Here is a 52,500-nt window from a genome sequence, read left to right as displayed (position 1 = left end):
GACACCCATTAATCTGCCCTCCCTCCCTCCCCCAAACCCTCCCTCCCTCCCCTCCCCCCCACCACCCCCCTTTGTGTTATTCAGGAGAGCTAAAGGGAAAATCCCTAACATTTCCAAGCTGTTAATTTACTCATCAGGGCAGGTGTATCGACCTTTAGGGTGGCTACCTTGTTTCCGCCTCACAAGGAACCACCGTTATCACCACCATCACTATCAACACCATTACCATCAACCACCACCATTTATTACCTCACCATCACCACCACTTCCTTCAACCACACTAACACCCATCACCTCCACCACCTCTTCCTTGTCACATACCTTCAGCATCCAGGCAGTTTCAACCTTCAGAAATAACCTACCCATTCCCCCCATTCCCCCTCCCTCCTCCCCTCCCCACTCTCTCTTACTTACCTTCCAGGAAGTCTCTCACCCCAGCAACCACCACCACCACCACTACCACTGCTATCCAGGAACCACTAGCATCACCCCTACACTACTACTAGCATGCTCACCCACCCCCTCTCTCTCTCTCTCTCTTCTCACAATCCTTCCTCCCTCCCCCTCTCTCCCTCCCCACCCTCCCCCTCCTCACACACCCTCCACTTCCTCCTCCTTCCCTCCTCCCTCCCTCCACACCTCTCCCTCCCTCCACTCCCTCCACGCCCCTCCACTCCCTCTATCAGTATAAATGCTTGTTATTAATTCTCCTTTACAGTTAAATATATTAATACCGGTTGTATTATTCTATGACCTATGGTATAAAAATTCTGACCATGTGTTGCAAATTCTGGTATTTTTAGGTAAAAGTTATGATTATTGTTGCAAATTCTTTCTCCTTTGCACTGTGAGATACGCAGACATGTTGCTTATTATATCTATCGAGTCTCTGGCGTGAACACATGTTGCAAATTTTCCTTTCACAGTTCTGCATATGACCAGATGTTGCAAATTATCTCTTGTTTTGTTTTTTGTTGCAAGTGTGAATGTTTGTTGCACATAGTCTCTTCGCTGTTGTGGTTTTGTTGAGATGTTGCATAGTGTTGAGTTGCTGGTGGCTGGATGTTGCTTGCAACTCTCTCTCTCTCTCTCTCTCTCTCTCTCTCTCTCTCTCTCTCTCTCTCTCTCTCTCTCTCTCTCTCACGGGTAAAAGGCCACATTCCCAGAGCCTGAACCATCCTCCACCACCCACCCACCACCCACCAACCCCACCACCACCACCAACCCACCACCCACCACCCACCCTCACCCTCCTCACCTCCCTCACAACTGTATCTTCCCCCCCCACCTCCATTTCCTCCTCCTCCTGTTAAAGGTAAATTATTATTCATTCATCTGTCATTTGGAGAGAGAAATATAAATTAGTTACTGGAGTAATTGTGAAAAAAGAGACAGACAGACAGACAGACAGACAGACAGGAACCAGACAGAACAGACAGACAGACAGACAGACAGACAGACACAGACAGACAGATTGAATCATTTTACAGAGTCCTTCAAGAATCCTACAGTACAATATCCTAGGCTTAATACAAACTCCTTACACAGAGTCCTTCAAATCAACACAAACTCCTTATATAGACTCCTTCAGGATCCTATAGTACAGTATCCTAGGGTCAAAACAAAGTCCTTCACGCCCCCACCGGTACAAGGAGTCACTCGCTCAGGCCCTTGGTATTCAGGAGTACTTGGGGGGTGGGGAGGGAGAGGGTATATCTAACTGTTGCTAAGTATCTTATACCCCTCCCTCCTACCTCTACCCTTCCCCTACCTCCTCCTCCTCCCTCTTTAAACCTCTATCCCTTATCCTTCCCTACTCCCCTACCCCTATATGCCCCTATCCCATCCCCTAACCCCTATATCCACCTTCCCCCCCCCCTCACCCTGACCCTTGGTGGAGATCTAGCTGTCTGATGTGTCCAAAGGGGTGTTTGTTTGTCTGTAGATTAGGTTAGGTTGGGATTCAACTATCTATCTGTCTATCTATCTATCTATCTATCTATCTATCTATCTATCTATCTGTTATCGTAAATAGGAGAAAAGAAAGTAAGAAAAGACAGACAGACAGAGATAAGATCCAAACTTCCGGTGCTACCTCTCTCTCTCTCTCTCTCTCTCTCTCTCTCTCTCTCTCTCTCTCTCTCTCTCTCTCTGTATGTATGTATGTATGTATGTATGTATATGTATATATATAATGTGTAGATGTAAAGAAATTGAGGGAGGTGTGGGGGGTAGTGAGGGAGAAGTGAGGGAGATAGTGAGGTGGGAGGAGGGAGGGTAGGAGGTGAAGTGAGGTGGGGAGAAGGGGGAGGGAGGTCAGGGTTTGGAGAGGAGGAGGATAGGGAAGGTAGAGGAGGGTACAACCAATGTCTTCATAAGTCCACTTTTGCCTTCGACGCTGCCTGCTGGCCCAGCGCTCTAGACTACCCCGCCCACCCGCCGCCCTCCTGGTACCGGTATGTTGGGTAACGAGACCACCACATACGCCCACTTGATGCCGGTAGCTGGAAAAACACGCTCACTAACATGTCTAAGTACGCCTGCACGTTTCCAAGTACGCCCACACATACCTGATGCCTCCATATGCCCAAGTACGGCCGCACATTACCAAGTATGACCTTACGCGATCAAGTACGGCCACACATACCAAATGCAGCCGCACATACCCGTGCACCCCAAAATACGGCCACACATACCCAAGTGCGCACATACTAAGTGCAGCCACACATATGAAGTACGGCCGCATGCCAAGAACGGCCACACACCCAAGAACGGCCACATACCCAAGTGCAGCCCACCCTGCCCAAGTGGCCACACATACCCAATACGCACACATACCCCAAATACAGCCACATACCCAAATACTGCACATACCCAAATACAGCCACACCTATCAAGTGCAGCCCACATCCAAATACAATGCCCAATACACACATGAGTTCAGCCACACATACCCGTGCAGCCACCTACCCAAGTACAGCCACACACAACCAATCACGCCCTGGCATCAGCTGTTTTTTAATAGCACCAGCTGATTCCGCCATCCTGACCTTGACTACATAACATGACACATGCCCCCCTAGCCTCTCCTGACCTGACTGATGTATACGTGTGTGTGTGTGTGAGAGACAGTTTCTTTATGTTGGTATCGTAAGACTAGTGTGTTGCCACTCCTGGTCACAAGTGGGGGTAGGAGGAGGAAGGAGGAGGAGGAGAAGGAGGAGTGGAAGAAAGGGAAGGGAAGAAGGAGGAAAGGAAGAAGGGCAAGTGGAAGAGAAGAAAAAGTGACCACAGTTAGGTTTGGTTAAGGGAGAATTATTTAAAGTAAATCATAGGTAAATTAATTAAGGCAACTCAGGTATATTATTAAGGTAAATGGAGGTAGGTTACGTGTACTGAGTAAAAGTTAATGGCCTCCTCCTCCCCGTCAGTGGTTCGAGGTCACCACGACAACGGACTGGCCACACCCAGCATCCTCTCCCTCCTTCTCTCCCTCCTTCTCCATCCTTCTCTCCCTCCTTCTCCCTCCTTCTCTCCCTCCTTCTCTCCCTCCTTCTCCTCCTTCTCTCCTCCTTCTCTCCCTCCTTTTCTCCTCCTTCTCCCTCCTTCTCCCTCCTTCTCTCCTTCCTTCTTTCCCTCTCCTCTCTTCCTCCTCCTCCTATCCTTCTCCTCTTTCTCTTCCCTCTTTTCATCTCCTCCTTCTTCTTCACCGCCTTCCTCCATCCCCGACCCCCCTCCCCTCTCCGTGATGGGGTGGGGTCATGAAGCTGGAGGGGGTGTTGGAGGAGAAGGGAGAAATGTTGGTGTGGGTGACGAGGAGGGGGCGTTGGAGGGAGGGTGAAGGTGGTGTTGGAGAATGGGTGAGGAGGGTGTGAGGAAGGTGGGGTGTGAGGAAGAAGGGGATGAGGTGATGGGTTAGCTGGTTTTTTGAAGGTCGAGGTGGGGCTAACACCACCAGCCAGATACAACAACACCTGCATACAACACCTGGCCAATACTGTATTCATGTCTCCCTCAAGGTGGGGTGGGGGGGTGCAAGGTGGGGTGGGGGTGCAGGTGGGGTGGAGAGGCAGAAAGGGGGGTAGAGGGAGGTGGGATATTGTCTCAGCTGTTTCTTCATTTTTAACAATATACAATTAACTTATAAAAGCCCTTTACATCTAGCGTCCCTAGCAACCTTGACAAGTGAAAGACGATGATTGGTTGCTAAGGGAGTTGTGACGCCATATTGGAAAATTTACCGCCATTAGTTTTCAATTTATAATATATTTTTATTTTTTTATGCATATTTGTTTTATTATTTTGATATTTTGTTTCATAACTGGTGCTACTAAGTGAAGGTATCTAGTTAAGGTAGAGTTTCAGTGTTAATTTTGTCTCATAACTGGTGCTACTAAGTGAAGGTATCTAGTTAAGGTAGAGTTTCAGTGTTAATTTTGTCTCATAACTGGTGCTACTAAGTGAAGGTATCTAGTTAAGGTAGAGTTTCAGTGTTAATTTTGTCTCATAACTGGTGCTACTAAAGTGAAGGTATCTAGTTAAGGTAGAGTTTCAGTGTTAATTTTGTCTCATAACTGGTGCTACTAAGTGAAGGTATCTAGTTAAGGTAGAGTTTCAGTGTTAATTTTGTCTCTAACTGGTGCTACTAAGTGAAGGTATCTAGTTAAAGAGAGTTTCAGTGTTAATTTTGTCTCCCTATTGGTGCTAAGTGAAGGTATCTAATTAAGGTAGAGTCTCAGTGTTAATTTGAAGTCATTTTACTATCAAACTCTTAAAGTGGATTCTCAAATATTCAGATACGAGAAATTTTTACCGTAAGAACCTTCGAGAATCTGAACTTGTATTACGATCGAATTAGTTATCTTAAGTTTATATATAAAAAAACCCACCTGCATCCCATTACCTGTGGTCACCCGGTCAGGTTAGCATTCCCCCCCACTACCTGTAGAAAACATGTTAATCTAGAACATGATGGGCCTTCCTCCCCTCCTCTCCTCCTCTCTCTTCTACCCCCTCCTCCTCCTCTCCTCTCTTCTCATCTACCGTTCTCATCTCTCCTCCCCATCTATTCCTCCTTCCTCCTTCCTCCTTCTACCTTCAATCCCCTTCTCTTCCCTGTCTTCCCCTTCCTTCCTCCCCCGTTAGAGTCACCCACATTAAACAGTTACAATTTCCGCTTCATTCCTTCAATAATTTCCTTTCATTTTTTTCAGTATAAAATTTATTATTTTTCTTATGAGAGAGACAGACAGACGAACAGACAGACAGACAAGAGAGAGAGAAAGAGAAACTCGCTAAAAACTGGTAATAATCAATATGGCGTCAATACTCTACAAGGACTTCATTTATTTTGCTCCACATTAAGGTCACTCGTCTGTGTGTGTGTGTGTGTGTGTGTGTGTGTGTGTGTGTGTGTGTGTGTGTGTATGTGTGTGTGTGTGTTACCATTATTATGAAACAACCAACATCACAACCTCAATTCCTTCACACACACACCCCACACAACCCCACCCCCACACCCCCACCCCCCCACATAACTCAATTCTAAACATATTACCATAAAATAAACCATTAAATAATTTTCATACTTAACAATATGTAACAGATCCAAGGCATGAACTATACCCCTGGCATAGTTTACTTAATATATCCAAATAGCTCTTACCAGTGTGTGTGAGCAATGAAGCTATTTTATACCTATTACATAACAGTCTAAAGTGTGTTTGTTCAACTTATGATTAGTGTGTTTTTACAGCAATTGCAGTAAACAGGGAGACTAACGTTAACTGTTATCCCGAAGGACAGTTGGTGTTAGTATCCAGTTTTGAACGAATTTATTTCTCAATTGGACGTGATTTCCTGTTCCGTTGTGGCTCAGGTGAGAGGTGAACGATAATGAGAGAGAGAGAGGGTGAACGATAATGAGAGAGGTGAACGATAATGAGAGAAAGGGGGAGGGGGTGAACGATAACGAGAGAGGGTGAACGATAACGAGAGGGAGAGAAGAGGTGAACGATAATGAGAGAAAGAGAGAGAGAGAAAATTTCGTAGAGAGAATGTGTTATATACGAGAGAATTAGAGAGAGAGAGCGAGACAGACAGACAGACAGAACCTAACCTAACTTTGGTACCGGCTCACACAAAGCACCTAAGAAATTAAATTAAATATATCAAGGACATATTTTTACCGTAACTCATTATACACCTGAGTGGAACCTTACCTAACCTAACCTAACCTTACCTAACCTTACCTAACCTTACCTAACCTTACCTAACCTTACACAACCTTCCTTACTAACCTTACCTAACCTATTTCCTACCTAACCTTACCTAACCTAACTTCAACCTAACCTTACCTAACCTTACACAACTAACCCCCCTAACCTTACCTTTACTACACCATACCTTACCTACCTTCACCTTTTCTTATACATACCCTAACCTAACTTCTCCTTACTTACTAACCTCTTCTTCTTACATACCTTACCTAACCTTATACCTAACCCTTCCTAACCTTACCTAACCCCTAACCTATTTACCTCCACCTAACCTTACCTTACATACCTAACCTTACTATTACTTCCTTCTTATACCTACCTAACTAACCTAACCTTACCTAACTTATACCCTAACTTCTTTACTTTACTTTACCTTATTTATTTATGTATTAATTTTATTTTGTCTTTTTTGGTAAGAATAGCATTCAGGGTGATTCTGGTTTCGTCTTGATGAGATCTCTCTCTCTCTCTCTCTCTCTCTCTCTCTCTCTCTCTCTCTCTCCTCTCTCTCTCTCTCTCTCTCTCTCTCTCATTTAACCTATGTATAGTCTGTGTGTGTGTGTGTGTGTGTGCCGTGTGTACATCTCATTCTCTAAGATATCAGTCACGTGTCTGTAAGCTTCATGGTATCTTTGTATAAGTCCGTCTAAAAACATTCACCCAACATAAAAGACAGTCTGTATGTCTGTCTGTCTGTCTGTCTGTCTGTCTGTTGCGTCAGGGAAATCTGTGTTGAAATCTCAGAGCAGGATTGGCTAGTAAACTTCGCTACATCTTACTGAAACAACGAAATGTGGACCACGGTGTTGTAAATAGCTTACGGCGGGGAGAGGTTACGTCAGCTGGTGTACTGTAAACATTAATCAGCTGACTACTTGTAAACATTAATCAGCTGACTAGTAAACATTAATCAGCTGACTACTTGTAAACATTAATCAGCTGACTAGTAAACATTAATCAGCTGCTGTAAACATTAATCAGCTGACTAGTAAACATTAATCAGCTGACTAGTAAACATTAATCAGCTGACTACTTTCATTAATCAGCTGACTACTTGTAAACATTAATCAGCTGACTAACGTAAACATTAATCAGCTGACTAGTAAACATTAATCAGCTGACTAGTAAACATTAATCAGCTGACTAGTAAACATTAATCAGCTGACTAGTAAACATTAATCAGCTGACTAGTAAACATTAATCAGCTGACTAGTAAACATTAATCAGCTGACTAGTAAACATTAATCAGCTGACTAGTAAACATTAATCAGCTGACTAGTAAACATTAATCAGCTGACTAGTAAACATTAATCATCTGACTTGCTATAAATAATAAACATCTATATATATTGTAATTTAAAAGCAATGTATATCTATATAAATTTTTAAAAGCAATGTATATTTACCACATCTAAAAATCACAATAAACTTAAAAACTCAAGCATTGCCATATACCACTCATCTTGCACAGCTATATTGCATTCACCAAGCGTTATATTGTTGAGAATGTGTTGCATATTGAGCTTGCAACGAGTCACTTGTTCTCACTCTTCAATAGCTCCTGATCCATTACGTAATCAAAGACCTTCATAATGTTTGTGTGTTTGTGTGTGTGTGTGTGGTAGTATACATACACATAGATACACATACCTACACATACACATATAGAGGACACTTACACACATAACATTGACACACACTCATATGCAGATTAACAAGCACATACATACATACATACTGTACACACACATACACATACACACACACATACACACACACACCTCAAGGGCCCTGTAATTATTCCTAAAGTGGTCATTATGTTTTGTATCGTGAACTTAAGTGGAGGAAGGGATTTACTCTCTCTCTCTCTCTCTCTCTCTCTTCCGTCAACGAAATCTTCCACCTGTGATAGTCTAAAAACGTACTTAACAATATTCAATATACGTTCAACGAGTGTACCTACGTTCAACGAGGTGTACCATACGTTCAACGAGGTGTACCATACGTTCAATGAGGTGTACCATACGTTCAACAAAGTGCAGCCATACGTTCAACGGTGTACCATACGTTCAACAGGTGTACCACACGTTCAACAAGTGTACGCGTTCAACAGAGTGTACCATACGTTCAACGAAGTGTACCGCACGTTCAACAGTGGCGCCATACGTTCAACGGTGTACCATACGTTCAACAAGTGTACCACGTTCAACGAGGTGTACCGCACGCGTTTCAACAAGTGTACCATACGTTCAACAAAGTGTACCATACATTCAACGAGGTGTACCATACGTTCAACGAGATTGTACCATACGCTCAACAAGTGTACCATACGTTCAACGGTGTACCATACGTTCAACGAGGTGCACCGCTACGTTCAACGAGTGTACCATACGTTCAACAGGTGTACCATACGTTCAACGAAGTGTACCATACGTTCAACGGGTGTACCATACGTTCAACGAGTAAATGACCTGTGGTGAACGAGGGGTGACACGCCCTATGATAGGTAACACAACTGTCATCAAAATCGCCCTTTAAAAACACCAGTATCTAATGGTGGACACACATACATACATACATACACACACGCACATACGCAGATACATACACCACGCAGATACATACACACACCACAACGCAGATACATACACACACGCATACGCAGATACACACGCATACACGCAGATACATACACACCGCACATACACACAGATACATACACACACGCATACACAGATACATACACACACATACACGCAGATACATCACACACGCACATACACACAGATACATACACACACCACATACGATCATACACACACACATACAAACAACCCACATACACCAGATACATACACACAACACACCAATCATACACACACACACACATACGCAGATACATACACACACACATACACGAATACATACACACACGCACATACACGCAGATACATACACACACGCACATACACGCAGATACATACACACACGCACATACACGCAGATACATACACACACCTACCAGAAATACACACACGCACGACATACACGCAGATACATACACACACACATACACCAGATACATACACACACGCATATACACCATACATACATACAAACCACAGACATTCACGCATACACATATGAATGCACATATACATGCATGCACACACACACACACACAAAAAACGAAAGCGAGAGAAAAGTTAAATAGTAATTATAGTTCTGAGGTAAATTCACCTACCTGTGGCAGTACACCTGTTATTATAGTGCTCTCTCTCTCTCTCTCTCTCTCTCTCTCTCTCTCTCTCTCTCTCTCTCTCTCTCTTTCTCTCTCTCTCTCTCTCTCTCTCTCTCTCTCTCTCTCTCATCAGGTACTATCTTGCAATTAGTTTCCCGTAGGGTCTCCTCCTCCTCCTCCTCCTCCTCCTCCTCCCCTCCTCCTCCTCCTCCTCCTCCTCCTGCCTCCTCCTCCTCCTCCTCCTCCTCTCCCCTCCTGCTCCTCCTCCTCCCTCCTCCTCCTCCCCTCCTCTCCCTCCTCCTCCTCTTCCCCCCCTCCTCCCTCCATCCTGCTCTTCCTCCCACGTGATAGATCTTGAATGATGCTTCCTCCCTTCACCTTCCTCCCTTTATCTTCCTCCTCCTCCTCTTCTTCCTAGGTGAAATAACCTTCTTTTGTTCACTTCCGTTCTTCAGGTGTTATGTTGTTCTTTGTTCTTCTGCCTCGGTTATGTCTCTCTCTCTCTCTCTCTCTCTCTCTCTCTCTCTCTCTCTCTCTCTCTCTCTCCTCTCCATGTCCTGGTCGCCTTTCTCACTGGAATTTCAACACAATCCTGTCGTTCTGGAAGCCACTGACGTCATCCCAAGTCATCATCACTTTACGTCATCATCACTATTACGTCATCATCACTATTACGTCATTATTACAACTACGTCATCACTACGTCATCATTACGTCATGAATCGAAAGAGACGAATCACACAAGACTTTATCCTTGAAAGAATCGTGTCTGTGTGTGTAGTCCTTTCACTATCTATCCATCTATCTATCTATCTATCTACTCTTCTATTATCTATCTATCTATCTATCTATCTTAAGTTCATACAGTATATTTATTTTTAGTGTGTTTTTGTTTTGTTGTTTTGTTTATTTACTTTTAATGTATAAAGTGATGTACAGGTGTGTGTGTGTGTGTGTGTGTGTGTGTGTGTGTGTGTGTGTGTGTGTGTGTGTGTGTGTGTGTGTGTGTGTGTAGAACTGGCCTTGGTGTGTGAGGGTGGGAGGAGAGAGAGAGAGAGAAGAGACCTGTAACTATCTCTAATCTTCTTTTAAGTTTACCAGTTTCCCTACACACACACACACACACACACACACACACACACACACACACACACACACACACACACACACACACACACCTTGGGGAGAGATAGCCAGGAGTGTCTCACATATAAGTAGGTTGAGGAGGTAACGTCGTGTGTACAACCAGGATTTATGGAAGAAGGAGGATGTAAGGGGGGGTTATGGTGTAGGGGTAGGGAGGGGAAGGAAGGGAGAGAAGTGGGGAGGAAAGGGAGAGATGAGGGAGGAAGGTGTGTGTGGGGGTGAGATAGAGGAGGAGGGGCTTGTGTGTGAGAAATAAGATGTTAAAATATTGGCGTCTTATTCTGTGTGTGTGTGTGTGTGTGTGTGTGTGTGTGTGTGTGTGTCTGTGCGTGTGTGTGTGTGTGTGTGTGTGTGTGTGTTATGCAAGTGTTATGTGGGTCAGATCATCGTGTCACACTAAGAAAGGTATTACTTGCAATATAACTCAACCTGTGGTCACGCCAACCCTCCTTCCTCCTACTTCCCCTTCTAACCCTTCACTTCCCTCCCATTCTTCAACCCTCGCCCCTTCTTCTTTCCCTCACCTCCCCTTCTTCACACCCCTTCCCCTATTATACCACTCATCAACATGTCACAACAACAACCACAACAACAACTGCCATCACCTGAGTGTTCCCATATTGTTGAGAGATAGAGATAATGAGAGAGAGAGAGAGAGAGAGAGAAGAAAAAAAAAGAGAGATAGCCAACAGTTTCGTTTGTTCAATCCAGTAATAACAATCGACTCGCTCTCAAGGATGGCGGCTTACGGTGAACTGTTCCTCACACACACACACACACACACACACACACACACACACACACACACACACAGCTCTCTTGGCTCAGTTTCCCCGACAAGAACCATTGCCCGCTGTCAAGGGCGTCAGCACGATGTGAATTTCTCTTGTGTGATGAACAGAGAGAGAGAGAGAGAGACCATTTTGCCAACATCTTGACATCATAATATTATCAGACACACGCCCCCAGCAGTACGACCCCAAACACGACACCCTACCCTCAGCAATACAGGTATACAAACAATATACCTAGACAGTACAGGTATACAAACAATATACCTAGACAGTACAGGTATACAAACACATATACCTAGACAGTACAGGTATACAAACACATACATAATACAGTTCTGTTTCTTCTTTACGACTATCCGGTTAAAGAAGTCCGGTTGAATTTGCTAGGGTTGTATTGTCTTACCGAATACCATTGTTTGTATACCTGTACTGTCGTATATGTTATACCTACTTTAAATTGTTGTATACCTATGTCATTGTTTACTACGTTCCTTATTGATCCTGTATTGTCCTGGGTTCGAGTCCTCCTGAGACACACATAATAAAAGTGTTATCCATTGTGACTAAACTAATTACAGGTGTCCTCCAGGTATTAGCAGAGGTCAACAGAGGTCAATAGAGGTCATAATAACATAACAAAATAAAGGACTATCACCCGAATGTTCTCCAGAAAATGTTATCAGTGTTGCCAGATTCATTGATAGCCTTTGTGGGAGAGTGGTAACACTGATCTGCCTTAATCCACCCCCCTTCCCCACACATCTTTTGTGTTGGTAATACTGTTGCTACTTACTGCGTCTTAGGTGCTCGTTCCGTTAACTCTCTCTCTCTCTCTCTTCTCTCTCTCTCTCTCTCTCTCACGTGTTTACTTTCACTCACACGCCACCTTACCTTAGCAATATGCTCCCCAGACCGTTTAATTAACACCTGCTAAATGACAGGAGTTAAGTGACAGCTGTTCAAGTTCAGGTATTCGGTGACAGGTGTTAATTGAGAGGCGTGACAGGTGTTAATTGACAGGTGTGACAGGTGTTAATTGACAGGTGTGACAGGTGTTAATTGACAGGTGTGACAGGTGTTAATTGAGAGGCGTGACAGGTTAATTGACATGTGTGACTTTAATTGACAGATGTGACAGTGTTTATTGGAAAAGTACACTATTAATCCTCTCTATAATGTTAACCCCATGAGTATGATGATTTAACCCTTGAGTATGATGATTTAACCCTTGAGTATGATGATTAACCCCTTGAGTATGATGATTTAACCCCTTGAGTATGATGATTTAACCCCTTGAGTATGATGATTTAAACCCTTGAGTATGATGATTTAACCCTTGAGTATGATGATTTAACCCCTTGAGTATGATGATTTAACCCCTTGAGTATGATGATTTAACCCCTTGAGTATGATGATTTAACCCCTTGAGTATTGGTGGTAATGGTGATTTCAATGGTGCGTGAGAGAGGTATCTTAAGAGGTGTCGGATGGGAAAGTAGGATGACTCTCTCTCTGTTAACACTTAATCATTATATTTTATTTTATTATTATTATTATTATTATTATTATTATTATTATTTTTAGTAGTTGAAGTTAATACTAGTTATAATAGGTGAAAGGACACACACACACACACACACACACACACACACACACACACACACGCACACACACACACACGCACACGCACACACACACACGTCATCTTACCTAGACTGTAATCTGAACACAGGTGATGACACAAGCCATAGTGACAAAAGTGTCGTAAGGCTCGTCACCCTATACTATGACATATGGACTTTTGGCCTTAACGACACCTGTGGAGTAACACTGTATTACCCCGAGGTCTTGCGAGATTCACTGCGTTTGAGTGATGTGTGTGTGTGTGTGTGTGTGGTTGGTTGGTTAGGTGTGACTATATCAGGAAATAGTTGTTGATAATTGTGGTGGTTGTGGTGAGTGTTGGAAGTAGTGGTAGTGGTGGTAGTAATGATTGTGGTAGTGGTGGTAGTGTTGGTGGTGGTGAAAGTGGTAGTAATAGTCCTGGTGGTGTAGCAGTGATGGTGGTTAATAGTAGTCGTAGTGGTGGTGGTAATAGTGGTAGTGGTGGTAGTGGTCGTCGTTCCGGTATAGTAATAATAGTGGTGATGGTGGTAAGGTGTAGTAGGGGAGGGGTGGTGTGGTGTTTGAGGAAGGGGGGAGAGGAGGGTGTAGGGGAGGGGGAAGGTAAAGTGGGGAAGGGGTTAGGTAACAGAGGGAGGGGGAGCGAGCAGGGCAGCGGGTCGAAGAAAGTGAGAGTACTACCCCCTCCTCCCTCCTTCTCACCCCCCCCCCCTCCCCACAGGTCACTCAAGGGCAGCTCGCAAACCCGACATAGCCACCGAGTAAACCCCGTTAACTTGTACTATACTCAACGTCTTGGTTAGGTTTGGTTAGGTTTGGTTAGGATTGCTTAAGTTAGTTTTAGATGATTCAATCGTCAGGGACACTGTATTAACAACTAGTCCACCATTAAATACTATATCACCATTTTCTCACCATACAATCTCTGTTAACCTAACCAAACCTAAACCTAAAACGAACCTAACCTAACCTAACACTACATTACAGTGTCACATAGTCCAGAACTTTCTAAAGCAGTGTAATGTGACCGCCAGAAGGGATCTCTATGTAAATTTCCCACCCAATTTCCCATAATTTACGAGAATTTGGCGATTTTGGCGATAATCTTGGGAATTGTCTCTCGAGTAGAAGAAATTTGGCGATTTTGGCGATAATCTTAGGAGTTATGTCTCTCAGGTCGAAGGAATTTGGCGATTTTGACGATAATCTTCGCAATTGTGTCCCCAGAAAGGTGTGTCAGGGTGATAAGAGTTTTAATTACCTGTCGACCTACTTGAGGACACCTTCACCAGGTAACTACGAGTAAATAGAACGTAATTAGAATTGGTGTGGTTAGTTTCGGTTCTGATCGTGCGGAAAACGTCGTACAGTCCAGCAGTCAAAGAGATAGATAGATAGATAGATAGATAGATAGATAGATAGATTTAACTAACGCAGCTATAAACAGTTGAAGACCCTAATCTAACCTAAACTAAGCTAAGCTAACCTAACCTAACCAACAGGCTGAAGTGATTTGCCTAGTTGTAGTAATTTGGTGACTACTACTACTACTACTACTACTACTACTACTACTACTACTACTACTACTAAACGTGAGGCGGAAGGGGAAGGAGATGGGAGATGAAGAGTGACGGAGGAGGAAGGAGTGAGGGAGGGGAGGGAGGGATGGAGGGAGGGAGTGGGGGGAAGGGAGGGAAGGAATGGGGTGTAGAATGGTGGCGAGAGACAGGAAGGGGGAGGGAAAGGGGAGGGAGGGAGGGGATAAGACGGTGTGTTAGGTGGGGGGTGAGGAGGAGGGAAGGTGTTTGATGAAAGTGAGAGTTGGTGAACCGCCACACACACACACACACACACACACACACACACACACACACACACACTCACACTCACACACACACACACACACACACACACTCACACACTCGACTTGCCCAGTTACACACTTAACCAAATCTACAGTTAGCCAGTCAAATATTTAGACAGTAAACAAAAGAGCTAGAGAACTAGACAGTCAGTTTGTTAGACAGGTAGACAGTCACCTAATGAAACAGTCTATTAAACAGTCAACCAGTTAGGTATATAGACAGAGAGTTATTCAGACAATCAGACAATGATTTAGCCAGTCAGAAAGTCAATTTGGCAAGCAGTTAAGTCGCTACCCACTCACTCACTCACTTACCCACTCACTCACTCACTCACTTACCCACTCACTCACTCACCCACTCACTCACCCACTCACTCACCACTCACCCACTCAGAAATGGGTTTAGAAAGGTTGTAATAGGTAAGGAAATGGTGGCGTTGGGGGGGTGCAGAAGGGGAAGGGGGGGAGAGAGAGAGAGAGAGAGAGAGAGAGAGAGAGAGAGAGGAGAGATATTAACCACCAAACACTATCCTAACATAACCTCTGTCTCCTTAAATACCAGCTAAAAATGTCAATGAATCTGTACCCAGGTGTGTCTCAGGTGTGTACCCAGGTGTGTGTGTGTCTCAGGTGTAAGTGAAAGTGATCTTAAATGGGATAGAGTTATCTTACCTCCCTCTCTGTAGTTCTTGTGATCATCAGTTAATAACAACTAATTTAGTCATCAAAGGTTAATTATTATCTGTGTGTTATTAACCTCATTTAACACACCTGTCTATCTACTTACCTCTCTACCTACACACCTGTCTACCCACACACCTGTCTACCCACACACCTGTACTCCACACACCTGTCTACCTACACACCTGTCTACCCACACACACCTGTCTACTACACACCTGTTCACCACACACCTGTCTACCCACACACACCTGTCTACCCACACACCCCCACCGCATCTTGGCTATAAATCCTGCTCCCCTATTCAAGACTCCTCCTCCCCCTTCCCTTACCCCCCTTCCTCACCCCTCCTCACCCCCCCTCTCATACCATTACCCTCCCCCTGATAAACCAGACCTTTCATTGAGGTATTTGAAGGACACCTCCCCACCTGCACCTCCCCAATACCTACAGCAGCTCCCCAACACCTCTCCTCACCAACACCTCCAACTGCACCTTCCCAACACCTCCCACCTGCACCCTCCCCAACATTATAGGGAGGTGTGTGTGTGTGTGTGTGTGTGTGTGTGTGTGTGTGTGTTCGTCAAATTTACATAACAAAGCTATGATATATTTTACGTCTATCTATCTATCTATCTATCTATCTATCCATCCCAACACAACATTAATTATGGAGAAGAAAAGGGATGGTTACCCCTTCCGGCAACACCCTCCCCCCCTTTTTGGCTACCCTGCGTCCTTCAATCCCCACTGCTTCAGACTCACTTGACCTCTGACCTCAGGAGTTCCCAGATGGTCAAGACGTAGATATCCCATATTTGTGTGTACTGGAAAGGTCATAGTGGTGATCCTCCCTGACCTCCCTCCCCTCCCCCCTGACCCCCCTCCTCCTTCCAAAGCCTACCGTTCATACATATGCAGTCTGCAGGTGTGTGTGTAAGGTGTGATGTATTGGGTAGAGAGAAAGGGATAGTCCACACACACACACACACACACACACACACACACACACACACACACACACACACACACACACACTTTATCATGGCACCAGCACACTCCCATTGACGTCCCTAACTCTCACTGTCTCTCGTGGATGAAGCAACACTGTTTACTGTCACGCAGAGAGAGAGAGAGAGAGAGAGAGAGAGAGAGAGAGAGAGATGTTAATATTTAGAGAATTTTAAGACAGCAACAACACCGTCAATATCTATTTATATATCTGTCTGTCTATCTATCAAGGCGTGTTTACAACCTCACTATATACAAACTAATTAATTCATATTACGTCATACCTCACTCCTAACTCTAACCTAACTCTAACCTAACCTAACTCTAATCAACTTGAACAAGGAGGTGTGAGGGTGAGGGAAGAGGAGAGGAGGGTAGGGGAAGGTAGAGGGTGAGGAAGGGAAAGGATAGGGGAAAAGTAGGGAGGGAGGGTAACATTACGTAATAGAGGCAGGTAACACCTATTTTGGTTACCTGGTGATTATGGTAATTAATGTAGGATTTACCTGAAGATTATCCCCACTAGTTTATTTTCAAGTGTTGATTACTTACATTTACGTTACCTGGTAGGTGATGTTAGGTTAGTGTTTGGTTAGGGTTAGGTTAGGTTAGATGTTGTTTGGCTAGGTTAGCGTTTCGTTAGGTTATTATTCCTATACAAAAAGTCCACAAACACCCACAAAAGTCCACAAATTCCCACAAAATTCCACAAACACCCACAAAAGTCCACAAATTCCCAAAATTCACAAACACCCAAAAGTCCACAAATTCCCACAAAAGTCCACAACACCCAAAGTCCACAATGTCCACAACACCCACAAAAGTCCATAAATTCCCACAAAAGTCCACAAATCGACAAGTGAGTATTGAAGCTTTCTCAACACTTATCATATTGTGGAGGGGTGTGTTGGGGGGGGGTGGGAGGGGTGGAGGAATGGGGAGGGTGGAGGAGTGGGAGAGGAGGGTGTGGAGGAGTGGGGAGAGGAAGGTCAACCAGCTCTCCATGGTGTGGGATGGTGGTGGTGTGAATGTGGTTGACGTTGTGAATGTGGTGGTAGTGGTATAGAGGTCTCATTGGCTAATCATTGAGTGATACTAATACATGATTGGTTAATGAATCTAGCTTCCTCCTCCTCCTCCTCCTCCTCTCTTCTTCCTCCTCCCACCGTTACTCACTCTAAGTACATCAAGGTAGGTCTCTCTCTCTCCTCGGCTGTAGGTTTAACCCCTTTGAGTCGCGTGTGGATGCTGTCAGCCTCCTGAGTACAGTGGTTTAACCTTGAGTACAGAGACTGTCTCGAAACCTTAAATACGATTAGATTTTCCTTCCTGTGTGTGTGTGTGTTTTGACAATGAACCTGGGGGAAGGACATTGAACTTGGGGTAGGGGGGTGTGGGGAGGGGGTGGGGAGGGGTGGAGGGGGAAGGGTCATCGCTATTAAAGGGTTCAAGGTTAATATAGTACTGTTTTAGAACTTTTGTTGTGTATGTGTGTGTGTGTGTGTGTGTGTGTGTGTACAGTCAGGCGTGCAGTATTGGTCAGATAGCCACATTACTTCCTTTCTGACGCACCTTACCACACACACACACACACACACACACACACACACACATACACACACACACACACCCCACACACCCACACACACACACACACACACACACACACACACATACACACACACAACAAACCACTGCCCCACCCAGCATTTTTCCCAACCACAAGAAATAATGGCATAGAATAACTCCACTCTTCTCTCTCATGATAACTGGGTCTTCTATTTATATCCCTTAAATCATCGTCCTCAAAGGTTAAATCATCGTCCTCAAATAACTAAATCATCGTCCTCAAAGGGTTAAATCATCGTCCTCAAAGGTTAAATCATCGTCCTAAAGGGTTAATCATCGTCCCAAAGGGGTTAAATCATCCTCAAAGGGTTAAATCATCGTCGTCAAAGGGTTAAATCATCGTCCTCAAAGGGTTAAATCATCGTCCCAGGTTACATCATCGTCCTCAAAGGGTTAAATCATCGTCCTCAAAGGTGAAATCATCGTCCTCAAAGGGTTAAATCATCGTCCTCAACGTAAGAGAGAAACACACACACACACACACACACACACTATAATTTATTCAGATCTTATATAATCACGGTTCGATGACGGCGATGATTTAACCCTTTGAAGACGATGATTTAACCCTTTGAGGACATGATTAACTTTGAGGACGATGATTTAACCCTTGAAGACGATGATTTAACCCTTTGAGGACGATGTTTTAACCCTTTGAAGACGATGATTTAACCCTTTGAGGACGATGATTAACCCTTTGACGACGATGAATTAACCCTTTGAAGACTATGATTTAACCCTTGACGACGATGATTTAAACCCTTTGGCGACTATAATTTAACCCTCTACGACACTTACATAACCCTTTCACGACTCTGATGATTATTTAACCCTTAGGTCTCAAAGGGTTTACGAGAGCCAGTTAAGGGGAGAAGCGACCTTATAACTGTGTTTGGTGGAGTAAAGGAAGAAGTACGAGTTTTGGTGAGAGGATGGTTGACTACAGTGTGATTATGGTTGAATTGGTCCCATTTTTTTTGTTAAGTTGTCATTTTGGGTTGATTTTATTGTTGGTTGAATTGTTATCAGTTTTATTACTACTACTACTACTACCACTACTACTACCACTACTACCAATTACTACTACCACCACCACTACTACCACTACTACTAATACCACCACCACTACCTACCACCACCACTACTACCACTACTACCACCACTACTACCACTACTACCAACTACTACCACTACCACCACAACTACCACAATCGCAGGTCCGTAACACATTTGTCAAGTAGCCATGAGCTTCACACTTTCTCGGCACACCTCGTATGACCAACCAGTGAAGGAAGTGAAGGAAGGAGTGAAGGAAGTGAAAGAAGGAGGAGGAAGTGAAGGAAGGAGAGAAGGAAGTGAAAGAGGGAGTGAAGGAAGTGAAAAAGAGAGTGAAGGAAGTGAAGGAAGGAAGATAATGCGAACGAAATGAAGGAAATGAAATAGATAATGAAGGAAGGGAAATGATATGTGTGTTTTGTGGGAGGTGTGTGTGTGTGTGTGTGTGTGTGTGTGTGTGTGTGTGTTTTCTCTTTAGTCACGCATACATTCTCTCTTTCTCTCTCCCACACACACACACACACACACACACACACAGATATTAGACAGACAGACAGACAGACAGACAGACACGAATACTTCAAGAGAATTTTATGGCCTGACAATCACCAAGAACACTCCAAGTCTCATGCTCATAACACCGCCATTATCACCACAAACACCACTTTCTAAATATCATCCGTCTCTCTCTCCTTTCCTTTTTAAAATGCACTGTTTACATTATTTCTCACGACTGGCCAATCACAGTTCACCCAGATGACGTTTATAATTTAAGACACGTGATTGGTTTGTATCTTTTTTATAACCAGCCAATGAGAGTTTAGGTTGATGACGTATTTTCACAGATAGCCAATCACAGGATATATTAGATTTATCCTTTAATCTCACGTTATTGGTTGTTATCTGATGTAGCTAGCCAATCACAGCTCAGCTAGGAGATGACGTATAAGGCTATCACCAACTATTTCCCTCAAATTTCATCTATTTTAATTTATTTACTTTATTGTATTATGCTCTATATTTCACGTCTGTCTGTCCTTTTAAACTATATTTTCTATAGTAATATAATTAATCTCTTGTATATTTTACCTATATTGTTTTATTTTATTTATATATTTTTTTTTTCAGTTTTAATCTATTTCACTTTTTTTACTTTCTTGGGATAGTGTACAGTAGTTTTTTGGTGTCTGTCTGTCTGTCTGTGTCTGTCTGTATGTGTCTGTCTGTGTCTGTGTGTCTGTATGTGTCTGTCTGTGTCTGTCTGTCTCTGTCTGTCTGTCTGTCTGTGTCTGTCTGTCTGTCTGTCTGTATGTCTGTCTGTCTGTCTGTGTGTGTCTGTGTCTCTCTGTCTGTGTCTGTATGTCTGTCTGTCTGTGTCTGATAGAAAGAAGTGTATGTATGTGTGTGTGTGTGTGTGTGTGTATGTGTACATATTCAACATAATTAATGCACATGAAGACCCAACTACACACACACACACACACACGAAGACAGCCATCCTCACTGTTGACAGGTGGGGTAGACAGGTAGACAGGCAGTATCGACAGGTGAGACAGGTATCAGGTTTAAGACAAGCGACTGGATCATTCACCGCCTCCGGGCTGTCGGCTGTCGTGTAACAAGTTTCCCTCGGCTAGTCTCTCTCTCTTTCTCTCTCTCTCTCTGTATTCGTCGGGATTGCAGCTCCATTCCATCCATTCTGTCGGGCATATCTCCTTCAGTATGTGTCGGTCCGTCGGTCAGGCTCTATCGGTCAGTCCATCTGGTGGAGGTAGTGAATGAGACAGAATTGCCCTGAGCATAAAGGAGTTGGAAATGCCTTCATGTCGGGCGGTCGTTGAAGGTCGTGTGCTGAAAGTGAGAGAGAGAGAGAACGAGAGAGGAGAAACAGAGAGAGAGAGAAGATTCACACTTGAGAGAGAGAGAGAGAGGATTCACGAAACTTGGAGAAAGAGAGAGAGAGAGAGAGATTCACACTTTGTCTGTGAGAGAGAGAGAGAGAGAGAGGATTCACGAAACTTTGTAGGAGAGAGAGAGAGACCAAGAGAGAGAGATGAAACGCGGAGAGAGAGAGAGAGAGAGAGTTACCAAAAACTAAGACCTAGTGAACAGTGCTTAACAACAACAACAACAACAGCAGGTCCATCGGTAAGCCCCGCCCACATTGTACCCACCATTACAATTCGTAGAAGCTCATTGGCTGTCTCTTGGCCAATGAGTCGCAACCACACTTTGGCAACGGAAGAAAAACCTCGATCACTGACAGACAGACAAACGTATTTCTTTCTATATCCTCCTGTTTGGTCGATAAACTTGAAGGGAATAAAAAAAAACAAGAAAAATTGACAAGTTTAGTTGTTTTCTGACGTGTAATTGTACGATAAACTACCAAATACACGTGGTTAACTACCCTCTCCCATATAAACAACATCTACTCTTAAACTACGGCCTTTAGTTTACCATCATTAGACCCCCAAACTACGCTTTATTTAGACCCCAAACTACGCGTTATTTAGACCCCAAATTACGCGTTATTTAGACTCCAAACTACGCCTTATTTAGACCCCAAACTACGCGTTATTTAGACCCCAAACTACGCCTTATTTAGACCCCAAACTACACGTTATTTAGACCCCAAACTACGCGTTATTTAGACCCCAAACTACGATACAGGTAGACACAGCAAGATGGATGGACAGGTGTGAGTGGGCTCATTACCTGACGATACCTGCCATGGTCAAGGTGAGGTTCATTATGTATATACAAGTTTCCCTTCTTGATTACCTGTGTGTAGTATATCAGGTTCCCTCCCTTCTTCTTTCCCTCCCTTCCCTCCCTTCTTTCTTTCCCTCCCTTCCCTCCCTTCTTTCTTTCCCTCCCTTCCCTCCCTTCTTTCTTTCCCTCCCTTCCCTCCCTTCTTTTTTTCTTTCCCTCCCTCCCCTCCCTTTTTTCTTTCCCTCCCTTCTTTTTCTTTCTTTCCTCCCTCCCTCCCTTCTTTCTTTCCTCCTTCCCTCCCCTTCTTTTTCTTTCCCTCCTCCTCCTTCTTTCTTTCCTCGCCCTCCTTCTTTCTTTCCCTCCCTTCCCTCCCTTCTTTCTTTCCCTCCCTTCCTTCCATTTTTATTTCAATGGCTCCTACCTTCACCCTCCTTCACCCCTCTTCCACCCCCACCTCCCTAGCCTCCCCAACACATCGTCTGGGGGAAGGGAGGGAGGGAGGAATTAACCTCCAGTCTCTCCCTTATCAACAGCAGGTGAGAGAGTGTGTGTGTGTGTGTGTGAGAGAGAGAGAGAGAGTGTGTGTGTGTGTGTGTGTGTGTGTGTGTGTGTGTACCTTAAGGCAATAGGCCCCAGGGAAGGTCTTAAGAGAGGTTAGGTTAAGTTTCCACATAACGCACACCTTCCCTCTTGATAATAATACATATTTGTCAATTTCTCTCTCTCTCTCCCCTCTCTCCCCTCTCCCCCCCTCCCCCCTCTCTCTCTCTCTCTCTCTCTCTCTCTCCCCCTCTCTCTCCTCCTCCCCCCCCTCTCTCTCTCTCTCTCTCTCTCTCTCTCTCTCTCTCTCTCTCTCTCTCTCTCTCCCCTCTCCCCCTCCCTCCTCTCTCTCTCTCTCTCCCCCTCCTCCCCTCTCTCTCTCTCTCTCTCTCTCTCTCTCTCTCTCTCTCTCTCTCTCTCTCTCTCTCCCCTCCTCCCCTCCCTCTCTCTCTCTCTCTCTCTCTCTCTCTCTCTCTCTCTCTCTCTCTCTCTTATTTATATTTTTTTAACATATTTCATTATCATTTAACAGAGGCCAAGGTGGCTCCTGCTGGGAGCTGCGCTGCTGGCGGCTTTCACCTCTGGAGAAAGGTAAGAATAGGGCGACTCAACAACCATCTATTTCTAGCCCCCCCCGTTATGCTTCTAGACCCCAGTTATGTTTCTAGACCCCCAGTTATGTTTCTAGACCCCAGTTGTGTTTCTAGACCCCCAGTTATGTTACTAGACCCCCAGTTATGTTTCTAGACCCCAGTTATGTTACTAGACCCCCAGTTGTGTTTCTAGACCCCAGTTATGTTACTAGACCCCAGTTATGTTTCTAGACCCCAGTTATGTTTCTAGACCCCCAGTTATGTTTCTAGACCCCCAGTTGTGTTTCTAGACCCCAGTTGTGTTTCTAGACCCCAGTTATGTTTCTAGACCCCCAGTTGTGTTTCTAGACCCCCAGTTGTGTTTCTAGACCCCAGTTGTGTTTCTAGACCCCAGTTGTGTTCTGACCCCAGTTATGTTTCTAGACCCCCAGTTGTGTTTCCTAGACCCCCAGTTGTGTTTCTAGACCCCAGTTATGTTTCTAGACCCCCAGTTGTGTTTCTAGACCCCCAGTTGTGTTTCTAGACCCCAGTTTGTTTCTAGACCCCCAGTTGTGTTTCTAGACCCCCAGTTATGTTACTAGACCCCAGTTGTGTTTCTAGACCCCCAGTTATGTTCTAGACCCCAGTTGTGTTTCTAGACCCAGTTATGTTTCTAGACCCCAGTTGTGTTTCTGACCCCCAGTTATGTTTCTAGCCCCCAGTTGTGTTTCCAGACCCCCAGTTGTGTTTCTAGACCCCAGTTGTGTTTCTAGACCCCAGTTGTGTTTCTAGACCCCCAGTTATGTTTCTAGACCCCAGTTGTGTTTCTAGACCCCAGTTATGTTTCTAGACCCCCAGTTGTGTTTCTAGACCCCAGTTATGTTTCTAGCCCCCAGTTGTGTTTCTAGGCCCCCAGTTGTGTTCTAGACCCCAGTTATGTTTCTAGCCCCCAGTTGTGTTTCTAGACCCCAGTTGTGTTTCCAGACCCCCAGTTGTGTTTCTAGACCCCAGTTGTGTTTCTAGACCCCAGTTATGTTTCTAGACCCTCAGTTGTCTTTCTAGACCCCAGTTGTGTTTCAGACCCCCAGTTGTGTTTCTAGACGTTGTGTTTCTAACCCCCAGTTGTGTTTCTGCCCCATTATGTTTCTAGACCCCCAGTTATGTTTCTAGACGTGTTCCAGACCCCATTGTGTTTCTAGACCCCCAGTTGTGTTCTAGACCCCCAGTTGTGTTTCTAGACCCCAGTTATGTTTCTAGACCCCCATTGTTTCTAGACCCCCAGTGTGTTCTAGACCCCCAGTTATGTTTCTAGACCCCAGTTGTGTTTCTAGACCCCTATGTTTTGACCCGTTGTGTTTCTAAGCCCCCAGTTATGTTCTAGCCCCCAGTTGTGTTTCTAGACCCCCAGTTGTGTTTCTAGACCCAGTTATGTTTCTGAGCCCCAGTTGTGTTTCTAGACCCACAGTTATGTTTCTAGCCCCCAGTTGTGTTTCTAGACCCCCAGTTGTGTTTCCAGACCCAGTTGTGTTTCTAGACCCCAGTTGTTTCTAGTTGGTCACCCCCAGTTGTGTTTCTAAACCTCCAGTTATGTTCTAGCCCCAGTTGTGTTTCTGACCCCATTATGTTTCATCCCCAGTTGTGCTGAACCCCCAGTTGTGTTTCTAGACCCCCAGTTGTGTTTCTAGACCCCAGTTATGTTTCTAGACCCCCAGTTGTGTTGACCCCTTCCTAGCCCCCAGTTGTGTTTCTAGACCCCAGTTATGTTTCTACATCCAGTTTGTTTCTAGACCCCCAGTTGTGTTTCTACCACAACCCCAGTATGTTTCCCCCAGTTGTGTTCTAGACCCCAGTTATGTTTCTAGACTGTTGTGTTTCTAGACCCCAGTTATGTTTCTAGACCCCAGTTGTGTTTCTAGCCCCAGTTGTTTCTAGACCCCAGTTGTGTTTCAGACCCCAGTTGTGTTCTAGACCCCCAGTTGTGTTTCTAGACCCCAGTTGTGTTTCTAGCCCCCAGTTGTGTTTCTAGCCCCCAGTTGTGTTTCTAGACCCCAGTTGTGTTTCCAGACCCCCAGTTGTGTTTCTAGACCCCAGTTGTGTTTCTAGACCATGTGTTTCTAACCCCCAGTTGTGTTTCTAGCCCCAGTTGTGTTTCTAGACCCCCAGTTGTGTTTCCAGACCCCCAGTTATGTTTCTACATCCCCAGTTGTTTCTAGACCCCAGTTGTGTTTCTAAACCTAGTTGTGTTTCTAGACCCCAGTTATGTTTCTAGCCCCCAGTTGTGTTTCTAGACCCCAGTTATGTTCTACATCCCCAGTTGTGTTTCCAGCCCCCAGTTGTGTTTCAGCCCCCAGTTGTGTTTCTGAGCCCCAGTTATGTTTCTAGACCCCCAGTTGTGTTTCTAGCCCCAGTTATGTTTCTAGCCCCCAGTTGTGTTTCTAGACCCAGTTATGTTTCTAGCCCCAGTTGTGTTTCTGAACCCCAGTTATGTTTTAGACCCCAGTTGTGTTTCCAGACCCCCAGTTGTGTTCTAGACCCCCAGTTTGTTTCTAGACCCCAGTTGTTCTAGCCCCCAGTTGTGTTTCTAGCCCCCAGTTGTGTTTCTAACCCCAGTTGTGTTTCCAGACCCCAGTTATGTTTCTAGACCCCAGTTGTGTTTCCTAAACCCCGGTGTTTCTAGACCCCAGTTGTGTTTCTAGACCCCCAGTTATGTTTCTACATCCCCAGATGTGTTTCTAACCCCCAGTTGTGTTTCTAGCCCCCAGTTGTGTTTCTAGACCCCAGTTGTGTTTCTAGACCCCCAGTTGTTTCAGACCCCCAGTTATGTTTCTAGACCCCCAGTTGTGTTTCTAGACCCCAGTTGTGTTTCTAGACCCCCAGTTGTGTTTCTAGACCCCAGTTGTGTTTCTAGACCCCCAGTTGTGTTTCTAGACCCCAGTTGTGTTTCTAGACCCCCAGTTGTGTTTCTAGACCCCAGTTATGTTTCCAGACCCCCTCAGTTATGTTTCTAGCCCTCAGTTATGTTTCTAGACCCCATCGTCATTTAATATTACCTGGGAGACACCTGTGTGACGTCACCTCATACACCTGTTGCTAAAGGATACGTGTGTGTCGTGCATCTGGCATCTCCCTCTTTGTTTACATTCCGTCAGCTGATTGATGACGTATGACTCGATATCTATTGAAACTATCGAGTAAATAGAATGATAGATAGCTCTCTCTCTCTCTCTCTTTCTCTCTCTCTCTCTCTCTCTCTCTCTCTCGCTTATATATTTTTACTCGCCGAATAATGTACAACTGCTTCCCCTGAGACGACCGTCACACCAATCACGTTTCATTCGGGAGTGACGTCACGTGGCTAGCTCGGCCAATCAGAAGTCAGTCATGTGTGACGTCATGGGAATAGCTTCTGACCAATCGAGTGTAAGTGATGTCACGTTTGAGGTCACGTTCCCAGCCGCTGATCAGTCTTGTCACTCCTGTGTCTTTCAGATTGATTCTAGTTCGTAAAATTTTACTGTATTAAATTTATAGCGAAGCCTTAGCCACACCTGTGTCTATCAGTGACGTCACACACAGCAATAACTTCATTTATGACGTCAGGTTAATTTAATCTAAACAATCAGTAGTGTATGAGAAATCTTGTGATTGGTTGGTTTCAGCTATTCCTAAGTGAGGTGGCTGTTGATTGGCCGAGGTGATATCTAGGTCGGTGTTGAGAAACCACATTTTGTTTTTTATCATTATTATTAATTAAACGTTATACAAGAAATAAAAAAAAACAATAGAATGAATAACATAAATAAAATACCTCCTTCTCACATCTAGTTGTAAAAAAAAAAAAGATTTAAAATGAATTTGTTTTTTGTTTTAGCAAGATGGAAAAAAAATACAAGTCATTTTCTCACGGAAATCCATCTGACGACTTTCCCAGTGATATGAGAGTGAGAGACATGACTGAGTGAGAGACATGACTGAGTGAGAGACATGACTGAGTGAGAGACATGACAGAGAGAGAGACATGAGTGAGAGAGAGACATGACTGAGAGAGAGACATGAGTGAGAGAGAGAGAGACATGACAGTGAGACATGACTGAGTAAGAGACATGACAGTTAGAGACATGACTGAGATAGAGAGAGACATGAGTGTGTGTGGGACGTGAGGGGGAGGGAGTGTGAGGGAAGGAAGGGGGGGTAGAAGAGACATGATGTCATTGTAATTCTACTTAACGACTCCCCACCCTGGCCTCTCACCCACCTCCACCCTCTCTCCCTCCCTCCCTCCTCCTTCCTCTCACCCTCCACCCTCTCACCCCCCTCCTCACACCCCTCACCCCCTCCCTCCCTCACCCCCCTCCCTCTCACCCCCCTCCACCCCTCCCCCCTCACCCCCCCCCTCCCCTCCACCCCCCCCTCTCACCCTCCTCCACCCTCCTCCCCCTCCACCCTCCCTCCACCCCCTCTCACCCCTCTCCACCCCTCTCACCCTCCACCCCTCTCACCCCTCCCTCCCACCCCCCTCTCACCCCTCCACCCTCTCACCCCCTCCACCCCCTCCTCTCACCCCCCTCCACCCCCACACCCCCTCACCCCCCTCCACCCTCTCACCCCCTCCCTCTCCCACCCTCCACCCCTCTCCCACCCTCCACCCTCCTCACACCCTCTCCCTCTCTCCCACCCCCCTCCACCCCTCCCCACCCCCTCCCACCCCCTCCCACCCCCTCCACCCCTCCCCACCCCTCTCCCACCCCCTCCACCCCTCCTCACCCCCCCCCTCCCACCCCCTCCACCCCCTCCCCACCCTCCCCACCCTCTCCCCACCCCCCCCACCCCCCTCCACCCCCCTCCTCCACCCTCCCCCTCCACCCCTCTCACCCCCCCCTCCCCCCTCCCTCACCCCCTCCACCCCCCTCACCCCCCTCTCACCCCTCCACCCCTCCCCCCCTCTCTCTCCCCCCCACCCTCCACTCCCCACCCTCCCCACCCCTCCTCTCCCCACCCCCTCCACCCCTCCCCTCCCCCCCCCCTCTCACCCCTCTCCCACCCTCCTCCCTCTCACCCCCCTCCACCTCCCACTCTCCTCCCTCTCCCTCACCCCTCCACCCTCTCTCCACCCTCTCACTCCCTCTCCACCCCTCTCCCCCCCCTCCCCACCCTCCTCCCACCCCCTCCCCCCCCTCCACCTCACCTCCTCCCTCACCCCCCTCCCCCCTCTCCCCCCCTCTCTCCACCCCTCCTCCCTCACCCCCCTCCACCCCTCTCCCCACCCCTCTCAGCCCTCTCCCCCTCCACCCCCTCTCACCCTCCCCCTCTCCTCCCTCTCCTCCCTCCACCCCTCTCACCCCTCTCCTCCTCCCCCCTCTCACCCCCCTCATCCCCTCCCTCCTGCTGTGTTGTGTTTGTAGCCTCAACAAAACTTCAGTAGACAGATAAGTGAAGATAGAGAGAGAGAGAGAGAGAGAAAGTATATCATTCAGTCATATATGATTACCACACACCTGACCAACCCACACACACAGACAGACACAGATACCTAACCCCCACGTGCACATATACACACATCCATACACACACACACCTGCTATTAATGATATACCCGTGTGTGTGTGTGTGTGTGTGTTTAGACAGTGAATGACAATTATTAACAAGAAGTCTAGATGATGTTCGATACTGTCACTATAGATCATTGACTTCGGCTACAGATTCAACCATCCTAACAGACAAGAGTGTATAAGGGAAGTCGAAGCCAAGACGAAATGATTGAGACAAGTCCATGGAAAGTGAAAGCAAAGCACGACGGCCCAGCCAGTCCACTCAGCCATTACCCACGGTTTCGGACAAGTTTTTCTCACAATATTTCGTCCGTATTAAGAATTTTTAAACCTCAGAGAAAAACTTTGATTGAATAAATAAACCGGGTGATTTTATTTTTACTCTCAGATAGAACTTAATATATGGGTCATAATTACACCTTGAGATGAATGGTGATTGACTGGTGAGTTTTGTTTACCTCACGGGCTGACCAATCACGGGTCATGAACGAACCATTGTGTGTACCGTAACCATTGTTTTCTTGTTCTGGTTCAACCTCACATCTGAACACTGATACGGTGAACTTCTCTTGTTCATTACTGAGCATAATAGTGAATTCTACCTAACTAACTAACTAAGTAAGTAGCGTTAGGTGGTTTAATTTGCTCTCTCTCTCTCTCTCTCGTACGCTAAGCTGTAGTCCAAAATTACAGTAACATACACTAGTGTTGTATTATTTCTATGCTGTATCGTTGGTTGTTTCCTTGTAATGTCTTTCAGTAACGTATTTTACAGGTCCAACACTAGTCAACTGTATTTATGTTATTACTACGTCTGTATGAATGTATTATTATACTGTATGTGTTAATGTATTTCGGTAGTGTTGTATTGATTTATTACTGTTGTATGTGTGTGTGTGTGTGTGTGTGTGTTAGGCTGTATGTTGTGACAGATCAGGTCATGGCAGGAGGAATGACCTCAGTTAACACCAGAGACGGTGGGGGGTGGGGTCAGTGGGAAATAGTGTGGGGGTGGGTGTGGGGTGGTATGGGGGTGGTCAGTGTGGGGGTCAGGGGAGTGTTTGTCTGGGGAGATGGCGACCTTTTCTCAGGCTGAAGTTTATGGTAGGGTGAAATGTCCAACTTGGCAACACTGGTGAAAGGTGGTTTAAGATAGGGGGCCAGAAAGGTGGTCGATTGTGACAGGTGGTGGGCTATGTTTGACAGGTGTGGTGGGCTATGTTTGACAGGTGTGTTGGGCTATAGTTTTGACAGGTGTGGTGGGCTATGTTTGACAGGTGTGGTGGGCTATGTTTGACAGGTGTGGTGAGCTATGTTTGACAGGTGGTGGGCTATGTTTGACAGGTGTGGTGGGCTATGTTTGGATGTGTGTGGGCTATGTTTGGAGTGTGTTGCTATGTTTGACAGGTGTGGTGGGATATGTTTGACAGGTGTGGTGATATGTTTGATTGTGGTACTATGTTCTGACATGTAGTAATGTGGTCTATGTTAGTGACATGTGTGAATATGTTGGCCTGATTATAGGTGTCATATGCTATGCATCATGTGTGATATGCAGGTGTGATTGTTTTGATCATGTGTGATATGCCTGCCCCCAGACACACACCGTCAGGATCCGTACCATAGTGATGCCCTTTGTTAATTTTGGTGTTTTTATTATCGTCTTGGTTATTGTTGTTATTTGTTTTTGTTATTTTTTTGAGAATTATTTTTTCATTGTTATTTTCCATATTATTAGTAGTAGTAATAGTAGGAGTTGATATAAACTGACGCGTTACCTGGAAGAGAGACTGACACACATACAGTACATTAACACCTCTCCTCCTCCTCCTTCACAGAGAGAAGCCTTCGTGGGCGATCTAGATTCCGTTTGGGGCAGCCAGACCAAGGCCAACAGACCGCGGCCTCTGTGCAGACCGAGACCGCTGTGGCCAATACTGTAGGAAGGACGCGACTTCCTGCTGGTGGTAACACTAACGCCGTACGCAGGAGAAGGCCAGCCGCTGCAGGAGCGACTTCTTCAAGAAACAGAGCGAGGGTGAGTGTGTGTGTGTGTGTGTGTGTAGTGTGTGTTATGTGTACTGTATGTGTACGTGTGGTTGTGTGTGTGTGTGTGTGTAGTGTGTGTTATGTGTACTGTATGTATGTACGTGTGGTTGGGTGTTCAGTGTGTGTGTGTGTGTGTGTGTAGTGTGTGTTATGTGTACTGTATGTATGTACGTGTGGTTGAGTGTTCAGTGTGTGTGTGTGTGTGTGTAGATGAGAACCACTTGAACTTTGACCTTGACCTTACCCTCCCTCCCGCAGGTTCGTCCCCGCATCAGACCCGCAGCCGCCACTCGCAGGAATCAGGCGGTCAGTTCCTCCGGTGAACCCGACTATAAGGTAAGAGAGGTCAAGTCAGGTCAATTCTGGATCGAGTTAGGTCAGTTCTCTTTACTACAACCTGTATTTCACTCCACCAGTCAGTCAGTCACTCCCCTACCACCACTAATACCATTTACCACCCACCACCACTACCACAACAACCCCCACCACCACCCCCACCACCACCATCACCCCTCACCACCACCCCCACCACCACCCCTCACCACCACCCCTCACCACCACCCCTCACCACCACACCCCTCACCACCCACCACCCCCCACCACCACCCCCCCCCCCCCCCCCCACCACCCCACCACCCCCCACCACCACCACCCCCACCACCAACTCCCCACCACCCCCACCACCACCACCCCCACCACCACCCCCACCACCACCACACCCCCACCACCACCTCACCACCACCTCCCACCACCACACCTCACCACCACCCCCACCACCACCACCCCTCCCCACCCTCTCACCCCTCCCACCCCTCCCACCCACCTCCCCCTCTTCGTCAACAGGTTGTGTGTTACTACACCAATTGGTCTCAGTATCGCCCCAAGATCGCCAAGTTTCTACCGGAACACATCGACCCCTTCCTCTGCACCCACATCATCTACGCCTTCGGGTGGATGAAGAAGGGGAAGCTCTCGTCGTTCGAAGCCAATGATGAATCCAAAGACGGCAAGACAGGATTCTATGAGCAGATAAATGGTCTCAAGGCTCAGAATCCTAAGCTGAAAGTTCTGTTGGCACTGGGTGAGTGTGTTAAGGGTGGTACTGTACTGTAACTACTACTACTACTACCACCACCATCACGCTACCATGCACCACCAACACCACCACTATAAACCATCACCACCACTATACACCATCACCACCACTATACACCATCACCACCACTATACACCATCACCACCACTATACACCATCACCACCACTATAAACCATCACCACCACTATAAACCATCACCACCACTATAAACCATCACCACCACTATAAACCATCACCACCACTATATACCATCACCACCACTATAAACCATCACCACCACTATAAACCATCACCACCACTATAAACCATCACCACCACTATATACCATCACCACCACTATAAACCATCACCACCACTAAACCATCACCACCACTATAAACCATCACCACCACTATAAACCATCACCACCACTATAAACCATCACCACCACTATAAACCATCACCACCACTATAAACCATCACCACCACTATAAACCAATACCACCACTATAAACCATCACCACCCACTATAAACCATCACCACCACTATAAACCATCACCACCACTATAAACCATCACCACCACTATATACCATCACCACCACTATATACCATCACCACCACTACATCCCACCACTTAACCAACCACCACTATAAACCATCACCACCACTATAAACCATCACCACCACTATAAACCATCACCACCACTATATATACCATCACCACCACTATATACCATCACCACCACTATAAACCATCACCACCACTATAACACCATCACCACCACTATAAACCATCACCACCACTATAAACCATCACCACCACTATAAACCATCACCACCACTATAAACCATCACCACCACTATATACCATCACCACCACTATACCATCACCACCACTATAAACCATCACCACCACTATAACCATCACCACCACTATAAACCATCACCACTATATACCATCACCACCACTATATACCATCACCACCACTATAACCCAACATCACCACTATAAACCATCACCACCACTATATACCATCACCACCACTATAAACCATCACCACCACTATATACCATCACCACCACTATACACCATCACCACCACTATAAACCATCACCACCACTATAAACCATCACCACCACTATAAACCATCACCACCACTATAATACCATCACCACCACTATATACCATCACCACCACTATAAACCATCACCACCACTATAAACCATCACCACCACTATAAACCATCACCACCACTATAAACCATCACCACCACTATATACCATCACCACCACTATAAACCATCACCACCACTATAAACCATCACCACCACTATCCATCACCACCACTATAAACCATCAACCACTATAAACCACACCACTATAACCATCACCACCACTATACCATCACCAACTATAAACCATCACCAATATATACCATCACCACCACTATAAACCATCACACCACTATAAACCATCCACCACTATAACCATCACCACCACTATATCCATCACCACCACTATAAACCATCACCACCACTATATACCATCACCACCACTATAAACCATCACCACCACTATAAACCATCACCACCACTATAAACCATCACCACCACTATATACCATCACCACCACTATAAACCATCACCACCACTATAAACCATCACCACCACTATAAACCATCACCACCACTATACACCATCACCAAATATAACCACACCACCACTATATACCATCACCACCACTATATACCATCACCACCACTATAAACCATCACCACCACTATACCATCACCACCACTATAAACCATCACCACCACTATATACCATCACCACCACTATAAACCATCACCACCACTATATACCATCACCACCATTATATACCATCACCACCACTATATACCATCACCACCACTATAAACCATCACCACCACTATAAACCATCACCACCACTATAACCATCACCACCACTATAAACCATCACCACCACTATATACCATCACCACCACTATATACCATCACCACCACTATATAACCATCACCACCACTATAAACCATCACCACCACTATATACCATCACCACCACTATAAACCATCACCACCACTATAAACCATCACCACCACTATAAACCATCACCACCACTATAAACCATCACCACCACTATAAACCATCACCACCACTATAAACCATCACCACCACTATAAACCATCACCACCATTATAAACCATCACCACCACTATAAACCATCACCACCACTATATACCATCACCACCACTATAAACCATCACCACCACTATATACCATCACCACCACTATATACCATCACCACCACTATAAACCATCACCACCACTATAAACCATCACCACCACTATATACCATCACCAACTATAAACCATCACCACCACTATAAACCATCACCACCACTATAAACCATCACCACCACTATATACCATCACCACCACTATAAACCATCACCACCACTATAAACCATCACCACCACTATATAACCATCACCACCACTATAAACCATCACCACCACTATAAACCATCACCACCACTATATACCATCACCACCACTATATACCATCACCACCACTATAAACCATCACCACCACTATAAACCATCACCACCACTATAAACCATCACCACCACTATACACCATCACCACCACTATAAACCATCACCACCACTATAAACCATCACCACCACTATAAACCATCACCACCATATATACCATCACCATATAAACCATCATCACCACCTATAAACCATCACCACCACTATAAACCATCACCACCACTATAAACCATCACCACCACTATAAACCATCACCACCACTATAAACCATCACCACCACTATAAACCATCACCACCACTATATACCATCACCACCACTATAAACCATCACCACCACTATATACCATCACCACCACTATAAACCATCACCACCACTATAAACCATCACCACCACTATAAACCATCACCACCACTATAAACCATCACCACCACTATAAACCATCACCACCACTATAAACCATCACCACCACTATATACCATCACCACCACTATAAACCATCACCACCACTATAAACCATCACCACCACTATAAACCATCACCACCACTATAAACCATCACCACCACTATATACCATCACCACCACTATAAACCATCACCACCACTATATACCATCACCACCACTATAAACCATCACCACCACTATAAACCATCACCACCACTATAAACCATCACCACCACTATAAACCATCACCACCACTATAAACCATCACCACCACTATACACCATCACCACCACTATATACCATCACCACCACTATACACCATCACCACCACTATATACCATCACCACCACTATACACCATCACCACCACTATACACCATCACCACCACCACATTTCCACCCAAGATTAAGCACACAATTTACCCTCAGGTGCTGGATAAGTTCTTGTTTTTTTTCCTTTAGTTTCCAGATTGATAACACACACACACACACACACACACACACACACACACACACACACACACACACACTAACATACATACTGTACACCATACACACTCACACACAAAACACGCACACTAACATACATACTGTACACCATACACACTCTCTCACACACACACACACACACACGCACTCTAACAACAGCACACAGGTAAACAGAAGGTGTGTTAAAGAAACTCAGGGTAAATGGAGAGTTTGTTATGTGGCACAGAATATTGCCCTAAGTCTTACCACTGACCTTGTTGAGGCTGTGGCTCTCTCTCTCTATCTCTCTCGTTTCTCTTTCTCTGTTCTCAAGTATTACCATTGACCTTGTTGAGGCTGTCGCTCTCTCTCTCTCTCTCTCTCTCTCTCTCCAGATCACCATCATGATTTAATTAATGTACGACCCTCCTCATCCCACTACGACCCCTCCTGACCCCTCCAAAACCTTCCTCCCCTACGACCTTCCTCACCCTCCTCCCTACAACACTCCTGACCCCTCCCCCCCTCTCCCTCCTCCTCCCTACAACCTTCCTTCCTCATCTCACCCTCCTGACGATGTTCACTCCTCCTCCTTCTACAGGTGGGTGGTCCTTCGGTACCAAGAAGTTCAAGGACATGTCGGCCAATCGCTACACCCGCCAGACGTTCATCTACAGCGCCATCGCCTTCTTGAGACAACACGATTTCGATGGTCTCGACCTCGACTGGGAATACCCCAAGGGAAATGACGACAAGGCCAACTTCGTCCATCTCCTCAAGGGTGAGTATTAAAGGGTAGTTTGATCTCAAGGGGGAGTTTTATGGGGTAGTTTGATCTCAAGGGGGAGTTTTCTTAAGGTAGCTGACCTCAAGGGGTAGTTTTAAGGGGTAGTTTGATCTCAAGGGGGAGTTTTAAGGGGTAGTTTGATCTCAAGAGTTCTAAGGACTAGTTTGGCCTTAAGGGTGACAGATATTGGATTTAGCAGGTGTGGACTTGAACAGGTGTGGAGGTGGTGGGTGGGTAGACACAGCTGGGAAGGTCTAGTGTGTGAGGGAGGAACAGAACTGCTTCACCTATATGAGCTGGTGACTCCTAACAAGAGAGAGAGAGAGAGAGAGGGGAAGGGGAAGGATGGAGAGAGAGAGAGAGAGATGAGGGGAGGGGGAGAAAGAAAAACAGAGAGAAAGAAGGGAGGTGGGGGAGAAGGAAGAGAGAGAGAGAGATTTAAACCCCAACAAAATTACTTTGAAATAAATAAACGTCTGTGTCTCTCTCTGTACCTTATAACGGCACCACAAGGTCATTCTCGGCAGCAACAACAAGTTAGGTATTCAGGAGATGTGCTGCCTTACAAAGATGAAGGCTGGTAACGCATCATAAACCGCTAAGCTCATTGGTTACAACTCAGTGACGTCATTATTTTTATAGGGAGGTCATTGGTTGGTCATTGATTGTCTGGGTGACATCATTATTTTTATAGGAAGGTTATTGGTTACTTCTGGGTGATGTTGCCATCTTTACAGGAAGTACATTGGTTGTCTCTGTGTGATGTCATCATTGCGTCATGACCTTGGGAGGATGGTGTTTGTCAGGAGTTACAGAACATCACAATTTGTTTGTTTGTTTGTAGACTAACACATCCTCAGTAGTGGTTAACGTAGAGTCTCAATGTAACTCTGGTCCTCCTACTGAAGCTCAGATGTAAACACTACCAGCTGATACATGTAAACAATACCACGTGGTCCTCCTACTGAAGCTCAGATGTAAACACTACCAGCTGATACATGTAAACAATACCACGTGGTCCTCCTACACAAGCTCAGATGTAAACACTATCAACTGATGCATGTAAACACAAGCACGTGGTCCTCCCCAACAGAGCTCTTGGAGGCGTTTGTGGCGGAGGCGAAGGAGACGGCACAGCCTCGTCTGCTACTGACGGCGGCAGTACCTGTAGGCCCTGACAACATCCGTGGAGGTTACGACGTTCCTACTGTCTGCACGTGAGTACTGTCGTTTAGGAGGTCATCTTATGGGGTCAAAGGTTATTTAGTATAAGATCTTCCGGGAAGGTTGTTGGAAGATGATCATATACCATCGTCATTATACTGTAATCATCATCATCATACTGCCACTATCATCGTCATCATCATCATCTTGTAATATATTAAGGTACCAGATTTAGTATTATTCATGTACCATCTAAAACCTGACCAACTACACCACCTACACCTAAATCACCCCAAACCAAGCACCTACCTTCACCTATTACAACCTATACATTCACCTACAGGTACTTGGACTTTATCAACGTAATGGCGTACGATTTCCATGGCAAGTGGGAGAAAACCGTAGGTCATAATGCTCCTCTTTTCGCACCCTCTGATGACTCCGAGTGGCGCAAACAGCTCTCAGTTGACCACGCCTCTAACTTGTGAGTATTGTGCTCTCTCTCTCTCTCTCTCTCTCTCTCTCTCATGTTGAACTTAAGTCTTTGTGTTTATCTTACCCTTCCCCCCCCTCCCTTCCTCCTGCCGTCTCTCTCTCTCTCTTTCTCACCCCCTACTCTCCATCCCTCCCTTTGTACCTCCCTCCCTCCCTTTGTACCTCCATCCCTCCCTTTGTACCTCCCTCCTTCCCTTTGTACCTCATATATAACTACGTCCCTCTCTCCGCCACACACACTCATATATAACTACGTCTCCAGGTGGGTCAAGTTAGGAGCGCCCAAGGAGAAGCTGATCATCGGTATGCCCACCTACGGCAGGAGCTTCACGCTGTCCAACCCCGCCAGGAACGCCGTTAACTCTCCTGCTAGTGCTGGTGGTGAGGCGGGCAAGTACACGAGTGAGGAAGGCTTCATGTCTTACTACGAGGTGGGTGGTGTGTGGTGAGGTGTGTGGGGAGTGTGGGGGTGTGTGGGTAGTGGGTGGTGAGGAGGGTGGGTAGTGGGTGGTGAGGTGTGGGGTTGGTGGTGTGTGGGTAGTGAGTGGTGAGGTGTGGGTAGTGAGGGGTGATGAGGAGTGTGGGTAATGAGGGGTTATGAGGTGTGTGGGTAATGGATGGGTGATTTGTTGGCAGTATATAATAACATTTGAGAAGTGTGTGAGGGGTGTCGTGGGGGTGTCGTGGGGAAAGGCTATAAGAACAAGAACGACATAAATACCATTAGAGATGGTCAAACAAACCTCTCCCCCCAAAAAACACACATGCTAAAAAAAAACCAACACCTGAGTTGACATCTGTTATCTTAACCTACAACAGGTGTGTGAACAACTACAAACTGGCGGGGAGTACGTTTGGCATGAGGAGATGCAGGTGCCGTACATGGTCAAAGACAAGTTATGGGTTGGCTTCGACGACGAGAGAGCCATAAGGAATAAGATGCAATGGCTGAAGAAGGGTGGGTTTGGAGGAGCCATGGTGTGGACGATTGATATGGACGACTTCACCGGGACCGTGTGTGGTGGTGGTGTCAAATACCCGCTAATGAGCATCATGAGGTTGGTATTGTACTGTTTATCTAACTCCTGTTCCCTCTACAGACAGTCTACCTAACTCCACTTCCCCCTACGAACACGCCATCTAACTCTACTTCCCCCTACAGAGAGGAGTTAATGGGTATCCCACGAGGAGGTAAGGACGTGGACTGGTCATCAATAACCAAGACGTCAATTGCCACACCCACCACTCTACCACCGCCCATAGCCATCGACCCTATGGCACTCAAGGACCAACAGAATAACATAGCCAAGCAAGCCTCCGCCAGGATTGATCTCTCACCGTCCTCCCCGAGTAAGTAAAGAGACCTGAAGAAAGAATTGAACGAAGGGTGAAGGAAAGTGTGTGTGTGTGTGTGTGTGTGTGTGTGTGTGTACACACACACACACAATTAACGGTTTATTGAAAGTTCTGCAGCCCGAAGGCTGAAAATACATTGGACATAAATGACTTATTACATACATTGGTGGTTTAACAAAAGCCTTCATTAGAGAAAGGTAAAGGAACATACAGTGAACATATAGATTATTGTAGGTGTTGAACAGCAAAAATATAGTGTAGTAACTCCCTCCCAGATGGTGTTAGGAGGGACCTCACGTGGTGTAGTAGTTCCCTCACAGATGGTGTTATGAGGGGCCTCACGTGGTGTAGTAATTCCTTCACAGATGGTGTTATGAGGGTCCTCACGTGGTGTAGTAATTCCCTCACAGATGGTGTTATGAGGGGCCTCACGTGGTGTAGTAATTCCCTCACCGATGGTGTTATGAGGGGCCTCACGTGGTGTAGTAATTCCCTCACAGATGGTGTTATGAGAGGCCTCACGTGGTGTAGTAATTCCCTCACAGATGGTGTTATGCGGGGCCTCACGTGGTGTAGTAATTCCCTCACAGATGGTGTTATGAGGGGCCTCACGTGGTGTAGTAATTCCCTCACAGATGGTAAGTGAGGGGCCTCACGTGGTAGTAATTCCCTCACAGATGGTGTTATGCGGGGCCTCACGTGGTGTAGTAATTCCCTCACAGATGGTGTTATGCGGGGCCTCACGTGGTGTAGTAATTCCCTCACAGATGGTGTTATGAGGGACCTGACGTGGTGTAGTAATTCCCTCACAGGTAGTGTTATGAGGGGCCTCACGTGGTGTAGTAACTCCTTCACATATGGTGTTATGAGGGACCTGACGTTGTGTAGTAATTCCCTCACAGATGGTGTTATGAGGGACCTGACGTGGTGTAGTAATTCCCTCACAGATGGTGTTATGAGGGGCCTCACGTGGTGTAGTAATTCCTTCACAGATGGTGTTATGCGGGGCCTCACGTGGTGTAGTAATTCCCTCACAGACGGTGTTATATGAGTGAGGTGTGGTCCCAGGCCTTCCTATCGTAGACGGATTAACACATCGCTGGTTGTTGGGTAACTGTGTGAAGGTTAACTTGGGTGCGACTGTTACTGTTGAGTTGTTCTCACTGACTTGAGCACTGTTCACCACTGTTCACCTCTGTTTAACACTGGTTCCATTCCTTTCCTAAATGAAATAGTAACTTCTGGCGTGAACTTGTTGATATTCCGGTGGGGAGGAAGGGTTCAGGGGAGGGAGTTGGTTTGGGCCAACTTAACAGTTGACCTGGCTGCTCCGAGAGGAGCGCCAGGTACGTCTTGACCCTTCGGTGGTCAAGGATGTAGTGTGTGTGTGTGTGTGTGTGTGTGTGTGTGTGTGTGTGTGTGTGTTGTGTGTTGTGTGTTGTTAAGTGTTCCCATCTGTTGTAGGTGTTTAATAAATCTTTACTGTGTTGCTTTTGTTGTCCCCGTTACACTACCCTCCATCACTACCCCCACCCTTCTTCCCTCCTCTCCCTTTACATCCCCTCCTCTCCCTTTACATCCCCTCCCCTCCCTTCACACACACACTCCTTTCCCCTACCTCACCTCCACATACCCCCCAATCACTCACCTCACCCCCTCATCCACACAGGAGACGCCCCCAAAGTACTATGTTACTTCACCTCCTGGGCAGTCAAGAGACCAGGTGCAGGAAGATTCGAAGCGGAGAACATTGATCCCTTCCTCTGTACCCACGTCATCTACGCCTTCGCCGGCATGGAGGACTATCGCCTGGCGCCCGGAGACCTTTCAGACACTGGCGACGGGTTTAAGGAGGGCACCTACACCCGTCTGATGAAACTGAAGGAGAAGAACCCCAAGCTGAAGGTGTGTGTGGATTTGTTGGGTCTCTTTACGTGGTTGAAGTTCCCTCGGCTTGTGTAATTAGTCGAGAAGTGTCCCAAATAGTAGAGAAGTGTCCCAAATAGTAGAGAAGTGTCCCAAATAGTAGAGAAGTGTCCCAAATAGTAGAGAAGTGTCCCAAATAGTAGAGAAGTGTCCCAAATAGTAGATAAGTATCCCAAATAGTAGAGAAGTGTCCCAAATAGTCGAGAAGTGTCCCAAATAGTAGAGAAGTGTCCCAAATAGTAGAGAAGTGTCCCAAATAGTAGAGAAGTGTCCCAAATAGTCGAGAAGTGTCCCAAATAGTAGAGAAGTGTCCCAAATAGTAGATAAGTGTCTCAAATAGCAGATAGGTCTCCCCAAAATACCTGTAATTACTACATTTGTCCTCTAAAACACCTGTAATTTCCACATGTGTCCCCAAAACACCTGTAATTACCACGTGTCCCCTAAAACACCTGTAATTCCCACATAAGTCCTCAAAACCACCTGAACTCCTCATTTTGTCCCCCCTAGGTAATGTTGGCTCTTGGTGGCTGGGCATTTGGGTCCAAGCCTTTCCGGGACCTGGTGTCAAATCAATTCCGGATGAACGGATTTGTTTACAACGCCTTGGAATTCCTTCGTCTCCATGAGTTTGACGGCCTGGATATTGATTGGGAGGTGAGTAAGGTGTTGCGCTCTTACTCTTACTGTTATGTTTATTTTATTATTATTAGTCTATTAATCTTACTTAAACCTTCAAAGATTCAGACAAGAGTAACCACGACATAACTATCTTGACTGTACCTTTTATCTTACAGTACCCACGAGGGCCAGACGACAAGGCCAACTACGTCAACTTTCTGAAAGAACTACGGATGGCGTTTGAAGGGGAAGCTAAATCAACAGGACACGGACGTCTGCTGCTGTCTGCTGCCGTACCTGCGTCCTTCGAAGCCCTGGCTGCTGGGTATGGTGTCTGCTGTTTGTAGTGAGAGAGAGAGAGAGAGAGAGAGAGAGAGAGAGAGAGAGAGAGAGAGAGAGAGAGAGAGAGAGAGAGAGAGAGAGATAAATATAAATATGTGTGATAGAATTAGAGACAGACAGACTAACACACAGAATAAAATAAAATAAAAATATATAAAAATTAAGAACAATAAACCCCTAAAATATTAACACATTTCACCCCAACAGATACGACGTACCTGAGGTCAGTAAATACCTGGACTTCATTAACATTATGTCCTATGATTTCCATGGTCTGTGGGAGAACCAAGTGGGCCATAACTCACCTCTACTGCCGCTTGAATCTTCCTCGTCCTACCAGAAGAAACTCACTGTTGTAAGTCGATTTTTTCCTTTGTTTTGTCATGTTTCTTTGACGGGAAATTTTGTTATGTTGGTTTGATTTTGAGGGTGTGTGTGTGGGGGGGGACTCTTATAGGACCCTACCACCAAGTCCTCACCTATCCTTACTCCTGCAGGACTACAGCGTGAGGGAGTGGAAGAAGCAGGGAGCACCAGGCCAGAAGATCATGGTAGGAATGCCCACCTATGGTCGTTCCTTCTCCCTCCTTGACTCAAACAAGTTCGACATTGGGGCAGAGGTCACTGGGGGAGGTCTTGAATCCCGCTACACCCAGGAGGCCGGCTTTATGGCCTATTACGAGGTCAGAGGTCAATTATTACTTGTTTAGTATTCTCATTGGTCCAGATTATCAGTGACCACTTAAATAAATGATAAAGGTTTTTGATATAATAGGTATGTACTAATTAGCAGGTGTGTAAGTTACCTATAGGGCTAATTAATCATTTTCGGCAGGTGTGTGAGTTCTTGTTTGAGGACAACACTACACTGGTCTGGGACAACGAGCAACAAGTACCCTTTGCCTACCGTGGGAATCAGTGGCTTGGATTTGATGATGAAAGGTCTCTTGCTGTTAAGGTTAGTATCTCTCTCTCTCTCTCTCTCTCTCTCTCTCTCTCTCTTGTACCTATTTATCTTTCTGTTAGGCGTTTATCTCTCACACACTCTTTCTCACACACTCTTTCTCACTCACTCTCTCTCTCTCTCTCTCTCCTTTAATTAATACTCTACTTTTTGTTTTCTCAGACTGACTGGCTCAAGGCAGAAGGACTGGGAGGAGTTATGGTATGGAGTGTTGACATGGATGACTTCAGGGGTAACTGCGGCACGGGCAAATACCCACTCCTTAATACCCTCACCACGGGTCTCTCAAACTACACCGTGGAACTCACTTATGAAGGACCCTATGAGAATACTGGCACTCTAGATGGTACCAGTGCCAAGAAAGATCGTAAGTATAAAGTTGTTGTTTCTGTGTAAAGTAACTTGGTTAGTAACTGTCTGTGTAAAGTACTTTGGTTAGTAACTGTCTGTGTAAAGTACTTTGGTTAGTAACTGTCTGTGTAAAGTACTTTGGTTAGTAACTGTCTGTGTAAAGTACTTTGGTTAGTAACTGTCTGTGTAAAGTACCTTGATCAGTGCCAGTGCCTAGTATAAGACAGTGTTCAACTACTTTCCTTCCTTCACCACCTCCTTCTCCTTCACCCTACCATCCTCTTTCCATTCCTTCTCCACCTCCTGTCTCTCCTTCCCTCACCTTACTCTCTCCCTCTCCATTACAGCAACAGTGGTCGTGTGTGATGAGGCAGACGGGCACATTAGCTACCACGAAGATAAATTAGACTGTACTCGTTATTACATGTGTGAGGGCGAGAGGAAACATCATATGCCCTGCCCAGTGAACCTCGTCTTTAACCACGCCCAGAATGTTTGTGACTGGCCAGAGAGCGTACCAGGTTGTGAGACGGCTATTACAGATGCTGCCGCCGCCGCTGCCGCCGGTCGCTAAACGCCGCTAAGCTATCCCTTAAATCGTACAGTGAAAAACCTCCATATAACGGATTTTCATATGTATGTAGTTCGTTAGTTTGGAGGGTTTTTTTTTTACATCTAACGGATTCTCGGTATAGCAAACTTTCCTCTCCATATAATCCGTTTAATAGACTTTTCACTGTATATATATAAAAAAAAATGAAAAAAAAAAATAGGACATTGTATTTGTGTCCCCTCCCCCTCCCTCCCCCCTCCTGTGTTTGTGTTGAGGAGTCGAGGTGAGGGAAAGAGGAGAGGGAAGAGGGTTCAGGTACAATAGAAGGTAGACCTGCCACCATTACACCACTCGTGCAGGAACCTATTAACTTTATTTTATGGATTCTTTGAAAAGGTTTATATAACTAGTTGGTCCAATTAATATAAAACAGATATTAAAATAAACCTATAAAAATTGTGTTTAATGTGCGTCTATTTTATGTGGAGGCAACACTCACATAAACATACACACAAACATTAGTACATATATAACTAAATCCCTAAACAAATCTATTCTTGAACATTTCCAACAAGAAAATATATATATTTTTTATCAATTATTCATTAGACGTCAAGAGATAATACCATTGTGATTAAAAGTATTACCGAGTTGTGTTTCATGTTGTTGCTGTGGTGATCAACGTTCTCGAAGCTCCAGTAATATTGTTAATGGCGCCTCGAGCAAGGGATCATTATTATTTATTAAAGATTGAGTGTCTTAAGGGATTGTACTTACAGCAAATACCAAATGGACTTTTCAAAACACGGAAATATATATATCTATATATATGTTTTATATATTGGATTAAGTTGAAATATTGAAGATGGTAAAGCTATTTCTCTGCTTTGCTAAAGACTTTGTGTGTATATTTTTCCCGATTCTTCCTTGGCATTCACAACTTTTTTCTCTTTTTTAGAATCTTTACGCTATAATATACGTCTCTCACCGCTGTTAGTACGTCACTGTACTAGAGTTTTTACCCACACAATGAAGAGAGGAAAGATTAGATACAGATTATTTAATTCAGTAAAAAAAAAATCAGAAAAATATGGTTGCAATATTCCATTATCAGGCTCGAGTGATTATCCACGATGCTGCAAAAAACATGACTGTTATCTGTTCTTGCCTCACAGTAAACTTTTATAATATGTGACAATGTTTAGTGATACTGTGAAATAAATGTACATATGGTTTCTAATGAGAGTTTTAATAATTGTTCCTTTATTATAGAAATTATACATATTCTTTTAAGGTGGTGGTGGGGAGTGACGGCCATTTGTTGACATCTGTTGCCGGACGCAGTCGAGTGGCTTTTTCATCAACACATCTTTCTAATTAGACTAAGCCATTTTAGAACAAGTAAGATTTAAAATATCTGTATGTAGAGGTAGACTTGATACAGTTTGTGTGATGTAGTATTTGTGTAGAACGCAGATGAAATATAAACAGAAAAGACGCTTGTTTAACGTCATATCTCCGAGAATTTAAATGCCATGCCATGCCAGGCACCGAGGCGCCCTCAGGGCCCTCTCAGGGTCTGCGGTGCCCCCAGGGGACCTGTCAGGGGCGCTGGATCCACCAGGGGCGCTCTTAGGGACAAAGGCAATCCGAGGGGTTTTCTCAGGGAAGGCGGCGTTCTCAGGGGCTCCTCCAGAAACAGCCGAGTTTCCATGGACCTCTCAGGGACGGCAACGCTCCTAGGGACCCTCACAGACACGGCGGCGCCCCCATGGGCCCTGCTAGGGAAGCTGGCGATCCGAGGGCCCCTCACAGGGACATCGGTGATCCCAGGTGTTTTTCCAGGGACGGGGGCGCCTCCAGGTACGTTCCTAGGGACCGTGGTGCTCCCAGAGACCCTCCCAGAGGCTCTGCCAGCGGCGTGGCGCCTTCAGGGGCCCTTCCAGAGGCGGTGGCTCCCCCCAGGCCTCTTTATGGGGCGCCACTGCTCCCAGGGACCCTGCCAAGGCCTGTGGCTCACAATAGGTCCTCCTAGGGGAGGCGGCGCCCCAAAACAATGGATAGTGGTGTCGTATATATTGCATTCTTCCAGTAATCTCTTACTTAACTGTGATTGGTGGAATAAGAGGTAACGTCATCAAATTACAGCCAATAGGAAAACAGAGCAATCAATTAGCACAACACCCTAACTTATGTTTTGCTGTTGGATATTTACTCTCCGTTTTATACTTCAGGTTGCGATAATACTGAAATTGCAATGGGCGGTGTATTTATTTTACGTCAAAAGTCATTCTCCCAGAATTTAAATAGTGAAACGAAAATAAATATCCAACAGCAAAGCATAAGTTGGGGTGTTGTGCTGACTGGTTGATCTGTTCTCCTATTGGCTGTAATTTGATGACGTCACCTCTTATTCCACCAATCACAGTTAAGTAAGGGATTACTGGATGAATGCAAAATGTACGACAAAACTATGAAGTTTTGGGGCGATGCCGCATGTGGAAGGGCCCCTGGGGGCGCCTTCGCCCCTGGCAGAGACCCTGCCGCCCCTGGAAAGGCACCCACTGCCAGTAGCAGGGCCCATAGCAGCGCCGCCGACCCTAGGAGGGCCCACAGGGGCGCTGCAGCCCCTGGCAGGGTAATTGTGGGCAGTGGTGCCCTAAAGAGGTACCCTGGGCTAGACACCACCTCTGAAGGGCCCCTGAAGGTGCCACCGCTGTGATACAGCCCCTGGGGACGTCTCCGTCCCTGGGAACACCCCTGAAGGCGCTTTCGTCCCTGTAAGCGACCCTGGGTTCGACGTTATCCCTATGAGGGTCACTTGCCCATGCCAGGCACGGAGGCGCCCCCAAGACCCTCTCTGGGTCGGCGGTGCCCCCAGGGGACCTGTCAGGGGCGCTGGATCCACCAGGAGCGCTCTTAGGGACAGCGGCAATCCTAGCGGCTTTCTCAGGGATGACGGCGTTCTTAGGGGCTCCTCCAGGAACAGCCGAGTTTCCATGGGCCCCTTAGGGACAGCAACGCTCCGAGGGACCCTCACAGACACGGTGGCGCCCCCATGGGCCCTGCTAGGGGCGCTGGTGACCCGAGGGGCCCTCAGGGACAGCAGTGACCCCAGGAATTTTCCAGGGACGGGGGTGCTTCCGGGTACGTTCCTAGGGACCGTGGTGCTTCCAGAACACCCCCCCCCCCCCAGGGCGTCTTCAGGGGCCCTTCCAGAGGCGGTGGCTCCCCCCAGGCCTCTTTATGGTTCGCCACTGCTCCCAGGGACCCTGTCAAGGCCTGTGGCTCACTAAAGGTCCTCCTAGGGGAGGCGGCGCCCCAAAACAATGGATAGTGGTGTCGTACATATTGCATTCTTCCAGTAATCTCTTACTTAACTGTGATTGGTGGAATAAGAGATAACGTCATCAAATTACAGCCAATAGGAAAACAGAGCAATCAATTAGCACAACACCCCAACTTATGTTTTGCTGTTGGATATTTACTCTCCGTTTTATACTTCAGGTTGCGATAATACTGAAAATGCGATGGTTCGTGTATTTATTTAACGTCAAAAGTCATTCTCCCAGAATTTAAATAGTGAAACGAGAGTAAATATCCAACAGCAAAGCATAAGTTGGGGTGTTGTGCTGACTGGTTGATCTGTTCTCCTATTGGCTGTAATTTGATGACGTCACCTCTTATTCCACCAATCACAGTTACGTAAGGGATTACTGGATGAATGCAAAATGTACGACAAAACTATGAAGTTTTGGGGCGATGCCGCATGTGGAAGGGCCCCTGGGGGCGCCTTCACCCCTGGCAGAGACCCTGCCGCCCCTGGAAAGGCACCCACTGCCAGTAGCAGGGCCCATAGCAGCGCCGCCGACCCTAGGAGGGCCCATAGGGGCGCCGCAGCCCCTGGCAGGGTAATTGTGGGCAGTGGCGCCGCAAAGAGGTACCCCGGGCTAGACACCATCTCTGAAGGGCCCCTGAAGGTTCCACCGCTGTGGTAGAGCCACTGGGGACGTCGCCGTCCCTGCGAACACCCCTGAAGGCGCTTTCGTCCCTGTAAGTGACCCTGGGATCGACGTTATCCCTGTGAGGGTCACTTGCCCATGCCAGGCACGGTGGCGCCCCCAAGGCCCTCTCAGGGTCGGCGTGCCCCCAGGGGACCTGTCAGGGGCGCTGAATTCACCAGGAGCGCTCTTAGGGACAGCGGCAATCCTAGGGCTTTCTCAGGGATGGCGGCGTTCTCAGGGGCTCCTCCAGAAACAGCCGAGTTTCCATGGGCCTCTTAGGGACGGCAACGCTCCTAGGGACCCTCACAGACACGGTGGCGCCCCCATGGGGCCTGCTAGGGGCGCTGGCGACCCGAGGGGCCCTTAGGGACAGTAGTGACCCCAGGGATTTTTCCAGGGACGGGGACGCTTCCAGGTACGTTCCTAGGGACCGTGGTCCTCCCAGAGGCCCCCCCCCCAGGTGCCTTCAGGCCCTTCCAGAGGCGGTGGCTCCCAGGTTTCTTTTTATGGCTCTGCCACGTTCCCAGGGACCTTGGTCAAGGCCTGTGGCTCACTAAAGGTCCTCCTAGGGGAGGCGGCGCCCCAAAACAATGGATAGTGGTGTCCTACATATTGCATTCTTCCAGTAATCTCTATTTAACTGTGATTAGTAAATAAGATAAAGTCAATAAATTACAGCCAATAGGAAACAGATACCAATTAACACAACACCCCAACTTATGTTTTCATGTTGGATATTTACTCTTGATACTTCAGGTTGCGATAATACTTTAAAATGCGATATGTGTATTTATTTAACGTCAAAGGCATATATCTCCCAGAATTTAACAGGAACGAGAGTAGTTGACTAACAGCAAAGAGGGTTGGGGTGTTGTGCCGATACTGTTGATCTGTTCTATTATTGTAATTTGATGAGGTCAAACAACTCTATTCTACCCAATCACAGTTAAGTAAGGGATTACTGATGAATGCAAAATGTACGACAAACTATGAAGTTTTGGGCGATGCCGCATGTGTAGGGGCCCCTGGGGGCGCCTTTCACCCCCGGCAGAGACCCTGTTGCCCCTGGAAAGGCACCACTGCCAGTAGTAGGGCCCATAGTAGCGCTGCCGGTCCCAGGGAGGGCCCATATAGCAGCGCCGCCTGGCCCTGGCAGGTAATTGTGGGTGGCGCGCAAAGAGGTACCCCGGGCTATACCATCTCTGAAGGGCCCTTGAAGGTTCCACTGTTAGGTAGAGCTCCTCAGACGTCGCTGTCCCTGGGAACACCCCCTGAAGGCGTTGTCCCTGTAAGTGGACCCTGGATCGACGTTATCCCCTGTGAGGTCACTCTTGCCCATGCCAGGCACGGTGGCGCCCCTGCCCCCTCTCATAGGGTCAGCGGTGCCCCAGGGACCCCAAGGTCAGGGGCGCTGGATCCACCAGGAGCGCCTAGGGACAGCGAAACCTAGGGGCTTTCTTTCAGGATGGCGGCGTTCCCTAGGCCTCCAGAAACAGCCGAAGCTCCATGGGCCCTTAGGGACGGGCAACGCCCTAGGACCCTCACAGACATGTAGGGAGGCCCCCATGGGGCCTGCTAGGGGCGCTGGCGACCTGAGGGCCCTCATGGACAGTAGTGATCCCAGGATTTTTCCAGGGACGAGGGCGCCTCCAGGTACGTTCCTAGGGGCCGTGGTGCAACCAGAGGCTCTCCTAGAGGCCCTGCCAGCGGCGTGGCGCCTTTAGGGGCCCTTCCAGAGTCGGTGGCTCCCCCCTGGCCTCTTTAAGGGGTGCCACTGCTCCCAGGGACCCTACCAAGGCCTGTGGCTCACAATAGGCCCTCCTAGGGGAGGCGGCGCCCCAAAACAATGGATAGTTGTGTCGTACATAGTGCATTCTTCCAGTAATCTCTTACTTAACTGTGATTGGTGGAATAAGAGGTAACGTCATCAAATTACAGCCAATAGGAAAACAGAGCAATCATTTAGCACAACACCCCAACTTATGTTTTGCTGTTGGATATTTATTCTCCTTTTTATTGTTCAGGTTGCGATAATACTGAAAATGCGATGGGCGGTGTATTTATTTAATGTCATATCTCCCAGAATTTAAATAGTGAAACGAGAATAAATATCCAACAGCAAAGCATAAGTTGGGGTGTTGTGCTGACTGATTGCTCTGTTCTCCTATTGGCTGAAATTTGATGACGTCACCTCTTATTCCACCAATCACAGTTAAGTAAGGTATTACTGGATGAATGCAAAATGTACGACAAAACTATGAAGTTTTGGGGCGATGCCGCATGTGGAAGGGCCCCTGGGGGCGCCTTCGCCCCTGGCAAAGACCCTGCCGCCCCTGGAAAGGCACCCACTGCCAGTAGCAGGGCCCATAGCAGCGCCGCCGACCCTAGGAGGGCCCATAGGGGCACCGCAGCCCCTGGCAGGGTAATTGTGGGCAGTGGCGCCGCAAAGAGGTACCCCGGGCTAGACACCATCTCTGAAGGGCCCCTGAAGGTTCCACCGCTGTGGTAGAGCCACTGGGGACGTCGCCGTCCCTGCGAACACCCCTGAAGGCGCTTTCGTCCCTGTAAGTGACCCTGGGATCGACGTTATCCCTGTGAGGGTCACTTGCCCATGCCAGGCACGGTGGCGCCCCCAAGGCCCTCTCAGGGTCGGCGTGCCCCCAGGGGACCTGTCAGGGGCGCTGAATTCACCAGGAGCGCTCTTAGGGACAGCGGCAATCCTAGGGCTTTCTCAGGGATGGCGGCGTTCTCAGGGGCTCCTCCAGAAACAGCCGAGTTTCCATGGGCCTCTTAGGGACGGCAACGCTCCTAGGGACCCTCACAGACACGGTGGCGCCCCCATGGGGCCTGCTAGGGGCGCTGGCGACCCAAGGGGCCCTCAGGGACAGTAGTGACCCCAGGGATTTTTCCAGGGACGGGGACGCTTCCAGGTACGTTCCTAGGGACCGTGGTCCTCCCAGAGGCCCCCCCCCCCCAGAGGCCCTGCCAGCGGCGTGGCGCCTTCAGGGGCCCTTCCAGAGGCGGTGGCTCCCGCCAGGCCTCTTTATGGGGCGCCACTGCTCCCAGGGACCCTGCCAAGGTGTGTGGCTCACAATAGGTCCTCCTAGGGGAGGCGGCGCCCCAAAACAATGGATAGTGGTGTCGTACATATTGCATTCTTCCAGTAATCTCTTACTTAACTGTGATTGGTGGAATAAGAGATAACGTCATCAAATTACAGCCAATAGGAAAACAGAGCAATCAATTAGCACAACACCCCAACTTATGTTTTGCTGTTGGATATTTACTCTCCGTTTTATACTTCAGGTTGCGATAATACTGAAAATGCGATGGTTGGTGTATTTATTTAACGTCAAAAGTCATTCTCCCAGAATTTAAATAGTGAAACGAGAGTAAATATCCAACAGCAAAGCATAAGTTGGGGTGTTGTGCTGACTGGTTGATCTGTTCTCCTATTGGCTGTAATTTGATGACGTCACCCTATTCCACCAATCACACTTAAGTAAAGGGATTACTGACATCGCAAAATGCGTGTAATGACAAAACTATGAAGTTTGGGGGCGATGCTGGAAGGGGCCCCTCGGGGGCGCTCTTCGCCCTGGCAGAGACCCCGCCTTGCCCTGGAAAGGGCACCCACTGCCACTCAGGGGAGGGCCCATAGCAGCGCTGCCCTCACGAGGCCTATAGGGGCGCCGCAGCCCCCTGCAGGGTAATTGTGGGCAGTGGCGCCGTGCAAAGAGGTACCCCGGGCTAGACACCATCTCTGAAGGGCCCCTGAAGGTTCCACCGCTGTGGTAGAGCCACTGGGGACGTCGCCGTCCCTGCGAACACCCCTGAAGGCGCTTTCGTCCCTGTAAGTGACCCTGGGATCGACGTTATCCCTGTGAGGGTCACTTGCCCATGCCAGGCACGGTGGCGCCCCCAAGGCCCTCTCAGGGTCGGCGTGCCCCCAGGGGACCTGTCAGGGGCGCTGAATTCACCAGGAGCGCTCTTAGGGACAGCGGCAATCCTAGGGCTTTCTCAGGGATGGCGGCGTTCTCAGGGGCTCCTCCAGAAACAGCCGAGTTTCCATGGGCCTCTTAGGGACGGCAACGCTCCTAGGGACCCTCACAGACACGGTGGCGCCCCCATGGGGCCTGCTAGGGGCGCTGGCGACCCGAGGGGCCCTTAGGGACAGTAGTGACCCCAGGGATTTTTCCAGGGACGGGGACGCTTCCAGGTACGTTCCTAGGGACCGTGGTCCTCCCAGAGGCCCCCCCCCCCCAGAGGCCCTGCCAGCGGCATGGCGCCTTCAGGGGCCCTTCCAGAGGCGGTGGCTCCCCCCAGACACCTCTTCCATGGAGCCGCCACTGCTCCCCAGGGAGACCTGCAGACCTGTGGCTCTGTGGGTCCTCCTAGGGAAGTGACGCCCCAAAACAATGGATAGTGGTGTCATAGACATTGCATTCTTCCAGTAATCTCTTACTTAACTGTGATTGGTGGAACAAGAGGTAACATCATCAAATTACAGCCAAGAGGAAAACAGAGCAATCAATTAGCACAACACCCCAACTTATGTTTTGCTGCTGGATATTTGTTCTCCTTTTCATTGTTCAGGTTGCGATAATACCGAAGATGCGATGGAC

General features: G+C 46.9%; 1 protein-coding gene across 1 annotated transcript; it reads left to right on the top strand.

Moving 5' to 3' along the window:
- Nucleotides 1–2,458: 2,458 nt before the first annotated feature.
- LOC121855142 (probable chitinase 10) lies at nucleotides 2,459–45,111 on the top strand. The gene is made up of 21 exons (XM_042350010.1): nucleotides 2,459–2,591; nucleotides 5,756–5,878; nucleotides 8,355–8,491; nucleotides 23,111–23,166; nucleotides 30,536–30,737; nucleotides 31,007–31,084; nucleotides 31,592–31,829; nucleotides 35,914–36,093; nucleotides 37,193–37,316; nucleotides 37,607–37,747; nucleotides 38,021–38,189; nucleotides 38,578–38,816; nucleotides 38,921–39,108; nucleotides 40,784–41,019; nucleotides 41,551–41,697; nucleotides 41,838–41,986; nucleotides 42,211–42,358; nucleotides 42,501–42,686; nucleotides 42,839–42,961; nucleotides 43,130–43,334; nucleotides 43,666–45,111. Exons 1-21 carry the CDS (start codon nucleotides 2,459–2,461, stop codon nucleotides 43,890–43,892), a joined length of 3,429 nt encoding a protein of 1,142 aa, XP_042205944.1. The 3' UTR covers nucleotides 43,893–45,111.
- The last annotated feature ends 7,389 nt before the right edge of the window (nucleotides 45,112–52,500 follow it).

This window comes from Homarus americanus, unplaced genomic scaffold, assembly GCF_018991925.1.
Source record: "Homarus americanus isolate GMGI-L3 unplaced genomic scaffold, GMGI_Hamer_2.0 scaffold57563, whole genome shotgun sequence".
Lineage (NCBI taxonomy): Eukaryota > Metazoa > Arthropoda > Malacostraca > Decapoda > Nephropidae > Homarus > Homarus americanus.
This window is presented reverse-complemented; position numbering and strand designations above follow the sequence as displayed.

Bases quoted from the DNA above. Each gene is read 5' to 3' on its own strand.
- LOC121855142 (XM_042350010.1), top strand. From the start codon at position 2,459: ATGTTGGGTAACGAGACCACCACATACGCCCACTTGATGCCGGTAGCT. The intron at 37,317-37,606 runs GTGAGTACTGTC...ATTCACCTACAG, and splicing joins GACGTTCCTACTGTCTGCAC to GTACTTGGACTTTATCAACG. The intron at 42,962-43,129 runs GTTAGTATCTCT...TTGTTTTCTCAG, and splicing joins AAAGGTCTCTTGCTGTTAAG to ACTGACTGGCTCAAGGCAGA.